Source organism: Ictalurus furcatus, chromosome 24 (genome assembly GCF_023375685.1).
Source record: "Ictalurus furcatus strain D&B chromosome 24, Billie_1.0, whole genome shotgun sequence".
Taxonomy (NCBI): Eukaryota; Metazoa; Chordata; class Actinopteri; order Siluriformes; family Ictaluridae; genus Ictalurus; species Ictalurus furcatus.
Window position 1 is genome coordinate 6,590,459 of NC_071278.1, and position 72,089 is coordinate 6,662,547.

At 41.8% G+C, this 72,089-nt stretch overlaps 2 protein-coding genes across 3 annotated transcripts; one reads left to right on the forward strand and one right to left on the reverse strand.

Moving 5' to 3' along the window:
- Nucleotides 1–43,015: 43,015 nt before the first annotated feature.
- On the reverse strand, nucleotides 43,016–52,944 carry snx10a (sorting nexin 10a). Of its 2 annotated transcripts, XM_053613408.1 has the most exons (7): nucleotides 52,417–52,944; nucleotides 50,848–50,893; nucleotides 48,872–48,958; nucleotides 47,872–47,972; nucleotides 45,129–45,227; nucleotides 43,664–43,864; nucleotides 43,016–43,452 (listed from the first exon to the last, which is right to left on the reverse strand). In XM_053613408.1, the coding sequence occupies exons 2-7, from the start codon at nucleotides 50,878–50,880 to the stop codon at nucleotides 43,287–43,289; spliced, it is 687 nt and encodes a 228-aa protein (XP_053469383.1). In that variant the 5' UTR covers nucleotides 50,881–50,893; nucleotides 52,417–52,944; the 3' UTR covers nucleotides 43,016–43,286. The 2 variants fall into 2 exon arrangements, with proteins under 2 accessions (XP_053469383.1, XP_053469382.1); XM_053613407.1 differs by lacking the exon at nucleotides 52,417–52,944 and having other exon boundaries at nucleotides 50,848–51,294.
- A 1,188-nt stretch (nucleotides 52,945–54,132) lies between these two features.
- LOC128600663 (zinc finger protein 239-like) lies at nucleotides 54,133–59,243 on the forward strand. The gene is made up of 4 exons (XM_053613307.1): nucleotides 54,133–54,253; nucleotides 56,824–56,905; nucleotides 57,028–57,090; nucleotides 58,497–59,243. The coding sequence occupies exon 4, from the start codon at nucleotides 58,497–58,499 to the stop codon at nucleotides 59,241–59,243; it is 747 nt and encodes a 248-aa protein (XP_053469282.1). The 5' UTR covers nucleotides 54,133–54,253; nucleotides 56,824–56,905; nucleotides 57,028–57,090.
- Nucleotides 59,244–72,089: the final 12,846 nt, after the last annotated feature.

A 72,089-nucleotide genomic window follows, 5' to 3' on the forward strand; every position in this document is an offset into this window, starting at 1 on the left:
AGACTTTTTGTTCTTAGCAAATTGTTCTTACAGTCCTAAGGCTATCCAAGGAAGAACATCCACAGCCATCTTTATGGTTTCTGTGTGGTACCATCCAAAATAATCTCATCATGTTCTTTAGGCTGTAAATGTGGGGTTATCCTCAGCAGCAGCTTGACCATTTTTTTTTAGGTCACTCATGCATTTATAAAAGTTTAAATCAATGACAATTCTTTCTTCATCTTTGAAAGGTCCTTGTTAGATTGTGTTATATATTTTATGTTACATTGTTTTTTTCTGCTGATATACATGGCCAATTTTGCCTGTCCCAGGATAAAATTGATCAGCTAAAGCTTGAACCTTTCTTTTCTCATATATTTTAAACCAAGGATAAAAAAATTGTGGGGTAAAAATAACATTAAAGATTTAAAATGTTCTCTAAAACTCTGTACAATTGATGTAACCTAACTTTTTTTGGTAAGTACATTTACACACGATTTGTGCAGGATCCTACCAGATGCTTTGTTGAGGTATACTGTTTTTTTCCCCCTATTTTATCCTTTAAAAGAGGCTGTGAAACATCTCTCAGATCTGGTGTGATGAATATGTGTGGATTGGGCTCACCTTCCTCAGGGTTGACCACCCCAGTGCAGTAGACCCTGAACTGCATGTGCTCTTCTGAAGTGAGCGCCAATCTCCAATAGCTGCATAAAAGCTGTATAACAGATCTCACCCGGTTCTGTCAGCTCCACTAGCTGCTGTCTGTTGCTGCTGCTGTCATCATCCATGAGAAGACTATAATACTTGTCAGTGCATGGGTGATCCTGCTCATCACATCTAGTTGAGCACTGTAGACCAGAGGTTTATGAAGAAGAGAGAATAGTGATGTACATCCCTCTCTCTGCACAATGTTAAAAACATTAAAAAGCCCTTGCCTAGTGTCCATTAAAAACAGTGATTTGTTTATTACCAGTGTACATTTTTGGGACGAGCCATTTTCATTTATTTAAAGGTCCTTTGATATTTTCGACTGTGCCATCCCAGTTCTTTTTCACATGATTACTGTCCCCCAGATACACGCTCAGATAATTAAAACCTCCAGTTTTCTATGTTAGATTGTCTGAAAGGCTTGTTTCCACACTTGTCCAGTCCCTGACTCAAATGGCTTCACTTTTTTCCAGTTGACTTTAGCAGATGATAAAATGTTAAAGTCATTTATAATATCAGTTAAAACATCAAAGTATCTCTGTCCATTCCCCATGACCACAATATCATCTGCATGTGTTGACACAGTAAAGGGTATTACCGTTTGGCATTGATAGACTAGTGATTTTACGTCTTAACTTGCAGCTTATATATATATATATATATATATATATATATATATATATATATATATATATATATATATATATATATGATTTAGTTTGTTACAATTTAACTAATGCTCTGTTTGTAATACAAAACTGTCCCTGTACCTGAACCTTTTTTCATGCATATGCGTGCACACACACACACACACCAGTGGACATTATAATTTGTTCAGCAGAGAGATTTTGGGAACACCCAAAGGGAGGATGTGTTTAATGACAGAGCTGTCATTACCAGACCTGTCACTGCTATACGCTGTCAGAATTTATCCCAGTACTGCACGTGACACGTCACCTGTGTATCCTGATGACGGTGACATGATCTTTAGTCCCCTTCAAATCTATAGACTGGCATTTTGGCCACTCAGGCGCTGGAGCCCTGTGTACATGCTAAATGCCTGGCCACCGATATCCTGACAGGAACTTAATGCATCCATGCCAATATTCTGACAGTACACAGTAAGTGTGCATCCAGTAGCCATTTATGCAGGGTATCATTAAAAAAGTAAACAAAAATATCGCTGTGCATTAATCTATTTTATGTACATTTAACAGGAAGACTGATGCCTACGACTAACAATAAATTAATAATGAATTAAATGATGACTGCAATTCTTTTCTACGTATTAGCTTTATCTTGGCTTTACCCTGCTCTGGTCTTATTTTTAAATGCATATAAATGTATAAATAATTATATGAACGGGACTAAAGGATTGGAAAGACTTGAATGAAGGACTTAAGCTAAACATGGAGATGGAGTTTATGTTTTTGTTTGATGTATGCATTACCTTTCATTGTCCTTACACTTTCTGTTTGTCTGTGCTTTGCTTCCCTTCCTCTATATGCAAGTCCACAGATAGCATGCGTATGTGTGTGTGTGTGTGTGTGTGTGTGTGTGTGTGTGCTCTTGCAGCTCCCTCTGGGACCATCTGTCCATCCCTCCATTGACACAGTAATGGGGCTGTGAGGTGATCTGGATGCATAGTGGTGTGCATGTTTGTGTGTCTGAGCCGTAGGTCAATAGAGCCCTCATCAGGAATTCTGCACTCAAGCTTTTACATAAACAACCGCTTAGTGGGATTAGTGGAATGCTAGCTTGTTAGCTAGGTGAAGCAAACTCCTATTTAATCCATGCCCAATCTCTCAAGGGGCTAAATAAGTAACCCTTATAATAGGGTGTGATACAATGAGTTATGCGTTATCACGTATGTTATCAGTGTTATCGCTGATTCTGATTGTTCTTGAACATTCTGGATTTAATCCAAAGCAGGAATTCGATTCCTTTTAGTTTCCTCCATAGCATACTAAATAATACTACAGTAGATGATTATGATGATGATTATTATATTATGATGGTATGATGATTATTATATTATCATTGCAACCTCGAACAGAAACCATACGCAATGCCTAGAACTTGCTTTATTTTCTGTCTGCTTATGCTTATACATCGTAAATTAGCTGAACAAAACACAAAAACAAATGAAGGCCTTTATTACATCTGCAATAACATCCATTTATATGGTACTTTTCCATAATCAGTTGTTTCCACCTTAGGCAAGGTGTTTGACACTTTGGCTGACAAATAATTACATAGTCTTGAAATGTGGAAGAACATTTACCTCTCTGCTTTGCAAACGAGGCGAATTTCTCATTTATATATAAATGTTTGTTTGCAAAACAGAGAGATAAATGTTATCTTCCAAATATATACCTTTCTTTTCCAGTATCTGCAAGTCAGAACCCATGTTCAAAGCAATATCACACAGTACAGGTCTAAACAAATAGATCCATCCATCCATCTTCTATACCACTTATCCTTTTCAGGGTCACAGGGAACCTGGAGCCTATCCCAGGGAGCATTGGGCGGGGTACACCCTGGACAGGGTGCCAATCCATCGCAGGGCACAATCACATACACATTCACATTCATACACTATGGACACTTTGGACATGCCAATCAGCCTACCATGCATGTCTCTGGACTGGGGCAGGAAACCGGAGTACCCGGAGGAACCCCCGCAGCACGGGGAGAACACACAGGGCCACGGTGAGAATCGAACCCCCGACCCTGGAGGTGTGAGGCGAACGTGCTAACCACTAAGCCACTAAGTTTTTCTCAAGCTCAGTCTTGATGACTAGTATAGTTGCAGCAAAGTCTTTTAAATTTTCTATCAGATAACCCTTGTGATACAGGCAGAACAACAGTTGTGACATAAAGACATTGATGCACTATAGAGTTTTTGGATCATTTAGCTACACTAAAAAAATATTCAGTGGTTCAATAAATATGACAAAATCCAATCTGTGATTTCATAAAAGCAAATTATTAGAACCTAAAGGTTCTGTACTAAATGACTTAATGTAAATATGTGGCTATGTGTGAGCAAATTGTATATTTTACTTACTTTACTTGATTGCTATTACTATTATTTTGCAAGTGTTCACAAAACTAGAAAAAAGTAATTTTTTTAACTTGAATGAATTGCATACTAAAGTGGGGGCTTGGTTTTTAAACTCGAACTTAAACTGATTTCATTTTGAGCATTATAGATGGACTGTTTTCACTATTTCTTGTTTTTTTTTTTTTGGTCAGTATTAAGGTCATATTATGAAATGTTTTGCAAGGTCAAGTGTTTCAGTAAAGATTTCTTGGTTCACCTTCTTTGTGTTTCTCAGTCAGGTGTATAGTGTACACGCACACGCGTACACACACACACACACACACACACACACACACACACACAAACAAACACACACACATACACACAACTTAGTTAAGTAGTAATTTTGGGTTCTGATAGGATTTAAGTGCATATACTCACTGCTGTGCTGCTTCTAGTTGGAACTATTAAAGGTTTAAATGATGTAGTAATGTTAATGTTTACATGAAGTGCATTTTTTTTATAATGCTCAGATTTTTTTAGTTCAACTCAACTGTTAGTATAATGTACTTTTAAAACAAGAAATCTGTTTTAATTTGAATTACTTTTTTTTTTTAGGAGACTAATCATTGGCGCTATGTAAACATTACTTAAAATCTGTTTAGATAAATTCACTAAGATTAATTGTACGGAAATTATTATGACACATTTCATATTTCAGAAGTAAATTTAACTCCTATATTTTTTCTATGTAGCATTAACTGGTTAGCATACACTGTAATGCTGACCACTGATGCTGCAGTGTGTTTGTTCTGTAAGGGTGAAAATTAGCAATACAGACTGAGCTCACTACCACAGGCTAATGATCGAACATCAGCTAGCTAGCTAAAATATACATTTTACTATAATGTATAATTATAGTACTATAATCTATAATATAATCTAGCATATAATATATTGTATATTGGTTTAATGGTTTACATCATAAAAACCTTTTTAATAGGGGTGTGTAAACTTTTCATATCCCCTTTGTGTATCTATCACTGAAAACGATTGGTTGTAAGGTTTGTATTTATCTAGTCAGTTTGGATCATAACAGCTTTTAATCAGTCATTTAACTAGTTAGTATCAGTAAACTGGGCTAGGCAATTTCTACTAGGCCTAGCTGGACTAACTGCACAGGCTATATAAGCTCTTGACTAAGGGCACTGTGAGTGCAAGGGGTCTTGCATCAATGTGTCATGTCACAGCAAACCAGTGACTACATTTCCCACCCTGCACAGCGGCCTACAAACATGGCCGCCATGGACTACACTTCCCACACATACATGTTCACCTTCTTCGGAATACTAATCACACACGCTCTGCTTTCCTGCTCCGCTGAGGACATCTCTCTGCTTTCCTGCTCCGCTGAGGACGTCGCTCTGCTTTCCTGCTCCCCTGAGGACACAGCTCTGACCTTCTCCTCCACTGAGGATGCCACTCCGTCCCTTAGTTCATATGAAGACATTTTGCCCAGAGGGCCAGGACCTCCAGGGGAGGGAGTGTATTTAGGCGCTTTGGGAGAAGTGCCCTTGGGGGGGGGGTTCTGTCATGTCACAGTGACTACATTTCCCACCCTGCACTGCAGCCTACAAACATGGCCGCCATGGACTACACTTCCCACACATATATGTTCACCTTCTTCAGAATACTAATCACATTCACCTGTTTCCAATCTTATACATACTCACACCACAGTATATAAGAGACTGCTCAAACACTATGACTTTGCGTAGTATTGAGTTTATCTCACTTACCAAGCGGTTGTCCTTTGTTCTAGTTTCGTTTCATGATCTCTGACCTCGTTTATAGTTTCTCAATTCTGATTATTGCCTCGCCCTATTTATGCCTGATTTGGATTTGTCTGCCTTTGTCTCCTTTAATAAAAGCTCTTAACTGCGATTGCTTCCGTATCCTACTCCCCTACGTCTCGCGACGTGACACAATGGATGAATTAAAAAGACTAAAAAAATTAATTTGAGAATTGGTTAGATTGCACAACAGTAAATCTTGCCTTAAATGATTTAATTAAAAAAAAAAACAAAAAAAACCTGCTTCTATATACTGCTTCTACTATTGTCTGGAATCCACACAAGTGCATCACAATTAAATTACTTGTGAATTTCGCAAATTCCTTTAGCTTCAAACTAACAAGAAATTGGTTGTAAAATGCCACTTTCGGGAAGAGTTTAAATGTCCTAATTATCTCCATATTTTTAGCATTACAAGAGAATCTGCACCAGGCTACAAATTTATACCGATTTTGTCATTTTCTCTGAAATGAGCTTTGCCCCAAAAAGGTCCCACCCACAGCACTAGGTTAACAGTTTTACCTTGTTAATAATGAAATTGCAAATGCAACCACAATTGTAAATACATTTTATTTTTGGCCAGGTTGTAGCGCGAGTGTGTATGTGTGTACTGCAGCCATCATATCACTCCAAGTACATATTGAGGTCAAGACCCACGCCAGACATTCAACACAGCTGTGGTATAACTGTACATTATCATGACATCTGCCACTTCCACCTCAGCTTGTGCAGACAATAGCCATTAAGGCACTGTGTGTCAAAAGTGGCTCAGTAGTGTCAGGTAGGCAAAAAACACTGAACAATATGTTGCACTGAACACAGAAACACCAGGATTTAAATATACAAACTAATCAAGGGGCAAAGTGGAAGTAGGTGAGCATAATCGGCAAACATGAGGGAGACAACGAATGACAGGACATGAGTGGAGACAACAGGTGGCACCCTGGAAGAGTGCACTGTAGTGCCTCTGTACACAGCGCTTGGTGCGAGGGGAAAATACACGACACCATTGGCTTCCTCTTTGGCCTCTGTCTGGAGCTGTGCTGGCTCGAGGCCTTGTTATTTGCAGTACGAGGCATCCCACAAGCCTACATGGGGTTTTCCTCATTTGAATTATTGTAGAAGCACAAGTCCCATGGCATCTTAGTGTCCCTCCTCCCAGTTTTCTCTAATGACCTCTAACAGTAAAGACAATTATTATGTTAATTATTATGTTAATCATTATGTTCTGGACCTCCAAAAGAGCTATACTCCACATCTTAGGTCACCTAATACATGAAAATTTGCATCAGGCCCAACAATGATTGGATGGGTGGAAGAACGGTATCTGGTCTTCCACTGGTGCCATGAGCAGGTGCATCCCCAAATTGAAAACTCAGCAGAGATTGCAGCCTATCCAAGACCCTAAAATTGCTAACATGCTAATACTAAAAATTTGAGGCTCCTGCAGCCTCATTCAAAAGAAAACCAGGATGGCAACAGCACACTTGACCATTCAAATAAATAATAAGTAAACCCATTTGACACGTACAGTATATAGTATTATAACGACTTTCAAGCAGTTGTGTTTTTTTCAAAGTGTCATTATCACTGTCCATGCTAATGCTAACTCTTATTAGCATGCTAATTCTAATTGAACTTTATGATCCAGGTTTGAGGGTGGAGCTTCCTGAGCATAGGTGGGGATGGGAGAAGGCTCAAGGAGAAAAAAAACAATAGTCTTGAACCCACCGACTTAACTGTTAGATACCTAATCTTGATTTATCTTGCATAATGCTCCTTTAAATCTTTGGGCAAACCTACAGTGTCCTCTGTAGCTACAACCAATCTGACTGTGCTTATAGTACTGATTGTCTTGGAATGTGTCTTGAAAACAGCTCAGTGTGGTGACCCTGCTGGAGTACCTGGCCCTGAAGCAGGTGATTTTGGAATGGGTCGGCCACAACCCTGAACATCACCGTTATCATTTCTGCTTGCTGACACTCTGTGAGTGTGGCCGTTCATTCACATTCTCCCAGCAGCTCTGGGATGCCCGCTGAATATAGCTGCTGGCAAAGGGGCATGACACCAATGAAGTAGTTGACCTTATGGTGCTGGAGCAGTTTGTCGCCAGACTACCGCAGAGGATGGCAGAGTGGGTCCAGTGCCACCGTCTGGTGTTGTTAGTTGAGGTGATCCAACTTGCAAAGGACCATGTGGCGGTGTATCTGGGGCAAGCAAGCTCTCCTCTCTCTGTCTGTCTCTCTCTCTCTCTGATTCTATATCTCATTCTTCCCCCATCCCAGCACCATGGAAACGGGGGCCAATTTCCCAGGAACCAGCAATCCTACCTCTCGCTCCTCTCCTTCTCCTTCACCTCCGAAGTCTCCCCTAACTCTCCCTCTCTCCACACAGTTGAGAATCTTTACATGTTACCTGCCAGTTTGACCTGCCTCCTCTCCATTCACAGCCAATGTTCAACCACGCCCCCACTGCCATATTGTAATTCAAGTAAATTCAACATTCTTAATACTATAATGCATAACGGTTTAGTGGGAATTTATGGTTCAGTTATTAGAATATGTGTCCCAAATTCTCAAACAAGCTACAAACCCAAATTACAAAATCTCTTTTGACAAGCTTTTGACAATAGGGGTCACAAGATCCTTACTCAGCATCTTGAACACAGTGAGCCTTAATGGGGTAGTACTCTGTTAACTTCTTTTTATTGGCTGTCGATTCCCCCAAGGATCAACACTAGTTTTTGTGCTCTTCTCATATGCTTCCATTGGGCAATATAATTTTCAAATAATCAAAACCAATAATAAATAATCCTCAACTCTCTCTCTCTCATATATATATAACACATTTTTGTACCTGAATTAAAGTAGAGCTTTTCTATATTTCTACTTGTATTAAATGTACAAAAATATGTGGAAATGTACTTTGGTATCAAAAGTACTATGAGTTGAGGAAAAGGAAGAAGTATGAAATGAGAAAGAGAGAAAATAAATGTAATAAATAAATTCTCTATCTCCTCCAATCAGTGTAAGTGTGTTGATGGAGGAATGAGGGAACGAGGGAAGTAAGATACATGGAGAGACAGATCACCTGTGTGTATTTGTGCATGCATCTATGTCTGTGTGTAGGTGTGTCATGGGGCCACTGATTCTGACATAGCTCATATATATCACAACCCCTGAGTGTGTGTGATTACAGAGGGAGGTTCTGGATGATTAATTGTTGGGCTTAGAGTCCTAAGTTGCATGCACGTATATCTGAAATCCATTTATATGCTCCCCTGAACAGATGCTCACACATACACAGACCAAAAATATACCGTATACATATACTGTATTCCCAGGAATATCTAAATATATAAATATGTAGAGAAGCTCATGATGCAAAAGGAATAAAAGGTTGCCCAGAAAGGGAGGGGTGAGGATACAATATTTGGACAGCATATGATAAGATTATAAACTGAGGAAAACACTACAGTTTATGCAGGTAATTGTCCACCGCCTGGAACTTTTTGCAGAGGAACTGAATATTGCACTGAATATTTTTCAGCAAGAACTGCAGGGCGTGGCCTAGATTATAGGTATTTTGTCATCTATTCCATTTTCAATTTGCAATTCAAATCAAAGGCATCGTCCTGCGCCAACTGATGTCTCAACTAATCAATCTATCAATCAAACCTCAGTCTACCACCTGAATAGGACATTGTCTTGGAAACAAGACGCAGGCATGATGGAACAAAGAATGTGGCAGAAGAAATACCCTTCCTCTAGACAATTATGAAATTATATATTTATTGTATTGTATTACATCTGTAAGCGGTGTGTGTGCTTTTCCTCCACAATCAAATGCTGTAGTAAAAGCCAGGGGCTCTGTTACTAATGAACATCAGAGCAATTAACAAACCTCTAAGCTGCAATGTGGCTGCTGTGTGAGCATATATGTGTGTTCTGTTGCCCTAATTAAACCCAGGGGCTTTTCTTAGTTGATTAGCTAACAGCCACCATTTCCAACTGAAAAAAATATCTTTGTGAAAACATTCATTCATCTTCCGTGACCATTCTCTAATGGTGAGGGTCACATGGATCCAGAGCCTATCACAAAAATACCATGTGCAAGGTGGGAATACACCCTGGATGCACACACTTAGTCATACACAACTACGTGCAATTTAACACAGCCAATCCACCTACCAGCATGTTTTTGTGAGGAAACCAGAGACCCTGGTGGAAACCTATATCTGAGCCCAGGTTCAAACATGGAGTTTAACATTCATCTTCAGCATTAATAGATGAATAAAAGTTTTTAAAAATAATAACATAATAATAAGAATAAAGTAAATAACACTTAATATTTGGTTGCATATCCCTTGATTGCGGCGCACGGTGGCTTAGTGGTTAGCACGTTTGCCTCACACTGCCAGGGTCGAGGGTTCAATTCCAGCAGCTCTGTGTGTGCAGAGTTTGCATGTTCTCCCCGTGCTGCGGGGGTTTCCTCCGGGTACTCCGGTTTCCTCCCCCAGTCCAAAGACATGCATGGTAGGCTGAATGGCATGTCCAAAGTGTCTGTAGTGTATGAATGGGTGTGTGATTGTGTGCCCTGCGATGGATTGGCACCCCCCCCCAACATCACAATGATAAAAAAAAAAAGGAGTGGCCAGAGTACTTAGAAAGATGTAATCCTAATGTGTAGAAGGATACTTTAAGACCTATATATTGTCACTGACTACAGGTTTTTGGAATGAATTGGAATGGTTTGTTTTATGTGCCAATTCACAGGGAAAAAAGATATTGCTGTGATGCTCAGAATTTATCATCATTTAATATACATTTACAGAAAATTAGAATTGAATTTTGCTATTTAGGGTGTTTTAACTGGCACATTTTCACTAATGCCAGTTGCAATCAATTCTAATCTAGGCATATAATGTTGTTGTTTTAGGGCAACCCTTGATATGGCACTCATGAATGAAAGCTGGATGTCACCATGTGTACTCTCAGAATACAAATACATGACCATGCCTTCTTTGAGGAATCAAAAACGTGTATGTCTCTGCACACCTATGGCTGTACCTATGGCTGTTCCATGCTTGCTGGCATGTAGAATCTGGGCAAGGTGATCCTGATATGGATCTTATTTTACCATTTGTTTGAGGCTTGGAGTAGATCATCAGATAACAGGGGGTTATCCCACTACCCTGTCTTTAAACCAATACTTTAGCTAGGGAAACGAATGGCAAGATGACCACAAGTGTGGCAAACACTGAAAAGAGTGGCCATCTATGGAATGGCACAGTACCATTCCAAGGTGAATATCTGAGCTTCTGTTCCGTCTTGGGCCAGCCACAATTCAACACTTTCTGACCTTGCCTCACTAGATAGATGTTAAACAATCCATTGGCAGATTTTAAATGCTAGCTGATGTCGCCATTTGACCAGGTTGATCAATGTACAGTTATCCACATTGAAGCACCTTTCAACTGAGAATCTAACATCCCCAACAGGTGCTGATGGCAACTGCATATTCATGTTCATCCCAGCTAGGGATTTATGTTTGGGCAAACATAAATCCAGGAGGCAGCAGCTCATTTAGTGAGAGGCTGTTATGCTGGAAAGAGCAAATACACACAATTGTGTGCTTACCATTGTGCTCAACCATGTAGTTATAAATGAACCATGATTCTCATCTTACATCAATGGCACTGGGAAGAAGTTGTACCACAGAGCATTAACCAACTTGTATTTAAACACACTCTGGGTCTCTAGCCAGTCCTTGCTATGTGGACCTTAGCCTCCTTTGTGGCATTTAGACTGGGCATATTCTTGCTTTGTAACAGTGGAATTACATTACAGCATTTGGCAGACACCCTTATCCAGTGTGACTTATGTCTATCTCATTTATACCACTGAGCAGTGTAGGGTTAAGGGCCTTGCTCAAGGGCCCAACAGTGAAAGCTTGGCAGTGTTAGGATTTGAACTCATGACCTTCCAATCAGTAATCCACTGTCTTTTTTTTTATCAAAGAATTTTTATCGGAAATTTGCATTTTACACATTATAACACCACACCCAACAACTCCAACAAAACAACCACAGCCAAAACCAAAAGAAAGGGAGAAACAAAAGACAATAACAAACAAACATTCAAAGAAAAACACACACACACACAAAAAAAAAGGTAAGATGATTAGTGTTTACCGTCTACTTTCCTCAATCTACCTCCAGGGTGCGTACATCATTGAAGTAGTAATAAATTGTTGCCATTTTCCCAAAAATGAGTCACTCTTGCCTCTGATGTTGTACTTGATTTTTTCAAGTTTTAAAAGAACATTAAGTGTTTAAGCCAGACTGATATAGAGGGGGGTTGTGGAGAGGTCCGAGACAACAATACTCAGCGCCGAGCAAGTAACAATGCAAAGGCCACAACACTAGCTTGTTTATGGTTCAGAGGCTGATGCTGAGATGAAACACCAAAGATGGCAATTAAACTACAGACATCCAATTTGATTTTAAGAACGTCGGACATAGTTTCAAAGAAAGAGTTCCAAAAGTTCTGCAGTTTTGGACAGAGTGCAAACATATGACAGGTTACAGGGCGAAAGTTTGCATTTTTCACACATATCAGGAACATTGGGATATATTTTAGACAATTTACTCCTAGAGAGGTGAGCTCTGTGGACCACTTTAAATTGTATGAAACTAAGTCTAGCACAGGACATGGTGGTACGTATATTATCTAACGCTCTGCCCCAGTAATCATCCTCAAGCTCCAGGCCCAATTCCTCTTCCCAAGCACTAATGGTTTTGATATTTTAAAAATCGTTCTGTGACCAGATCATTGCATATATCCGTGAGATAATGCCACCCTTATGAGGATTCAGCTTGAACACCTCTTCCCATGCAGACTTTGTAGGTAATGAGGGAAAACCAGCAAATATGGAGGAGACACAATGCCTAATTTGAAAGAAACGGAATAGGTGAGACGGAGGCAGACTGAATGACGAGGACAACTCAGAAAAGTTTGCAAACACATTATTAATGAAAAGATCCTCAAAGCATTTCAGACCCTTCTTTTCCCAAACAGAGAATGTGGAATCTATAAAGGAGGGGGGAAAGAGGTGGTTATTACAAATTGGTGCCATGGTTGAGGCCGAGATAGATTTAAAATGACAGTGAAACTGATAGAAAATTTTTAGAGAGGTATACACTATTGGATTATCCTTGTGTTGTGAAAGGGCTATAGGAAGGAAGGAGAACACCATAGCAGGGAGGGAGGTTGAAATACAAGACTTTGCTTCTAAGTGGCACCATGGAAGAGAGGGGGCCTGCACCCAGAGCACCAGTTTCTGGATATTAGCAGCCCAATAATAATACATGGAATTGGGCAAGTAGAGGCCAGCACTTAGTCGACTCTTTTGAAGTGAAAATTTGGAAACCCTGGGAGTGTTTCCTGCCCATATGAAAGATGAGATTAATTGGTCTATATTCTTGAAGAAAGATTTGGGTAAAAACAAAGGGATGGATTGAAAAAGGTAGAGGAATTTTGGAAGAATGTTCATTTTTACCGTGTTTATTGTCTTTATTGTGTTTAAGATGACCACTTCAGGGGAGTCGCTGTTTTGTTTTGAATACAAAATACTAAGTAGAGTACGAATATTAGAAAAGTAATGCCATCCTTTTATAAATCCGGTTTGCGCCTCTGAAATAATGCTAGGAAGAATCCCCTCTAAACGAGAGGCCAAAAGTTTGGCTAAAATCTTGACATCAACATTGAGGAGGCTAATAGATCTATACGAATTACATAATGTTGGGTCCTTCCCATCTTTGAGCAATAGAGTTATAGATGCTTGTCTCAATGTTTGTGACAACGTACCTAGTTCTAAGGATTCCTTGAATAAAGCCAGAAGTAATGGGGCCAATGCAACATGAAATTTCTAATTTTAATGATCTCATCTAAGTTGATGGGGCTGTCAAGTTCAGATGCCAATAAAGGGTCAACTCTGGGAAAATCAATATTTCTAAGAAAATTGTCCATGTTACCTGAATTGTCAGGAGCCCCAGCTGTGTGAGAAAGACTCTTCTCTGTTCTGGAGGTGGAATGAACTTCCCCTAGATGTCTGAACAGCTGAGTCACTGGTAGTCTTCAAATGATGACTACAGACCTACCTATTCATGAAGTACTTAAATTGGCAATTTTTTTTTTTTTAAATTTGTGTTGTCTGTGTGCTTTTCTTACTATATTACCTCCATAAGAGAGTTTTTATACTGTAGGTATTCTTAATCTGTGGCCTAGTGAACCAGTATCAGGATGTATTCATGCATAGAGACTTCAAAGCACTTCCATAAGTTGATTGGGATAAGGGCATCTACCATATGCCATAAACATAAATGCAAATAGTCTGGTCTTGATCGCTGCTGGTCCTCCTTGGGGTTCCAAACTGACAAGTTCCACAGGAATGATAAGTAATGCAAATATTTTCAAAAATCTTTTACATATCTAGGGTATCACTTTATGGAACAGCTACAAAGCCAGCCGTTCTTGATGCCATGTACACGTATTTCATGATGGTGCCTCTGAGGAAGGCTGCCTATGTTAGTATTTGCAACCCACATTGCTACTTTTGTGTACGCTGCCTTGTTTTTTATCCTATTTTTTTGCACTGTTCTTGAGCTAGCTCACGGACATATAACATATGACCAAGAAACTTTAATAAACATCTAAATAGACTTTACTTACCACTCTAATTTTATTTCCATCCTGACCCTGACTGGCCTCTGGAGATTACTCTGAGCCAGGTAAACAATGGACTTACTCTCCTGAAGCGGTGGCGATGAGGAAAAAGAGCGAGCATGAGAAACCGAGTATGAGCCAGGGCACATTCCACTCCAATGCCCAGCATACTATAAGCCAATGTCCAGTCCATTGACAACAAACTGGGTGACCTTAGAGCCTGAAAACAGTTCCAGCCAGACTTCAGGGACTGCAAAGCTCTTTGTCTCACCCAGACATGGCTCACTTCAACCATTCCAGATCATGCTGTACAGCTGCCTGGGTTTTCCCTTCACCACATGGACAGAATGGAAAACTTGGGAAAAATCCTGGGTGGTGGCATGTGTGTTATGATCAAAGACAAATGGTGCAGTGCAGCGAGACAATAATCCCATTGTCTCATGGAATTATGCACACAAGACCTGGAATTCCTCGCCGTCAAATGCCGTCCCTTTTATTTACCCTGGGAATTCACCTCCTCTCTCATCATGACCATTTATATTCCACCTCAGGCTCACACAGACGCTGCTTTATCAACACTACATAGGGACGTTGAACTGCTTCAAACATCGAACCCGGATGCAGCACTGGTGATTCTCGGTGACTTTAACAAAGCAAACTTGAAAAAAGGCATGCCAGATTTTTATCAGCACATAACCTTCATTACACAGGGAGAAAGGACACTGGATCACTGCTATATACAACACAGGGACTGCTATAATGCAATAAAAACACTGCCTTTTGCAAGTCAGACCACAACGCCATTTTACTATTCCCAAAATATAAACAAAAGCTGCAGAGGGAAGATCTGATGGCTCAGGAGGTGTGATGTTGGACTGACCAATCACAAGCCACGCTATAAGATGCCCTGGAGGACGCAGACTGGGAGATGTTCCGGCGCAGCTCTGATGACATCAGCAAGTTTACAGCAGCTGTACTTGGTTATTCAGAGATTCTGATAGGAGAGACTATTACCACACGCTCTGCACAGGTTTCTCCTAATCAGAACTCATGGCTAGATCGATCCGTGTGGAAAGCTTACAGGGCTGTTTACAACACAAGGCTGTAGACTAGTAACATGGATGAATACAAAGCAGCTTCCAATAAGAAGACACTGTCTTCCTGAGGAAGACAGTGAGAGAAGAAATAAGGAAATGCAGGGACAGGATTGAGACCCAGTTTTAACAGGCAGATTCCAGGTGTCTGAGGGAAAGCATTGGCGGCTCTGGCTCAGGTGGTAGAGCGGGTTGCCCACTAATCGTAGTACCACATACTGAAGTGTCCTTGGGCAAGACACTGAACCCCAAGTTGCTCCTGATGGCAAGTTAGCGCCTTGCGTGGAAGCTCTGCTACCACTGGTGAGTGTGTGTGAATGGGTGAATGAGTCACAATGTAAAGCGCTATATAAGTGCAGACCATTTACCAAAGCATGCAAACTGTTACAGGCTACAAACCCAACCCCCCACCATAAACAATGGAAGTGCCTCCCTAGCCAATGACGTGAACATCTTTTATTCATGGTTTGAGGCTACCAGCTCCAGCACAAACCAGGAAAACCATGAGTAGGAATGATTAGGTCTAGCTGGGGAGGAGGACGGACTGATCATTTTAGAACTGGAGTGAGGAAAGTGCTATACAGAGTTAACACCTGAAGAGCATTCAGCCCGGACAAGATCCCTGGACGTGTGCTAAAGGTCTGTGCTAAACAAATAGCACCAGTCTTCACCACTATTTTAACCTCTCCCTCAATCAACAGGTTGTTTCCTGAAGTCCTCCACCATTATTCCTGTCCCCAAAACCATCATCCTGCATCCCTGAATGACTACCGGCCAGTAGCACTCATTTCTATAGTGATAAAGTGCTTTGAAAAACTGGTCAGAACTCATGTCTGTTCCTCCCTCCCCAGCTGCCTTGACCCATTACAGTTTGCATACCGGTCCAACATGTCCACAGATGATGCCATCAACCACACTCTACACACTGCCCACTGCCACCTGGACCAGAGGAAAAGGAACTATGTGAGAATGTTGTTTGTGGATTACTCCTCTGCCATTAACACCATTGTCCCCTCACATCTTTGCAGAAAGCCCCAGAACCTAGGGCTGAACTCCTCTATATGCCACTGGATCCTAGACTTCCTAACTGGACACCCCCAGGTGGTCAGGATAGGAAATCACACCTCCTCCACGCTCACCCTCAGCACCGGAGCTCCTCAGGGCTGCATCGTCAACCCCCTGCTGTACTCCCTCTATACCAGTGACTGCACGGCCAAACACAGCTCCAACAAGCTGGTGGAGTTTGCCAATGACATAGTGGTGGTAGGCCTCATCACTAACAACAGTGGGAAAGCCTACCTAGAGGAAGTAGACATCCTCTCCACATGGTGCTGCAATAACAGTCTCTCCCTGAATGTCACCAAAACTAAGGAGATGATTATTGATTATGGGAGGACTACACCCAGCGGTGCAGGACCAAGGCCAGGAGAATTATCAATGACTTTCTCCACCCTGGACACAGACTCTTCGCAGTGCTCCCATCAGGAAAACGCTACCAGATCAACACAGAGAGACTCAGGCAATCCGGCTACTGAACACTTCAAAGTCTGCATATTTCTGCATATCTCACACACAACACACATACACAAAACAGTTTGCATTATAGAGAAGGAAAAATAAAAATTATTTTGCACATTTTATAAACTCTCTATATACTTTACAACTCTGTATATCTGCCCCCACACATCATAGTCTATTGTATTCCATTGTATCATATTTTATTGTATCATATTCCCTACAGTCATTATATTTATTTATATTCTACAGTCTATTATATTTTATTCTACAGTCTATAAAATTTTATTACATCTACTGTATTTTATTATTTTACTACATCCTATTATATCATGTGTGTATATTCTTAGTCATTGTTGGTCTGTTATTGCACTGTCAGACAAGTAACTAAGGAAAAACTTTTCACTACATTACATCACATATATGTAATAGGTATGGGACAAATGAAGAACCTTCAACCTATTTGCTTTCTTGCCCTTTTTCTTTGATTGCAGCTGAGGTTTTGTAGTTGGACTTTTCCAAAGCATTGTTTCCAATGTCCTTGCCACTATGCAAGATAATTAGACTATGTTCAGCATGGCAACCTTGGTGTACTGTGACCCTCATACTGCTGAAGCTATCTTCCTGATCTTGACGCCAGACCTCAAACTGGAGACAGTCTGATTAAGGTATTGGTGTTACCAGGTCTGTAGAAAATCTGTCATCTAAAGATTACTTTAGCCAGCTCCACTAGCTGTTTGCTGAGTAAACATGACACATGGGACCCACACTGGAGCTCTACTAACCTTTCTTGACCCAGAGTCTTCAGCATACCAACTTCAGACTTGTAGGGCAAACCTTTCAAAGGAGACAAAATGTCCTCAGCAAACATCTGGGATATTCATGGTAGCTGTTAATTTGCTCAGGGCTGGCTGACTGGGGTAGCTATATTTCTTACCCAAAGCCACTATTGGGAACCATCCACACAAGCTTGTTTATTATTATAAACTTAATGGCTTCTCTGCTCCACTAATTCATTCAATCTGCTGGCGGCATGATGGTGCTTCAAAAAAGCGTGCCCTGTATGGGAAAAGTGAGAAGGAAAAGTGTAGCTTTCCTCTGTTATGGATTGGATATAAAGGGCATGAGGTAAGTTACATGGGTATAAAGTACAATTGAAGATTAACTGAGGACCAACCTAAGAAATTAGACATGTATTACGATGGCTTTACAGAGTCCCTCATGCCAAAAGATAAAAAGATGCAAGAAAGTGGTGGGTCATTTGCACATTTCATGACAGAGCTTAAACTGTTCATTAAAGACTGTGATTATGCAAACTGTGATGAAATGATCCATTACTGCACTGAATTTGCCACATACTCACCAAACGTATGAGAAAAGTTGCTAAGCCATGGGCCAGAGCTAAAGCTAGAAAAGCAACTGACATAGCCCATTCCCATGATTAAACCCAAGTGTGGTTATAAATTATTATTATTTTCTTTAGACCTATGGATAAATACAGCCACGCAATGCATGCAGGACATTGCAACGTGCCAAAAGCAGTAACAGATAAAATTGCTGCCAGAGCAAAAAGGCAAGGTCAATGGATGTTCGCAAAGAAAGCATGCAGTGCGGGGGGGGATTACAGCAAGCAAAACAACTGCCCAGCAAAAAGCAGACTGTAAGTGTCACAAATTTAACCATTAGGTATACAAAACTAAGAGTCATGTCACAAAGCAAAGCAGAATACAGAGGAAAAATGCTGTTCAGGAAACTGATAGGGAAACCCCAGAGCTGTACATTAATATAGTCTTTACTGAACTCAAATATGATTACAGTGCTTATGTATGCATCCAACTGGGATCACAAAAACAACAGTTAATTTTCAAACTAGATGTCAGTGCCAAAACAAACATACAATCATGGGAAAAAGAAAGTACACCCTCCTTCAAGTCTATGTTTTTATTTATTATGACCTAAATAACAATTGTTCAATTCAATTCAATTCAATTTTATTTGTATAGCGCTTTTACAATAGACATTGTCTCAAAGCAGCTTTACAGAAATATCAACACGGTATACAGATATTAAAGGTGTGAATTTATCCCAACTGAGCAAGCCACTGAGTGGCGACGGTGGCAAGGAAAAACTCCCTAAGATGTTTTAAGAGGAAGAAACCTTAAGAGGAACCCGACTCAGAAGGGAACCCATCCTCATCTGGGTAACAACAGATAGTGTGAAAAAGTTCATTATGGATTTATATGAAGTCTGTATGGCCTTAGGAGCAGCCGTAATCCCAGCAGTCTGGAATTAGAGAAGATTTGAGCTCCATCCAGAGGCAGAAAGGATCTGGATCTCTAGTATCTCCATAAATTCGTGTGGGGCTCGGCGAAAGGAGAGAGGGAGAAAAAAAATTATTATGACTGCGAAGTAGTAGAACAGAATCTAGTCAGGGTAGGCTTGAGTAAACAAATACGTTTTAAGCCTAGACTTAAACACTGAGACTGTGTCTAAGTCCCGAACACTAATAGGAAGACTGTTCCATAACTGTGGGGCTCTATAAGCGAAGGCTCTTCCCCCTGCTGTAGCCTTCACTATTCGAGGTACCGTCAAATAGCCTGCATCTTTTGATCTAAGTAGGTGTGGCGGATCATATAAAACCAAAAGGTCGCTTAGATATTGTGGCGCGAGACCGTTTAGTGCTTTATAGGTTAATAATAGTATTTTATAGTTAATGCGAGATTTCACTGGGAGCCAATGCAGTACTGATAATATTGGTGTGATATGGTCGTATCTTCTAGTTCTAGTTAGGACTCTAGCAGCTGCATTCTGGACTAACTGGAGCTAATTTATATTCCTACTGGAACATCCAGACAGTAAGGCATTACAGTAATCTAATCTAGAGGTGACGAATGCATGAACTAGTATTTCCGCATCTTGTAGTGACAATATGTTTCTTATCTTAGAAATATTTCTGAGATGAAAGAAGGCTATCCCAGTAATATTATCTACATGAGCATCAAATGATAGACTGGAGTCAATAATCACTCCAAGGTCTTTTACTGCTGCACTGATGAAACAGAAAGACCATCCAGAGTAACCATGTGATCAGAAAGATTACTTCTAGCTACACGTGGGCCTAATAAAAGTATTTCTGTCTTATCAGAATTAAGTAAGTGGAAGTTAATAAGCATCCAACGTCTAATGTCCTTTACACAATCCTCAACTTTACTAAGCTTCTGTCTGTCCTCTGGCTTCGCTAAAACATACAACTGTGTATCATCAGCATAACAGTGGAAGCTAATTCTATGTTTACGAATAATTTGTCCTAGGGGTAGCATATATAAAGTAAAGAGCAGTGGGCCTAACTCCAAAAGTAACCTCAATACGCATGGAGAAATCACCATTTACATCTACGAACTGATAACGATCGGTCAGATAAGACCTGAGCCAAGAGAGGACTGTTCCCTTAATACCAACAACATTTTCTAATCTATCAAGGAGAATAGTGTGATCTATAGTATCAAAAGCTGCACTAAGGTCGAGTAACACAAGCAGCGAGACACAACCCTGATCGTAGGTCAGTAGAAGGTCATTTACTACTTTAACTAACGCTGTCTCTGTGCTATGATGAGGTCTAAATCCTGACTGATACATTTCATGAATGTTATTCCTATCTAAGTACGAGCATAACTGCTTTGCTACAACCTTTTCTAAAATCTTAGAGATGAAGGGGAGATTTGATATTGGTCTATAGCTGGACAATTGAGACGGGTCAAGATCAGGTTTTTTAATCAAGGGTTTAATAACTGCTAATTTAAGTTATTTAGGTACATAGCCAGTGCTTAGGGAAGAATTGATTATATTTAAAAGTGGTTCAATTACTCCTGGACAAATCTGTTTAAACAAACATGTAGGTACGGGATCTAGTATGCAAGTTGATGAATTGGCTGAAGAGATTAATGTAGCTAGTTCGGTCTCTCTAAGCGGAGCAAAACACTCTAAACATTGATCTGATATTGCTACATTGTCATGTAATGGGTTTGTTACAGTACTGTCCGGTTTTAATTTAATGGCCTGTATTTCACGTCTAATATTTTCAACCTTATCAATGAAAAATTTCATGAAATCTTCACTGCTATGTAATGATTAAGTGTTTCTCTCTGTAGTGGTTTTATTCCTAGTTAATTTTGCTACTGTGTTGAAAAGGAATCTAGAATTGTTTTTGTTATCTCCTGTTAAGGTGGAGAAATAGATTTTTCTAGCATCGCCAAGAGATTTCCTATATTTCAGTAGGCTCTCCTTCCATGCTGTTTGAAATATCACCATTTTGGTTTGACGCCATTTACGTTCTAATTGTCGAGATGTCTGTTTTAAGGTTTGCGTTTGATCGTTATACCAGGGTGCTAATTTTTTTTCTCTAATTATTTTCCTTTTGAGTGGAGCCACTCTATCTAGCGTGTAGTGGAGTGTTGACTCCAAGCTTTCAGTTGCCTGATCGAGTTCTATGGGATCTGACGGTGATCCAAATCTAATTGATGTTTCTTCGAGGTTATTTATGAAGCTCGGTGCAGTAGCTGATGTGTAGGTACGTTTTACGTGGTAGCGAGGCAAGGTGGAAATATTATGATCAATATGTATTATGAACGAGATAAGATAATGGTCTGAGACAACGTCAGACTGCAGAAAAATTATAATATTTTCTATACTTAGTCCGTATGTTAGTATGAGGTCAAGAGTGTGACCACCATTATGAGTAGGCCCGATTACGTTCTGATTAATCCCTACTGCATCTAAGATGGACACAGCCGCTAATCTTAGAGGGTCTTCCAGGTTATCAAAATGAATATTAAAGTCTCCGACAATTAATGCTTTATCTACAGACACAACCAGGTTTGAGACAAAGTCTGCAAATTCACTAAGAAATTCAGTACATGGCCCTGGGGGTCTGTAAATAATAATTAGAGGAATTGACTTATTTTTTGTGGCTACATAACTTATACTGGTATAAAGAATTTCAAAAGAATTAAATTTATGCTTAGGTTTTTGTGTGACGACTAGATTTTTACTATGGATGAGACCAACACCTCCTCCTCTACCAGTTGAACAAGGCTGATGTACATAACTGTATCCAGGAGGACTGGCTTCATTTAATGCTATGTACTCATTTGGTTTAATCCAAGTTTCTGTTAAACACATTAAATTACATTCCTGATCAGTAATGATGTCGTTAACAATAAGAGCCTTAGACGCAAGAGATCTAATGTTTAATAGTCCTAGCTTCAGATCAAAAGTGCTGGCTGTGCATTCGATATGATTTAATTTTATGTTAATTAGGTTACGAAGATAGACTTTCCGAGATTTTCTATATATTTGTATAGCTCGGGGAACAGACACAGTCTCTATAGTATGTATTACCGGTGCCGGATTTTTAATTGAACATTGATTATACTGAATGTTGTTATTATTGGAAGATGTACTTACAGTGGGCAGTCACTTGGAGTGTAGCCCCTTGGAGATGTTGTCAGACAGCAGTTCCGCTCCAAGGCTGCTGGGGTGCAGGCCATCAGGACGAAACAACCTAGGGCGCTCCCAGAACAGATTCCAGTTATTGACAAACACCAGATTCTGCTCATTACACCAAGAGACTAACCAATCATTTAATGCTAGAAGTCTACTGAACTTTTCTGCTCCACGTCTGTATGTGGGAAGAGGTCCAGAGACGATGATCTTCGCGGTGGGTGATCTGCCTCGTACCGTCTCGATCAGGCTGGAGAAGTCCCTCTTCAGAACCTCCGTCTGCCGCAGCCTGGTGTCGTTCGTCCCAGCGTGGAGCACAACCGCTCCAATGTGCTCGTCCTTCTTCAGGATCCCGGATACCTGCGCAGCGACATCAAGGACACAAGCACCAGAAAAACAGTGTGTGCGCACCTTACCTTTAGATGAGGCTACACGGACGTTCCGCACAATGGAGTCCCCGACGATCACAGCGTTGGGTCTGGTCTGACGGAGAGGGGCGAAGCGGTTCCTGGTTGGAATCTCGAACACCGGAGGTGTTCCGCCACTGGTTCACCCAAGGCCCGAGGTGTGTTGGCGCCGGCGTGACGGAGACCACGGCTGGGAAAGTCCTAGGTGCACGGTCCCTGCACAGAGAAACACACGGCGTAGAGGGGCTGGGAGTGGAAATACCCCGCTGTGTGCTTACCTTGGATATGTGGGCAGAGGCACAAGATGCTTCCAGCGCAGTTTGTCGCTCCAGCAGCTGGGCCTGCTTGTCGAGTAGGCCGTGGATCTGCTTCTCCACATCCTCCAGTTCCAGCCGCACCATGTGAAGCTCGAGCGAGTCCTCATCTGCACTCAAAACCGGAGAGACAGCAGACATATTTGTTTTTTAAACAGAACAGCGGTAAATGAGAAATGTGAAACATAAACATGGCTAGCGGTAGGTGATGCTAGCGGGCTACGGGCTACAAGCTAGTCGTGGATGTTTGTAAAAAACAGATCAAATTTAGTGACAGCGCAACGTTACGATTGTTTTATCTAAAGTAGTGTCAGTTATATTTGTATAACGTAAGGTAAATAATTTTAAAGTATAGAGATTAGAAGAAATTAATGTAATAGCGTTAGCTCGAAGGGCGCTGCTTCCTCAGTGACACTTCAGGTTGCCAGATTGTGTGGGCTTCACCAATTTATTTAACAAACAAATAACCTCAGGTGAAAACAACAACAACAACACAACAGATTTTAATATGTAATAATTCCCCCCCCCCCCCCCCAAAAAAAATAATAATTAAATCAACATTCAGAAACCAGGTTGGAAAAAATAAGTACAATCTTCCTACTTCCACAATCATTAAGAGAGTATTAGCAGCCATGTGTTAATAACGAAATGCACAATATTAGTTCATCATCAAGAAGTGTGACTACCTCTATAAGAGCAGAAATTTGGGCAGTTTGGTGTTCTGGAGCACTCAGCTGTGTGTCTACATCATGCCAAGGAGAAAGGACATCAGCCATGACCTTAGAGAAGCAATTGTTATATTTACATTTACATTTACATTTATTCACTTAGCAGACACTTTTATCCAAAGCAACTTACAAATGAGAAATTGTTGCTGCTCATTGATCTGGGAATGGTTATTAGGACATCTGTAAACAATTTGAAATTCATCGTTCTACAGTAAGAATGGTTGTTTACAAATGGAGAGCCTTCAAAATAGTTTCAAATCTTCCCAGGAGTGAGCCAAAATTTCTCCAAAATGATGTGAGAGACTGATAAACTCCTACAGAAGATGTTGACTTATTATTTACTAATGGTATTGTTGCTAAAGGTGTTTCTATATGTTGCTGAATTATAGTACTTCATAGTATTTTATACTTTATAGTAGTATAGTATAGTGTACTTATTTTTTCCAATCTGGTTTATTAATGTTGGTTTACGTTTTTGAAAAAAATTACATGATAAAATCTATTTATAGAACTTGGAGAGGACCATACAATTGTTACTGGCACTGATAAATAAAACCTTAGAATAGAAAACTTATTTGTCAACGAGTTCAGTACACTTGTGGCCAGCACTCCACTTAGCACTCAGACATGGTGGGTATCCATTAAAAGTAAAAGCCTAACTCAACTTAAAATGCAGACACAAAGGCAAGTCGGGCACATACAGTATGTATACATTCTATGTTGTGGACTGTAGTGTACCACCTGCTCTAGGCTACAGAGCATGTTAGGACTGTGTCTTAATTGGGAGAACAGCAAGCCAAGACAATCAATCAACAATGAATGAATATATGTATTTCAGGACATAGTCCAGTTCCCAGGAGAGTGCACTTTCAGAGTGGACCCTGATGTTGCAACAGTTCTATGCCCACCACCCAGAATACAATTTGCCCTAAGAAACCACCTAAAGAAAGAATTGGGTAGCATGACAAAAACAGGCATCATCTGTAGTCACTGAGCCCATCCAATGAGTCTATGCCCTGGTAGTGTGTAAGAAACCTAAAACACACAAGCTGAGAATGTGTCTCAATCCAAGTGCTCTTGACAAAGCAATATAAAGGCCACTTTACCCTTTCTGCACAATGGTTGATGTAACATCCCAAATGGCTCTGGGTCTGGCTGTTAAGGTAAATGAGGTGTCATCACAACCTTCACAAAAAATTTTCATATATCACTTCCTCAGGCTCCCATTTGGCATTGTCCCAACCCAAGATGGGTTCAAAAGGAGAATAGGTAAGACGTACAAAGATCTCCAGGAAGTAGGAGCAATTGTGGAACATTGTGTTCAGCAAAACTAAGCTGGAGCATGATCAGGGCCATGCTCATTCAGACCAGAGACCTAATAAATCCAGAATCAGTGTGTATGAAGTCTGCTACATTGAGCATAATTCGATAATGAAATTAATTGCCAAATATTTCAATGATCGATATTTATTAATATTGTTGATAAGTTGTTAAAGCCCTACATATGAGTTTTCCAAAAGGCATGTTGGAGCAAATATGTGGAAAGGTTCACTGGCCTGATGAGAAAATTTCACTTTTGGCATTGTTATAAAATGCTAAGATTGATGGAAACCCAACACCCTTCTCATCACCCTGAGAACACCATTCACACCGTAAACCGTACTGGTGGGAGCATCATCTTGTAGGGCCTGCTAATAAGCAGGCACTGGGAAACTGGCCAGGGTTGAGATCCACTTGGATGAAGCCAAATACAAAGCAATCCTAGTTAAAGACTTGAGACTAAGGTGGAGTGTTTCAAAACCAAGATCCTGAATGAGTTCCACTCCCGTCAAAGCCCAGACTTCAATCTGATTGAGCATCTGTGGTAAAACTTTATAACTGCTATTGACCAATAGTTTATAGTTGGTTTTGAACAATTTTGTCAGTAAGACTGGGCAAAAATGTCCAGATGTGCAAAGCTGAGAGAGACATATTCCAGAAGACTTGCAACTCCAGAAGAACTGCATCCAAAAGTCATTCTAATACATATTGAAAGGGGGGAAAGGCGGGTCATGTGAATATGTATACAACTAAAAATGTTTTTGTGTTACAGCAAAAAAAAAATTGGTGAATATTTCCTACATTTATAGTTGTCGCGACGGACCGGCAGCACAAGAGACAAAGATCGCTCCTCCCGCAACTGGTGGTGCTGAAGAGACAGCTCCGCTTCAGCATCACCAATGTTTTGGACAGCTGCTGAGCAACACGACAACTAAGCCTTTCTCCTCACACCCCCATGTCAACACACACGCACACACGCGCACCCACACCCTCTCACGAACTATTCTTCAATAACTATTCTTATTTTTGAATAAAGAATTCTCCACGAGTGACACCAAAACAGCCTCCTGTGTGTCTGTGCTTCAGCCCCCTGCTGGCTAGATTCCCTACACAGGTGGAGAATGTGGGCATGAGCACAGACCTGCCCCTATAAAAATAAAAAATAAAAAGGAAGAGAGAGAAAAGAAAATGAAGGCCATGCTACAGCAACTACTGGAGGCCAGCCTCCAGCAACAGACAATAATGCAGCAGCTCGCCCAGAGCCTACAGATCACAACCCGGGAGCTGCTGGCCCTGAAAGCAATGACCCCTGTGGCCGCCCCTCCTCGTCCAGATCCCAGCCGAGAAGCCCGGGGCCTTCGTCCACACTTGACACCGGAGAATGACATTGAGGCCTACCTGGAAGCCTTCAAATGGGTCGCCCACTAAGAGGGCTGGGGTACCGAAGAGTGGCCTTGCATCCTCGGTCCAATGTTCTCCGGAGAGGCATGCACAGCTTATTATGCCCTCGCTCTGGAGGATGCAGGGGAATACGGAGCCGCAAAGAGAGAGATCCTGGTGTGGTGTGGGCGGAACCCCGCCCCCCACAGGCGGCGGAGATCCATGGCGGAGTTCCACCGGTGGAGCTACAGGCTACAGGCTACAGCCAAGCCACGGGGACAGATGGACACCCTCCTGCGCCTCACTAAGTGGTGGCTCCAGCCAGACCTGTACACCGCCACCGAGGTTGTAGAGAGGGTGGCCATGGACCGGTTCCTGAGGACTCTGCCACCCACAGAACATCAGGCCATGGGAATGCAAGGCCCCGGGACACCCAGAGAACTACTGACTGCCCTGGAATGCACCCTGACCACCCTGATGCTCAGCGAGGATGGACAGCACCACCAAAGCCCCCCGGACTACGGTACACCCGGGGACGAGCCCAGGCCGACAGAGCCGGACCAGTGAATGCCAAAGAAGTCCCAGAAAACTTGGCCGGCCGGGTGTATCCTCTCCACGCTGGACCCGCTGCAACCACCCCAGCGAGTGAAGGAAGCACGAGTGCGGCAGGCCTACATGGCCCGAGGCGAGGAGGACGCCGGGACAGCAGGTAAGCCGCACACACACGTTAACCCGATCTCATCTGTGTTCCAACAGGTGAACTGGCAGTGGAATTTCGGGCAGGAACAGAAGGAAGATAACCGTCTGAAACATGGCTTGGCCCAGGTGTGGCAGATAGAAGGGGTCGACCAGAGCCTGAACCAGAGGCTCTCCTCCTCCTACTTACTTGTCGGGGTGGTCTCCTATGTCAATGGGCCAGCCGCCGAGGGGAAATCGTGGACCTCCTTGTAGTCCCCAAGACCAAGACGCAGACGCTGATGCACCTGGCCCACACACACCCGCTCAGAGGCCACTTGGGGGCACGAAACACCCTAGAAAAGCTAAAAGACTGCTTTGTCTGGCCAGGGATGTATGCAGAGGTCCAGGGCTCCCAGTGCCAGCGCACTGTGCCATGGAGGCCCCCGCCAGCTCCCCTTATCCCTCTGCCCATCATAGGCATTCTCTTCGAGAGGGTCGGCATGTACCTTGTGGGGCCACTCCCCAAATCCGCCCGGCGCCACGAGTACATACTCGTCATCCTGGATTACACCAGGGATACCCCGAGGCCACCTCCCGTAACATTGCGAAAGAACTGATGCTCCTGTTCAGCCGCGTGGGGATACCGAAGGACATCTTGACCGACCAAGGTACACCTTTCGTCTCCAAACTAATGTCTGATCTATGTCGGCTGTTGCAGGTTAAGCACCTAAAGGCGTCCGTCTACCATCCCCGGACCGACGGGCTCATCGAGAGGTTCAACCAGACCTCTAAGCAGATGCTACGGCGGGTGGTAAACGAAGAAGGGAGAAATCGGGACCTCCTCCTACCCTACGTCCTCTTCGCCGTCAGGGAGTGCCCCCAAGCCTCCACAGGCTTCACCCCCTTTGAACTCCTCTTCGGACGGCAACCCCGAGGGCTGCTGGATGTGGCCCGGGAAGCCTGGGAGGAACAGCCCTCCCTGTTTCGCTCGGTTGTCGAGTAGGTGCAGGAGATGCAGGGGAGGATTGACCGAGTGGCCCCGATTGTCCAGGAGCATATGAGAGTTGCCCAGGAGGAGCAGAAACGAGTGTACGACTGCCTGGCACAACCCCGGGAGTTCAAACCTGGCGATCAGGTGCTCCTACTGGTGCCAAACAGCTCCTGCAAGTTCCTAGCCTGGTGGCAAGGGCCATACACAGTCTTCAAACAGAAGGGGGCCGTAAACTATTGCCTGCAACAGCCCGGTAAACGAGCAGAGACACAAACATATCACATAAACCTGCTAAAGAAGTGGGTAGAGCCAGCGCCAGTAGTGTCTGCGTTCGCGGCATGGGACACAGGTCATGATGAGGGTACCTTGGTCCAGCTGGGTGAAGACCTCACTCCCAGGCAAAGACAGGAGCTATCAAAGTTGGTGGGTCAATTCATGGATGTGTTCTCTACCTCCCCAGGGATGACACAGCTGGTCCACCATGAGATCAAGACCCAGCCGGGAGTGGTGGTGTGACAGCAGCCCTATCATGTGCCGGAGGGCCGCCGCCAGGCTATCGAGGAGGAGGACGGCCGAATGCTACGGGACAACATCATTGAGGAATCCAACAGCCCCTGGCCCAGCACCATCATAGTCGTGCCGAAACCCGATGGAAGTATGCGCCTATGCAATGACTTCCGGAAGCTGAACCAGGTCTCAGAATTCGACAGCTATCCCCTCCCCCAAGTGGACGACCTAGTGGAGCAATTGAGGAGGGCCCGGTTCATATCCACCCTGGACCTCACCAAAGGATACTGGCAAGTGGCCCTGGCCCCAGAGGCAAGACCGAAGGTGGCCTTCAGTACAGCGAACGGCCACTGGCAATACCGGGTTCTCCCCTTCGGGCTCCACAGGGCAGCCGCAACGTTCCAGCGACTGATGGACATTGCCCTGCATCCCCATTGTCCCTTTGCAGCTGCCTAACTGCACGATGTGGTCATCCACTCCGCCACTTGGTCGGACCACCTGTTCCACCTGGGGGAGGTCCTGAAAGAGCTATGGAAGGCCGGGCTGACAGCCAACCCCAAAAAGTGCCACTTGGGGATGACTGAGGCATAGTACCTCAGGTATCGTATCAGCCAGGGCCTACTAAAGCCCCAGATGAAGAAAATTGAGGCAGCAAGAGACTCTCCCCGGCCTGCATCAAAAAAACAGGTACGTGCCTTCTTGGGGTTGGCGGGGTACTACCCCCGATTTGTGCCTAACTTCTCCTTTGTAGCCTCCCCCCTCTCAGATCTCACGAAAAAGGGCCAGCCGGACCGGGTGAAGGGGTCGGCAGAAGCGGAACGGGCCTTCCAAGCACTGAAAGAAGCTACGCAACCCAGACTTCGCCCTTCCATATACCGTGCACACAGATGCATCCGAAACCGGGCTGGGCGCAGTTCTCTCACAGACCTTCGGCGGATAGGAACACCCGGTCCTCTACATCAGTCGGAATTGTCCCCAGCTGAAAGGAAGCATGCAGCCGTGGAAAGAGAGGCCCTGGCAATAAAGTGGGCCATCGAAGAGCTACGATACTACCTGGCCAGTCGGCACTTCATCCTGGTGACAGACCACACTGCACTACAGTGGATGGCCAAGGCCAAGGACACTAACACCAGGGTAACCCAATGGTTCCTCTCATTACAGGACTTCTCTTTCCAGGTCCAGCACCGGGCGGGGACCCACCATGGGAATGCAGATGGCCTCTCGTGATGGGATTCACTGTGGGCCCGACACTCGGCAGCAGTAGGCTAGGAGCTGAGGGGGGGTACTGTCGCGACGGACCGTCAGCTGGTGCACAAGAGACAAAGATCGCTCCTCCCGCAACTGCCACGGTGGTGCTGAAGAGACAGCTCCGCTTCAGCACCACCAATGTTTTAGACAGCCGGAGAGCACATGGTGGCGGGGTGGGGCCGCCGACACACACAAGGCCGGTGAATGGCGCACGGCACGTGAGAATTCCACCATCCAGCATTCGAGGTGAGAGTATAAAAGGGCGCTATTCCGCTCGCAAAAGGGGAGAAGACTCTCGGGTGTATGCGCTAATCTATGCTGTGTGTTTTCCAGGTGTCACGAGTTCCCTTTTAAGCAGCGCGCTGTGGAGCATGTGAACGCGCGTGCACGAGCAGGTGCGCGAGCACCTGCTTTTCCCTTGTGGACAATTGTGACATTTCGACACGTGCATTTGTTTATGTTTCTGTCATGTCTCCTCCCCGTTCTGTCATTGGTTGTAGTTTCACGTGTGTCTGAATTGCCCTCAGCCGTCAGCCATTACAACGCTGATTATCTCGGCATATATACGGCGCGCCTCCCAGCACACAACGCGGAATATTGAATGAGTTGTAGTAGATTAGTTTAGATTCCTTACGATAGAGAACCACAGTCAGTCCATAGTTTCATGTTTCATGTTTAGAGTCAGAGTCATAGTCATAGTTCATGTCATGTTTCATGTTTAGGTTCGTTTGTTAAGTTCACGCTGGTTTCTCCGCTACCAGTCCCTCGCTGTTGTTTATGTTTCATGTTTGGTATATCGACCCTGTATCCCGTGACCACGACTTTGATTCCTGCCTTGCTCGTTTATGCCTTTTTACCGATCGTCTGAACTTTGCATGTTACTGGATTACGTTTTTGGATCACGTTCTGGATTTACCTGCCTGTGTGTCTCTCAATAAAACTGTTCACACTGCGCTTGCATCCTACCTTATCTCTGTTACGTCACGATGCGTGACACCAGGCAATCCAGAAAAACATAGTTCATAAACAAACTCTATTAGGACATTTAGCAAAAATGCATTTTTACTAAATTTAAAAATGCAAAAATGAGATTTTATCGGAGCAGTATCTATAAAATGTTTATAACAGTATGGCAATTTTTTTTTAAAGGCTCCAAGTTAACACTATAATTTCAGATCTGTTATATTCCAAAGCTAAATATATCAAGACTTACAGTTTTCAAATCTGATCTGAATAAATGACTATTTTATGTGAATTACCCAGGTGCAGCGTGCGTTAAATCTTCAATCAGCTGAAACATTTGCACCATGGCTTATGGCTGTCCACAGACTAGCATGTTATATGGTGGATTTTCTATTGTTTTAATTGAATGCCCTTATTTGTTACGGGTTTATGTTGGCTTGCATTCTTTATTTTTTCATATTTCATACTTTTTTAAAAAAAGTATGTTATTAATATGAAACAACCGAGTTTTACATTAGTTATTGTTCTTATGCATACATTTATACACACACAGGAGCTCTTATAGGATACAAATATTTTTCTGAAATTATGGGGTTTTCTTGAATACCAGATTTCATGTAACTGCGCCTACTAACAATTTACAGATATATCCAGTTTGTTAAATGAGACCCATTGTTTTATTTGCCAAGTCATAGCATGAATATAAATAAGCAAAAAAACAACAACATACAATCTAGGGAACATACAAAAATTCATGAGATCAAGTTCATTTTGCATGTTTACAGCTGCAAAGTTTAGCAGCTTAAAGGGGAGTGAAGAGTGTGAATATGGCATTACAAAGCAGGCCTAAGCCAATAGATATAAACTAACATGGCCTGAATTAGTGGGTAATGACTCAATTAACTTTTGTTTTTGCACAGAGGAGATTTGGCCGCATAAATTAGCAGCTACTCATTGGCAAAGTGTCATGGCCTAAGGACAGCTTACAAATACTGTGTCCAGTCTCTGTCAGTAGGCGACAGTGCAATATAGACGTCCAGCCAGACTTTGTGTTTGTGTAGAACAGACCGGTGTCGCTCACGCAGTGACAGTGGAGAGGCTGTGAGCCCAGGGGACAGCAGGCTGACGATGCTCTGAAAAGGTCAACTTGACATGGGCAAGCATCCCATCGACCTAGCCTCCGTCGGGCCATCGAAAAATCAGATAAAACTTAAGGCCACTCATCGATCCTCAGACATGCTCAAATCAGGAGTGAGAGAGAGAGAGAGAGAGAGAGAGAGAGAAAGAAAGAGACAGAAAGAGGTAAGATGAAGAGGAACTTTGTAAAATAGCTTAACATAATACTTTGAAAAATTAAGCTATGAGAAAATTGCTCCAGAGGAAACAATGATACGAGACAACAATAGCGGCAGAAATAAGTTTTTCCTTAAGAGAAAAAAGGATATGATATGAGGTGTGTGTGAGAGAGAGCGAGAGAGACTTTTGACTTTTAAGATGCCTTTAATTCATCAGTTTATACTATGTAAATATTTACATATTTAAAAGCAAAAACCCCTCAGACCCCCCACTCACAAACCCCACACCCCTTCAATCTTAAACCGAAACAGTTGTGTGAATAGTCTATTAGAAAGTCTGTATGAAAGACTGTATGAATGTCTATAACTGTTTATGAGTAACATTTTTTCATGCAGCTGCTGTCCATCTTCTCCTTGGTGAGAGAACTTCCAGGTTTTCATTCTTTGTAGCTTTTGCCATTGTCCAGGAAGAAACTAGGCAATTAAACATTCCTTTTTCCTTTAGTTAAATCTCAAAATGGGTTGGTTTGTACTACGGTGTACAGATCCTCAGGCTGTTGGTGTGGTGCTGCAGAGAAGTTAAAAATCTCTCGCTCCTCCATGGGTGTGAGCTGTTCTTCAACTGTACCACCTGTACTGCAGTCTAGGCCTTCAGTCTCCCGCATTATAACGTTTTTTGTTATTTTGACAATTTTACCTTTGTTCCGTTAAAAAGCACATGGATGACAGTAACATTGCACCAACAAGCTTTATAGTTTGCCTGTTCAGTCTCGTAAGTTCTGAGCTGTTGTTACCATGTTGAATTTCTGTGTATGACCATGACCTTGATTCTTTTTGATGAATTGTTCTTTTGGATTTGCCCTTGTCTTAATTGATCTGGATTTAATGTGTGCCTAATCTTGCCTGTGCCATGACTAAACCTTGGACCTGATTATTGTGTATGACCTGGACTGGCCTTTTGGATAAGGAATTTTTGGATTTTGCACTATTATGTTAAGACTTCTTGCATATGAATCTTAAATTCCCTGGTGCTGCATTACAGAAGGCTTCCTGTTACCCATGGATCCAGCAGGGGTTTGGAATTAACGCTCTGCCATTGCCTCACAAAGGCAACTATTGGGTACAGCAACCAGAATCAACAGCTTCAAAGAAGTCTGTATGAGGATTCTCCCAAGCCCCATCACAAACACTTCTGGGTTCAACAGTGAGTAGCCTAATTCCTTCCACTAACATGGAGGCTAGAACCTTCTGTACAAACACTGAACTGCCATATAAATATGATAGAGATCCTGAAAGACCTCCTCAGAAGAAGTTGAGCAGGCGTGAGGAACAAGAGAAATGTGAATTGGACCAAACGTCTGTGTCAAAATGGATCAAACAAAGGGGCAAATTTGAAGAACCCTGACCTATCATGTTGGTACAGGTGTATGCATGAATAAATTTTAGCCAAATATGGAATTACAGTGTTCAGTTGGATGCTGTCATAAACAGAGGTATGGTTGTATCTCCTGTGATAAAAGCAGTAAGTGACTACATTTAAGAAGACATCATTGTCAAACATAAGCTATTGTAGGTGAACCATGAACGTAATTACTGTAAAATACTGTTAATTTCTCAAAATGCATGAAATTCCCCAGATTTCCACAAGCCCTAGCTCTGTAACCAGTGGACTCTTTTACAACAAAATGCTACTATAGATTTCCTATCTGGTCCCCCAACATAGATATTGAAATGGTTCTTTCTTGCCCCATAAAAAAGAGAAGTCTCAAACCTGAAATGCTCTGCTTGAGCAGTATACTTGCCTAGGTATCCCCTAAAAAAATTAAACTGAGACTCGACCCTTACCATTATATATACATAGTTTATATATTATATATATAGTTTATATACATGCATGAACCTTGTAATGCGCACTAGAGACCAGTTTTTATTCCAAGGAACTAGGACCATCCTGAGCCAAGATATTGAGGATTCTGCAAACAGCTGTATAACCGAAATTTGTTGTGTGTCATGATGCAAAGCTTGTTGTCAGTTTAAACGCAAGTAAAAAAAAAAAATTGGTGGTTCTGAAATGGCAATACATAGAGGTAAACACTCAACAACAACAACAACAACAACAACAAAAAACGGTCAAGCAACCAACTTTACAATCATTGGACCACTGGAGATGGACTAACCCTAATACCATGATCCTTACTGTAATTGACAGATTTTCTAAGGCTCGAAAACTCTCAACAGCCATGGAAACTGCTCAAATAACTTTTAAGGAGGTATTCATGTTTTATGGTTTACCGGCAGATATTGTGTCTGATCAAAGGGTTCAAGTCATGTAAAGAGTATGTCATGCCTTCTGCAAATCTTTTAATATCAGTGTTAGTCTGTCCTCAGGATACCACCCACAAACCAATGGCCAAGCGGAAAGACTAGACAGGAAATCAGTAGGTTCCTGAAAACTTACTGCTTTCACAACCAACATGAGTGAAGCTGCTATCTGCCATGGGCCAAATATGCACAGAACTCTCTCATGCACTTGTTGGCAGGTCTCAAATCATTCCAGTGTGTCCTAGGCTACTAATCTCCAACCACCTCTATCCCCCTGGTCAGGGGAACCATTCAATGTTCCTGCCATAGAAAAATGGATCAAGACAAGTGAAGAAACATGAGAAGCAGCCCATGCCACGCTACAGTGGGTCATTCATTGACTCAAGTAGAAATGTCAAGTAGACAGACATCAATGTCCCCATCCTCAACTGAGACCAGGCAAAGCATCTAGTTGTGTAGCAAGGACCTTTAACTTAAGCTTCCATCCTGCAAGATTGGCCCATTTAGAATAATCAAACAAGGGCTTGGGACCACCAAGCCATCAGAGGGTTTTGAAGTTTTGAATGCTTCCTCAGATTACCATTTCCTGTTTGTTCCTCATACATGAACTCACACTAACATTTCGAAACCTTACAGTTTACCTTTTCATTCTCCTAAGTTCTGTGTTATTGTTACCCTGTTGGATTTCTGTGTATGATCTGGAACTTGGTTCTCTGTATAGTTCTTTTGGAATTTGCCCTTGTCTTGATTAATCTGGATTCACGATCCTGTTTGCCCTCTGATTATTGTGCATGATCTGGACTGGCCTTTTGTTGATGGCTTTTGGATTTTTGGATTCTGTTAATAAACAAATTGCTTATAGATCTTAATGTCCCTGGTGTGTCTCCTGTTACAGAAGTTTCCAATTTCGACAGAATCTTTTCTTCATTAGATATTTGCTGATAAAATTCAAAGTTTTCTCATATGAAAATATGACAGCTTCATGTTGAATGATTGAACTATTAAGATTTCAGTATGAATTGTTTTTTTTTGTGCAGGTTAACCAAAGGTAATACGGAAATGCTGATCTAGAAAATTGTGAATGTATGATATTTGTTGAAATATTTTGCAAGTCTCTAGAGTTAAGCCAAAGCTAAGAAATAGTGCGATCTCTCTGTACAGTATCAGTGTTTCAGCAACAGGGGTTTATCATTTACCATTGAAACACTGGTCATTACTGAACAGGAAAGTATGATTTTATAATTATATATATATATATATATATATATATATATATATATATATATATATATATATATATTACATTGCAGAAATGCTAAAATGCTGAGTTGCAAAAACAAGTACATGGGTCAATCCTGGTATTTGGTACCTTTTGTGCCACCAATATAAATCATGATCTTACTGCCTTAAAATGATGAACAATGTCAATTTTAAATAAAATTCAAAATCTGTCATAAATAACATAACTTGAACTTTAAGTATATTGAAGTTAATTTAAAAAAATGATTCAAAACATTCACCATTTTTCCTCATGTAATCCATTTTCATGATGAATACAAGACTTACTAGGAGTGATTTTTCTCCAAATTTTTCACATTGTTGGGTATATATGTAACACTTCGCTCTAATGTATAGATTTTTTTTCCAATCGTTAAATTTATTTGAACAATTATAATAAAGGTTTTTAGTGTGTCCCTCAAATTATTTTCCACTCTGTTATATTAGACTATACTGTCTCTTTAAATGAAAGCTGGCAAAAGGATATGACATCATATCATAAAGCTGACATCACTTCCTTGGAGGGAAAACATCCTATCTAGCAACTCAATTTTTTTTAAATTAGCATTAAAAAACCCGCATTCATTTATTTATTTGATAAACCTTCTATGTCAGAAGACCTAACAGAGTGGACAGTTCGAGTGTACATAGCGATAGTGAAAGACATTTATGTTTAGACTGAAGTAGATGTGTATTTAAACTACATTAGTAAGTTTTACATTGTGTATGTTTTACATATTGTAAAAGAAAAAAAAAACAAGTTCAAACTAAATGAATATTATAATTGGTGGTATCTCTCTCAAAGAATGGCTCTTAGTTCTGCTGAGACTAAGAGGTGCGACAGAGAAGGTCGGGATTCTGATCCTGACAGGAGGAGACGTCTAGTGATGAGAGAAACGAAGCTTTTAGAAACTCTGAATCAATTGAACCAGTTCGAAAAAAAAAATGATTCACTGTTTCAAAGCACTCGAAACACCACACCCTGGCGCCACCTGCTGGTGAAAATGTTGTAAAAGCAACGAGAACTCAGTCTAAACATAATAACACCTTCTTACAAAACAATTGCAAATGTTTTCATATAAATGTGATATCTTAAACATAATTTACAAATAAATAAATACTATTAAAAAAATTTTAGTGCTTGTATTGTGTTCTTTTAGTTACAGGCTTGGCTAATCAAGTCATTTAGGCACAATTCACACTCCGTTTATAATTTTACACACATAGATTTGTCATTAAAGCTGTCTATCAAAACTAGCAGTCAAAGTGAAAGTGTCATCAGTCAGGAGAAGGATGATGTTGGAATAGTGGTTTAATCTTTTCATTGAGTTTTATTTTTTGTCCAGATATCATTTGTGTCTCGGTATGACACATTTTGTTTTCAACCATATAGGTCTGTGTGTGTGAAAGGGAAATGGTGTGACTGTGAAAAGAATAAAAGACAGAAATTCATGTCATTGGGAATTTTTATTTAAGAAAAGAAGTTGTTCCAGCGTTTTAGCATTTTAAACAATTTCTCTTTTTGCACAGAACGTCTGCTTTGGAAAATGATTTCACATGGCACAGACAGCAATGGTATTGAAAGATGCTTTTTTGGCAAGGTGGAACAGATGATATTGTTTGTCTTTTCCCCAAAACTCCAGTGGATCGCTTGTTATGATGAGGTAAGGTGTGTTTAGGTACCATTGTACTTCAACAGTTGCGACAGCAGTGACATTGTGGACTCTGTTTCTCACTTATCTTATGGTCCAGGAGCTCCCATACAGTTTCCTCTCCATCTCCCTGTCCTCCTGCTGACGTGGCTTTGTTAACATAACGTATGTTAATTCTGTTTGCAACTGGCTACTTCTGCTTTTCCAACTCATGTTAAAATACATGCCTTATATTTTGACATTTCAGTATATTTCTGCTTTTTTTCATGCAATGTTGTATATTCCATAACTCCCCAGCTGGATGTAATACAGCAGCCAAGACTGGATAAAGACACAGAGACACAAATAAGTCATCTGCCACCACTGCTATCTACGTCCATGGCACACAGAGCCTAATACCAATTTGTCTCCATGATGGATGTCTTGTTTTTACCATCAGCAGTTGTGAATAATAGATGTGATGGAGCTGTAAATAAAGTAATTTCACTCAAAATTTGCAGATAGAAGGAACGAGACAGAAAGAGAAGAAGACTTTTACTAATTGTGAAAAGTAGGAACGTTAGGTCATAGTCCCCTTGAGAAGGGCATTTGTCAACAGGGTCACAGGGTTGATGTATAGCCGTGCTGGTGGGAAAAAGAAAGGTGAAATAATTATGTTATTCAAAAAGAGGCTGGCCACAAAGCAGGAGGAACTGCTGCCTAGTGGACTCTAGTCTCTTAAATACCATGCTGAGACTGGAAGCAGTTATTTATTTATTTGAGTTAATATGAGGATTTGAAAGATAAGGTTTCTAAAGATGCTAATTTCAATTTCAGCTCTTCAGTACTAGATTCCATGTCTCTGACATTTGTGTTTATTTCCTTTTCCTTCCCTCATTTTCCATCTTCTTTCTTTGGCTAAGTTGTTCTTTTCTCTTGGCTCTGGGTTACTTATCCGGTCTGGGTTTCAAACCCCAGTACCACCAAACTGCAAGGCCCTTAACCCTACCTGCTCCAGGGGCATCATGATCCAGCTATCATGGCTGACCCTGCACTTTTACCACAGCTTCCTAACAAACTGGGATATGCGGAAAGAAAAGAAAAAAGAATTTCACTGTGGTGTAATGTATATGTGACAAATAAAGGCTTCTTCTTCTTCTTCTATATATGACTTTAGTTTGTACAGTTAGAAAACAGTGCATGCTATGGATCATAGCAGAATGCTTACTCAGCAGTTTACAATAGCCATTTGTTTTGTGCTTATTGTTATTTTTTTAATGATCCATTGTAAATAGCTGATGTGTGATGTCTACTAAATCCTAATGGATCCATACATTGATAAGTGAGTTGCATTGGTGGAACCAGCAAGAGGTGTTGTTTGAGTAGCAGTATATTGAGAACAACCGCATGAGGAATGATTAGTTGTTATTATTGGGCACAAAGAAGTCAGGCTCATTCTGCTGCTTAATCCATCAGAGAGAGCTGGGTTCTGATCAAAGTATTGATTGACTACAACAGACTGATAGGTGATGATTGTTTTCATGTTACAGCCATGTTGTTATATCTGCTACTTCAAATTTCAGAGTTTATCAAAATAATAATAATAATAATAATAATAATAATAATAATAATAAATCACTAGTATTTTTATGTATCTATAAAAAGGTGCAGTGAAATCATCACAATCAAGAGATTCATCTATGGATAAATACATCAATTCTTAGTCTAATACTTCAATAGACAATTCAGTTTCAGCAGTTTGGGGAATAAAATCTGCCATAATAAATAAATAATTAAAAAACGCTGTGTCTAGCTCTGAAAAGAAGAATAGCTTTTTAGGAATACATTTCTTTAGGAATTAATCTCAGATCTGAACTTTCTATGTCACAGATAAGGAAAGTTTTCACAGTATTTTTCTCTTGATGTCTCTTTCCAAGCATACAGAAATAGGCTAAATTTCTTTCTCCTTCTTCCACTTGCTTGCTAAGCATTCTTAGCCCTACTGGTGTAAATCTGGTTCAATTCTGATTGAAGGTTTACGTGCTCTTGATTGTTTACATCCTCAAAATAAAACTGTATTTATTACGTAGTTCAATTACTTTCAGACGGTGATAACTGGACATAGTCTTTTTGTAGTGCCTTGAAAATGTATTTATCAACAGCTGCGATAGAATTAAACTGACAATAACCAGATTAGGGTGATGGTCATTAGATTTACTAAGGTAGAGTAAAATCATCCATAAGCATATTATTCAATTAAATTTTATTTGTATAACGCTTTTTACAATGCTGGTTGTCTCAAAGCAGCTTTACAGAAATATATAAATACGGGATACAGATTTTAAGTGTGTGGATTCATCCCAATTGAGCCGGTGGTGACGGTGGTGAGGAAAAACTCCCTAAGATGTTATGAGGAAGAAACCTTGAAAGGAACCAGACTCAGAAGGGAACCCGTCCTCATCTGGGTAACAACGGATAGTGTGAAAGTAAAAGAAACTTCATTATGGTTTTTATATGAAGTCTGTTTTGTTGAACTAGTCCACTGTTCACTAAAGGAGACCTGAGTGCAAAACTGCATGTGGTAATTGCAGTCCCGGGGCCTTATTAAAATCACTGCCTAATGCAATTTTGTTGGTTAAAAATGAATCTTTCAAGTCTGTAAGCACATCTATTACAAGGACTCTGTTTAAACTTGTCTTATAATGAAATTATAGGAACAGCAAGGCCATTTCATAGCAGACCACCCAATTTTTAGATGAGCAAAAGTACAGATAGTCAAAGGCAGCAGTCATTCGAAAAGAGTTGCATGATGACCTGAAAGCAGCAGGAACAACAATTACACAGAGAACAATAAGCAATGAACTGCACCACAATCGTCTCCATTCCTACACTTCAAGTCCTCTGTTAACAAAGAAGCACAGAGATACAGTGCATCCGGAAAGTATTTACAGCGTTTCACTTTTTCCACATTTTGTTATGTTACAGCCTTATTACAAAATGGATTAAATTCATTATTTTCCTCAAAATTCTACAAACAATGCCCCATAATGACAACATGAAAGAAGTTTGCTTGAAATCTTTGCAAATTTATTAAAAATAAAAAACAAAAAAAGCACATGTATATAAGTATTCACAGCCTTTGCTCAATACTTTGTTGAAGCACCTTTGGCACCGATTACAGCCTCAAGTCTTTTTGAGTATGATGCTAGAAGCTTGACACACCTATTTTTGGGCAGTTTCTCCCATTCTTCTTTGCAGGACCTCTCAAGCTCCATCAGGTTGGATGGGGAGCGTCGGTGCACAGCCATTTTCAGATCTCTGCAGAGATGTTCAATCGGGTTCAAGTCTGGGCTCTGGCTGGGCCACTCAAGGACATTCACAGAGTTGTCCTGTAGCCACTCCTTTGTTATCTTGGCTGTGTGCTTAGGGTCGTTGTCCTGTTGGAAGATGAACCCCAGACTGAGGTCCAGAGTGCTCTGGAGCAGGTTTTCATCAAGTATGTCTATGTACATTGCTGCATTCATCTTTCCCTCAATCCTGACGAGTCTCCCAGTTCCTGCTGCTGAAAAACATCCCCACAGCATGATGCTGCCACCACCATGCTTCACTATGGGGACGGTATTGGCCAGGTGATGAGTGCTGCCTGGTTTCCTCCAGACATGACGCTTGCCATTCAGGCCAAACAGTTCAATCTTTGTCTTGGTCTTGGTCTGAGAGTCCTTCACGTGCCTTTTGACAAACTCCAGGTGGGCTGTCATGTGCCTTTTACTGAGGAGTGGCTTCCGTCTGGCCACTCTACCATACAGGCCTGATTGGTGGAGTGCTGCAGAGATGGTTGTTCTTCTGGAAGGTTCTCCTCTCTCCACAGAGACATGCTGGAGCTCTGTCAGAGTGACCATCAGGTTTTTGGTCACCTCCCTGACTAAGGCCCTTTACCCCCGGTCGCTCAGTTTGGCCGGGCAGCCAGCTCTAGGAAGAGTCCTGCTGGTTCCAAACTTCTTCCATTTACAGATGATGGAGGCCACTGTGCTCATTGGGACCTTCGATGCTGCAGAAATGTTTCTGTACCCTTCCCCAGATCTGTGCCTCAATACAATCCTGTCTCGGACGTCTACAGACAATTCCTTGGACTTCATGGTTTGGTTTGTGCTCTGACATGCATTGTTAACTGTGGGACCTTATATAGACAGGTGTGTGCCTTTCCAAATCATGTCCAATCAACTGAATTTACCACAGGTGGACTCCAATCAAATTGTAGAAACATCTCAAGGATGATCAGTGGAAACAGGATACACCTGAGCTCAATTTTGAGTGTCATGGCAAAGGCTGTGAATACTTATGTACATGTGCTTTTTTGTTTTTTATTTTTAATAAATTTGCAAAGATTTCAAACAAACTTCTTTCACGTTGTCATTATGGGGTATTGTTTGTAGAATTTTGACGAAAATAATGAATTTAATCCATTTTGGAATAAAGCTGTAACATAACAAAATGTGGAAAAAGTGAAGCTCTGTGAATACTTTCCGGATGCACTGTACATGTCTAAAAAGCATTTAGACAAAACAGAATTCTTTTATAACAATATACTCTGGTCAGAAACTGTCTGGAGAAGGAAGGGTTGTGCGTACGATCCCAAGAACACCATACTCACAGTGAAGTACAGAGGTGGAGGCATCACATTGTGGGAATGCTTCTCTGCAAATGGTACTGTGGCATTGTATACCTTTTTCCTCACTGACACTAACAGAATATCCCTGGAGATCAGCAGTTTCTGAAATGTTCAAACCAGCCATCTGGCACAAACAACCATGCCTGTCATGATTTCCCCTTGAAGCAGCGTGCTCTAAGCGCGAATGCGCGAGCACCTGCTTTTCCATTGTTGACAGTTGTGACATCTGGACACGTGTGTTTTGTTTATGTTTCTGTCATGTCTCCTCCCTGTTCTGTCATTGGCTGGGATTTCACGTGTGTCTGTATTGCCCTCAGCTGCTAGCAGTTTAGACGCTGATCATGTCCACATGTATACCGCGCGCCTCCCAGCACACAACGTGGAAGATTATCATAGAGTTAGATTAGTTCGTATAGTAGTCATAGTCACTGTCCGTGTTTCGAGTTAGTTCACGCTGGATTATCCGCTCCCAGTTCCTCGTCATAGTTCATGTTTCTCGTTTTGTTTATCGACCCTGTTTTCCGTGACCAAGACCTTGATTCATGTTTAACCCTGTGTATGCCTGTTTGCCGATCGCTTGACCTTCGCCTGTTTTGGATTACGTTTTTGGATCACGTTTTGGATTTGTCTGCCTGTCTCTCTTTTAAAATAAACACTGTTTATACTGCACTTGCATCCGTCCTATCTCCGCTCCGTCACGATACGTGACAATGCCATGGTTAAAGTCACTGAGATCACATTTTCCCCATTCTGATGTTTGATGTTTAAAGTGGTACTAAGTCACATTCCTAGATTTAGGGCATTCCTGCTTATTGACAGACTACTACTATTATTATTATCATTATTATTATTATTATTATTTAATAATAACAATCTTACCAAAGCAATAATTACAGATTCAGATACTTAAGCTTAAGTGGTTCATATTGCACTCTTCGCTATAATAAAGCATAAAACTTCAAGAAGTAGACACTTTCAGCAGAAAAAAAATCTCTCAAAGGCAAATCGACAGACCCATAAACAATGGAACCTTTTCTACTTAATCCACCCAAAGCTCATCCTGGGTGATGTGAGCAACAAGCAGGCATTTGTTTGCATGGATATGAAAGAAAACAGGTACATAACCCTGTGCATATTATGTATGTGTGTCTTGCTGACTCTCAGGAGATGAAGATAAACTTCTGAAGGTCTCAGGGTCTAGTTTCATGGCCAGGAATTGGTGTCCAGGACTCCCATTTTGGGAGGACATTGCAAAGGGAATAGCAGTGCCAACACACATATCCAGACCTGAACAGGAGGTGCTGTTGAGACACAAATATGCATAGAGGTACACAGTCAAATAAATAAACTAAGGCAAGAATGTAAATCAACATCTTTTAACAGGCATCCAGTCCTAATGAGACTGAACAATATACTCTGGGGTTATTTATTTAACAAAATTACAAGAGTATTTAGTCCATTTTGAATTTACTATGACTTGTTAAATCAAACACAGAAAACACACATGCACACCTTTCACAGTCAGAGTCACAGAGGCTTTTGCTCTCATCCTCCAGAGGGAAGTGTGTCTCATATACATAGCATTGGATAGCCTCAGCCACAGTATAACTAGTCTGGCCCTGCACACATGCCTCCATTTTGGCAACACTCAGTTGGGTCTGCAGGAACAGGTGCAAATGACTGTCTGACAACAGAAGGGGCATCTTCAGCACTCTACAAAAAGCAATTACAAAATGGAGAGAAATATTATTGATGGCAAACCTCAATTATCTTCACTAGGGCTGTATAAGATAGAATAACATAAATAGAATATTTTAATTATTCTGCTACACATTGCAATTGTGATGCAATGCTTTGCAACAAAAAAATCACATTAATTTTTTGCATTCATTTCCTGCATTAATTATTGCAAAGACCATTACTGTAATAAAAATCAGCAGCCTTCATGAGTGGACAACTCCCTGAAATCAAACCTTCTAATGAACCACCTACTATCTAGTAGTAAGTAACTAAGAAATGATTACTTAATTGTAAAAAAAATATATATATAAGAATAAATTCTGGAAATAAAATTCGATCATCATCAGAATAAAAGATCAAAGTGTTTCCCTACAGATGACCAAAAACACTACATTTTTCATGGCTATATTATAATGTGACCAAGCCTCTGATATGGAGAAGATATTCTGAGCCAGATTGAAAAGCAAGCACTAAGGTGAAAAATGTGGACAACATGCCACTTTACATGGGATTGCTTTTTAGGACTTATACCCTAAATGTGTGTCAGAAGTGATATTCCATCGGTGTATGGCACATAAACATGGGTTGAGCAAGAGATGGGTTCCGACACAGTGGTGCGTGATGTATCTAAAATTCAAAGAGGTGGAGGAAAATTCATATTGACTTCTGACAAAACTTCAATGTTTAATTATTAAATAGCAAACCCCTGCTGCTTGTTTTCCACTGAAGAGATGAAATTAAGGATTTGCATGTCAGTGCGTAAGATTTTTATTTTATATTTTTTTCACTATTTTCACTAATGATTTTTTTTTCCATTGGTGTCATTAATGTCATCGCACAGTGAAATGCAATGCTGTGGCTTTGATTTTATTCACTTTTCATATGAATTCAATGTTTTATTTTTATTTTTTTAATTGCAATACAATGATGATATGGTAGCTTTTCACTGAAAAGCTTAAGCAAGAGAAATGCAGTGAAAATGTTTATTTTCAGTGTGGCAGGTTGTCCACAGGTCACTAATGAAATGTCTTTCACAATTTTTCACCATTGTGATTTACTTTTCGATCTGCCACAGAATCTTCACTCTGTGGAGACAAAGTTGAAGGAACCTGAGTGGAGGGAGAAAACAAGCTTCTTTAGAGAGACGGACATTTCACTGGAATGTAGATTAATTAAATGGGGTGCATATCACAAGGTACATGAGAAATAAGAGATTAATAGTTGTTGGCACACATACGCTTCCAGAAACTTCTGCAGTCCCTCCATACGCTGGGTCACCTGCAATGAGTTGTTGAGGCTGAAGAAAGGGTTAGCAGGAGGAAGTTTTGGCAACTGGCTGAGGACACAAAGAAACAGCATAAATGAGTGGAAGGGATCAGCACAAATTTCAGCATTTTTGTTGCATCCTTTTGTGAAACAAAAGGGAGCTGAAATCCTCACTGGTATTGTATCATGATGTTAACAAAAATAAGGAAATTCAGGTCAGCCATTTGATATATATATATATATATATGAAAAAGAAAGCTGCCCTTATAAAAAGTACAGGTGACATGTTTTAGGGATGCAGACAGTGAAAGAATGCAGAAGTAGAATGAATTATAAATCATCCATTTGGCCTCTAGAAAATAGCTCTAACTGCTTGCTAACATCTAATAAAATCTTTCCATTTAGACAACAGGCAGTTATTCACAGTTCACTTAGTTGTTCATATTTGTATGATGAAAAATAGAAACCGGCTGATCAGTAATGTTGGAAGATGAATATGAGACTGTAGAACCCCAGTATGCGAGGGTGTGGAGGAAGACTCGGAAGGCAGGCAGAATTTTTTCAGTGCTCCAAGCTCATGTTTATTTAGGCCATGCTTTTCAGCACACTTTCAAAAAATCAACAATAAAGGACAAATCAACAGAAAAGGGTTTATATATACAGTGGGGTAAATAGGTACTGAACGCGTCAACATTGTTTTCAGTAAATATATTTCCAATGAGGTTATTCACATGAAATTTTTTACCAGACATCAGAATTAACTCAAGAAATCTGGAAATATAAAGAATTCACAACATTAAAGTCCATAAATAAAGTTATGTGTAATAAAGTGGAATGACATGGGAAAAAAGTATTTAACACCCTAAGAAAAAGCAGTTCTCCAAGGCAAGTTAAATCAAGGAACCAGCTGAAATCCATAAGTAATTAGACCCCCTACCTGTGCAAATTAATATCAGCTGGGTTAGTAAACTGATGGTCTATAAAAAGGCTTTTCATTACCAAGGAGTCACACAAGAAACATCTCATGATGGGTAAAAGCAAAGAGCTCTCTCAAGACCTTCACAACCTTATTGTTGCGAAACATATTGATGGAATCGGTTTCAGATGTATTTCAAAACTTCTGAATCCTCCAGTAAGCACCATTGGGGCCATTATCCGCAAGTGGAAGCAACATCACTCCGTCATCAACTGGACACGCACAGGAGCTCCTCGCAAGATTTCTGACCTGGGAGTCAGAAGAATAGTCAGAAGTGTAGCCCAAGAGCCAAGGTCCACTCAGAAAGAGCTCCAGAAACACTTGGAGGTGTCACCAACCTTGAGACGGTACGGAAGCAGGAGCGGGAGGCGGGTGAACAGAGTAGGATCGGGAAGTTCCGGAAGCGTAGTCGTAGAGTCAGCAAGGGTCAAGCGATCAGGCGAACAATACAAATGGGGATATCCAGAAAGCGTAGCAGAGACAAGAAGCGAGGGTCGAGGATTATAAGAAACAATGAACTAGATAAGCTTGGTAACGCAGCAAACTAAGCTACTGAGCGTATACTTCGCGCCGCTTCTCGGTGGCTGTCTTCTCTAAGTACTAGTTTGTGATTGGTGCCAGGTGTGTCTGATCAGAACTCCGGGGATGGGGAGCGCATGCCTGCCTGGGAAGTGAGTATTGCATCCTGGGAATTGGAGTTATGATCAGACCGAGCTGTGACAGGAGGCAGCAGGTGCCATCATCACAGAGAAAACAATAGGCAATGCACTCCACTGCTCAAGCTCACCTCACAAGACTCCATTACTAAATAAAAGGCATGTCGAAGCTCATTTAAAGTTTGCTACAACTCATTTGGACAAGCCTATGAAATACTGGGAGAGTGTAGTCTGGTCAGACGAGAGCAAAATTGAACTTTTTGGCTGTCCTGCTAAACGCCATGTTTGGAGAAGAAATGGTATAGCACATCACCCTAAAAACACTACACCAACAGTGAAGTTTGGAGGTGGAAGCATCATGGTGTGGGGCTGTTTTTCTTCACATGGTACTGGCAGACTTCATATAAATGAAGGAACGATGAATGGAGCCCTTTACTGGGAGATTCTTGAGAAGAATCTGCTGCCATCCACCAGGGTGATGAAGATGAGACGTGGAAGGACCTTCCAGCAGGACAACGATCCAAAGCATATAGCAAAGGAAACTCTCAGTTGGTTTCAGAGAAAAAAAATCAAGGTGTTAGAATGGCCCAGTCATTCACCTGACTCGAATCCAATTGAAGAAGATTTAAAGACAATGTGTTTAGAAGAATGGAACAAAATCACACCTGAATAATGCGGCCCATTAATTTCTTCATACAGGAAGCATCTTGAGCTGTCATTACAAACAAAGTCTTCTCCACTAAGTATTAAATAAATTTCAGTTAGTGTGTTCAATACTTTTTCCCCCATGTCATTCCTCTTTATTTAACATAACTTCATTTATGGACTTTAATGTTTGGATTTCTTTATATGTGCGGATTTCTTGAGGTAATACCAAAGTATTTCCCCCACTGTTCCAAAATGCATATTTATACAATTCTTCACAAAGGTAAAAGTGTAGTCATTTTTCTGTCCTTTTTTTCAGTCTAATGACATTTTTTGAGAAACTGTCAATCAAAGAATGTATAATAATTCATGTAGAAAAAAAGACATTGTCTTTTAAAGTTTTAAAGCAAAGAGATGGTACCCTGGAGTTAACTTACACAAGAAGAGCACTGTCCTGCAATCTTTGACGTAGCCACACAAACTCACTGTATCGCCTTCTCACACAAGAGGTCTTTTTCTGGAAACACATGCTATTCGTCTGCAGACAAGAAACAGAACATAAAAACAGACTGGTTAGACAGATAACTGTAAAAGATTCATTAAATATCTGTAGTTTTCAGACATTAGATAAATCTGATGGCTGTGACTAGTAAGGCAATACAAGGACTATTCAAGATTGCATCCCAAAACATACTACACACCAAACAGTATGTCGTAATAGTAATGACGTGATGTATGGTGTACTGAAATACTATTTTGTACAGAAGTACCAATTTGCTACCATTAGTATTTTTTTGTGTTAGTGTTATGAGAAATATTTTTTTATTGTGCACGTCATGTTACTGTGACAGTGGAAAGAGGTGAAAAAACAAACAAGTAGTGCAACAGAAAAGGTTTCAGACTATCGTTGAGAGATCAGGAGTTTGAATCCCAGTGATGCGACAACTATCTGTGGCTGTCAAGAGAGCAAAACTGGCCATGAAAGGATGACATTACTCTTTCTCTGCTGTCAATCTGAATAACACTAGCTAAGCATGGCATTAGCTAGTTAGTGGAAATTGGCCAAACCAAATTGGGGAGAAGATGGGAGAATTTTTCATCCATCCATCCATCTTCTACCACTTACTCCTTTTCAGGGTCACGGGGAACCTGGAGCCTATCCCAGGCTCCGTTAAAAGATTCATTCAAATTAATATAAATTAGTATTACATATTCAGAGGTACTTTAAACTTAAGGATGCCTTAGAGGAAGCACATGGAGGGGAAAAATATTTAATTAAATGTTAGGCACAAATGATAACTGTTTTCAAATATCTAGACAAGGATAGTCTGCATTCTCGCAGTGAGTGTGGCTGCTTATTTGAATGGATTGAATTTTGGATTGAATCACAAGAAATATGGGACAGATTTAATGGAGGTGGATGGTGTTTGGCCTTACATGAAGACAGATCTCATAGTCGATGTGTGCATGCCAGAAATCCTCTTTGTGAAGCTGGGGATCCCGGACCCATACACTTACAAATTCCTGTAACACATTTACAAGAGATACTTAAGCATGAGTCATAGAAGTTAGGTGCTATGGATGAGTCCCTATTTTCAAATATCCAAACATTTCATAAGGTCATAGAGTAAATTACACATTTTGAGTATTATTTAGCAGAAATCAAATTCTCCAAAAAAATTGTTTAAGAAGCTATAATCCACCAGAAAGTGTAGTTGTTTACAGAATTTGCCAGTAGAGTGGAACTTATTTTAACAGCAAAGGGGTAATAAATCTGGAATGAGATGCTCAACAAGCATATATGAGTATGATGTTCAGGTGTACATAATCTCTTCAAATCCCCTCGTCCACTCGCATGGACTCTTGTCTCCAGCATGCTCCACAGAGTTCAGAGCAGGGCCCAACCATGACCCAGTCACCTAAATTCTAAATGACTCTAAATTCTCTTGCTCAATCATCTACATGAGAAGATCTGAGAATACACACATTAAATGAGACAAAAGTGTGTTGACCTTCATAAATCAGGCATTGGCAATATGAAATAGCTACATGCCTGAAAATACCCATTTCCACTGTTAGGCCATTAATTAAGAAGCTTGAAACAACCGGAGGTACACTGAATCTGCCTGGAAATGGACTCAAGTATACTAGATGGCCAAAACTATGTGGACCCCTGACCATCACACCCATATGTAGTTCTTCCCCAAAAGTTGGAAGCACACAATTGTATAAAATGTCTTATTATGCCTGTATCTTTAAGCTTTCCCTTCACTGGATATAAAGGGCCCAAGCCTGTTTCATTATGAGAATACCCCTGTGCACAAAGCAAAGGTCCATAAAAACATGGTTTGCCAAGGTTGATGTGAGGGAACTCAAATTGCCCAGGCTGTTTAAAATCTTAAAATCATAGTTCCTAGTGTGGGGACCAAGTTTGTGTTAATGTCTGTGGTTTTGGAATAGACACCTACTGTATGAGTGTGATTGTCATGTGTCCACATAGTTGTGGTCATATACAATAGGGTATATTTTCCCCACAATGAGGAGAGGCAAGCATTTCTCAAAGGTTCACAGTTGGAAATGTGCAAAAGACGACAGAACTTTGGGGTCACCAAGAACAATCAGATGTCACGTCCTTCAACAAAATATTAGAAGGATGTGCCATAAAAAAGACTTTTCTGTCATCTAACCATAAATGTAAGTGCCAAAGTGCCTAGATGCTACTAGATGTTTGACTAGAACCAGGTCCTATGGTCAGATCAGACAATAATAGATTAAAGGTGGATTTGGCATGAAAACAAAGATGGCTATACAAATTAAAATCTAGTCACCAGTGTTGTGTGGTGGAGGTGGATCTGTGATGTGTTTTTTTTTCCTGCAAAAGCCTACTTTTCATTGGGAATCTCAGATGATTGACCTCTGACCTAATTTCCATAAAATCTGCCTTGTTGAAATTTGAATTTTTGTAATTTTATTCTGATTTTTTTTTTAATCTAAATTCTCAGAACCTAGGACCCTGGAGGATCTGGAGAGATAGAAGTGCTCCCAGACTCCTTCCTTATTACTCTCCAGTCTCATCAAGAATTTACAGGATTATGCTAATTAACAAAACATTAAAACAACAACAACAAAAAAAACAACACCACATTTTTACATAACTTTTTTTAAAAACATATCTTTAACAAAGTGTGGATTGGCAGATAATGTAAAGCAGAAGTACAGCAAACCGATATGGTACATATCTTAATGCACACTTTGTTGCCATATGTTTTTAGGCATTAGATATATTGTATGATTACAGGTATTGTTTTTTTTTAGGTTTTGATAACAAAAACAATGGGTTGGAGTTTAAAAAGGAAAACTTCACTCCCATTAAATGAAAAATTAAAAGTGTGCTTATAAGAAATCAAAAGTACCTTCTTCATAAGACTGCCCATCATGTCCTCCATTTCAGAGACGTCACTGGAAAAGACAGAGAAATGATACTTAACAGCAGCAAAATTGAATCGAGCTGAATGATTCAGCACTAAGCACTCAACACTAAGTTTACAACAAGCACAACATTTTTAATGGGAATTGGGAACATATTAAGGAGGATTAGAAATTAAGCTCTTAATACATCAGCGTAGACAGAAAAGCTGCATGGTGATGCAATAGCAGGTTAGAGAAGGACTCTGGACCCATGCTTGGGACACAAATTGGAACAATGTGTTGATCAGTTCTCAGCTTTAGTAAAATGTGGCTATTTAAAATGTACTGTAAATTTCTGCCTGTTATCAGTCAGGCACCAGACTGACAGTTTCAGTTCGCTGTCTTCATAAGTATTATGAGTACTCTGGATACTGCTAAGACAAATAAAATTAGTTCTGGTGATGTACACTTAAAATAGCAAATCACCCAAGTTAAATCCATCCCTTTTCTAAAAGAATATGCATCAAGCATACTGCATTTGATGTACAAAGAAGTGTCAATGACAACATGTGCATTCTGGCATTGCTGGGTGAGAATATTAACTGGTAATGAGAAAATTAAAGAATATTCCCAGTGAATAAATAACTACAAGCAAACTGTCCTACAGTTATTCCTGAACTCAAATCCACAGTCAACACTTGCACAGCAGGTTTCTTTGAAATGTGAGAGCTTGGACTCTGGCTTCACAAGGCTGAGCTTGTTCATTAGATTTTGCTCCCACATTTTACTGCTGAATTCCACATGCCCTATGAATGCTACTTTGGCATCCCCTCCACATCATATGACTAATAGGCTAACTCCCATCTACAGCCAATTAAGTCTGTATTATTTAAAATGCTGAGTCATATAGGGGTACTATTTGCATGACAAACAACCTGTCAATACGACATATTCATTTTGAAGGTTAAGTTACTTAAACAACCATTAGGATGCAAAGAACATGGCCTGACTCTTCTATAGCCAAATAAATTCAGTAACACTAATATGTTGTTAATCTTTTAGTAATAGTAAGCACTGGTCCTCATTTTAGTGATTTACTTCTTTCAAATGACCCATTTAAAGGAATCAGCCTGTGTGAGCTTTGATTAGTTTTAGATTCCATTAAAAAAAACGGTGCCAATTGCAATTTCAACCACTTGGTGAATCTTTTCTGCAGCGTATGGAAGTAAACCTCAACTGCTTGGAATTGCAGAACATAAGCAATGCTACCACAGAATTAGGTGGTTGCTATGGAATTCCAGTTCATTGCTAAGGTGTCGCGAGCTGGTTGCAATGTTATACCACGTGATTGCTAGGGTGTTGCATAGTCATTGTTATGTCAGTCCATGTGGTTGGAATGCATGTGCTATGTAGGTGCTAAGCATTCTCCTATGGATACTATGCCGTAGCCAGCTGGTTGTTATAGAATTTCAGATGGTTGATGGTCAATTCATGTGGACACCAGCCGCAAAAACAGAACTCTCAACAAGGGCTCTCTTTTTTTATCCGCCTTAAGAGGTCGGTATTTTGTTTACCTTTAAATATGGTGCGAAAATCGAATCATTATATATTCTTTTCGCGGTTGGTGTCCCCATGAGTTGACGTCATTCACCACCGTCGCTTTTTCAATGACGTACGACTCGCATTGACAGGGGAATATCCGATTTGTCCGTTCACATGGCAGACGCAAATACATGTATCCGATTCATATCAGATTTATTTCCACATATGAATGAGGCCTGAAGCGGATCTGAGAACCGTATTCCTTGTCCCCCCCCCCCGCTTACTAGCGATGGAAGAAACGAATATTTTCAAAGCTTCGAATCAACTGAACCAATTGCTTTGCAAAATGATACTCCGTTTCGAAGCGTTCGAAACACCACACGCTGGCGACACCTGCTGGTCAAAACAGTGTAAAAGCAACGAGATCTAGGCCCAAACAAAATGACACCTTTTACAAAACAATTGCAAATATCTTCACAACAATGTAATGTTTTCAATATAATTTACAAATCATCAAATACCATTAAATATTAGTGCTTGTATTCTGTGTCTTAGTTAGGGTCTTTGCTAATCAGACCATTTACATGCAATTACTGTCACTACCTTTTTAATTATACACACCTGTGTTTGTCATTAAAGCTGCCTACTAAAGATTAGCATTGGGTCATACGAACCATGTAGCCTAGTGTAAATGCGGCAGGAGTTAGTCAATTATATTGACAGAGCCAATGATTTTGAATAGCAATTGCTTTAAAATTCTACAATAAAATTAATTCATATTTACTCTGAGCATACAGTAGGTCCATATGAAGTAGTCTGAGTTGGTTTGATTGTCTACCTATTTGAAATGTTAATTTTATAATGGATTTAAATCCCTCCTGGCACAATTAAATTGACAGGTTGTATGTCTTTTGAAGATGAATTACTTTAAAATTAATTGATCTTTATTGTGAGCATAGAGTAGGTCCCTGTGAACTGATCTGACTTGGTTTGATTGTCTACCTATTTGAAATGTCCATGTTGTAGAGGATTAAAAAGTGCCTCCTGGCTTAAACATATTGACAGATCCGATGACTTTGAGGAGCAATTACTTCAAAATTCCACAATAAAATTAATTGATCTTTATTGTGGCCATAGAGTAGGTCCATATGAACTGATGTGAGTTGGTTTGATTGTCTAACTCATATTTGAAATGTCCCTGTTACTTCAGCCTTAAACTGAAGTAATATATTAATATTTTCGTGTTTCTATTTTTAAATAATTATTTTTTAAAAAACACACTTTTGCCTGTAAACTCAGAAATGCTGCCATTTTTTTGTTTTGTTACTTATTTATTTAAAATGATCATTTATTTAAAATGATTTGCTTTTGTTGTGTAGGAGCTCTCGGACGCTCGTTTTCCGCTTTCGGTGCTGTTACCGCTAAGTGTGTAAAAGCCGCGTCCCAACATGCGGCTAGATTAACCGTGCTTTCAGAAAGAACGGCTGATCCTGGGAATGCCCGAGCAAAAAAAAAAAAAAAGTATTCTGCGCATGTTCGGTGACCTGTAGTTTTGTTTTGGTTTTTTTGTTATTTTGTAAAGGGGCTTCTTTGCCACACCTCCAGAAACGCCCATTTTACTTGGCGGTACTGAAACCCCTGGAATTTAGTTAATACCGAACTGAAGGTAGCGGCATTGGTTTAAAGCGCACTGCGCATGCGCCTCCTTCCTACACTGTGTGTGAATGGGTCTTGGTGGCAGATAAAGAACCAAAACACACACTCTGACTCTTTAAATCCGGTTCCGTTAAAACCGAGATCACTTCACGAACCCTTTAAACATCCTGAAATCACCAGACCGGAAGTGAGGGACTCTGTGGAAACCGGTAGGTAAGTAAATACAATAATAACAATAATAATCCAAATCAACTCACTTGTTCTGGTTTATTTAGCTCATAGCCCTTAGTGATAATAAACCGTGGTTTATAAATCTATATAAATGATGTATCATGTTCTAACCTCTAGTTTGAGTTAGTGGAGAATAATAAAAGTGTGTTGATGGAATTGAATATCCACCACGAGACAGGAACACAATTACACCGCAAGACACAACAACCAGAATAAAATAAAAATGGAACAAGAAACAAAAACCAAGTCCACAAGGAGGAAGAAGAAAGACGAAAAACATGTTTACATACAGGGATGAAAGAATTATTTATTTATTTAAAATGATCATTATGTAGAAAGTTAAATTGCTTTGGTTGTGGAGGAGCTCGTGGACGGTACCTGCGGTTAATAACCGTGTTTTCAGTAAGAGCAACGGGTTTAACCGCAGTTAAAGTTTCTGCAGTCCTCTCTGAGGGGTACACGTCTGACTCCCTTAAATAGCACAAAACCCTCCATGCTCTTAAGTAAAAAAGCAAAAAAACAAACACACAACCCACCTTTATCCAGCACAACACATGAAGAAACGTACCATTTCCGGGTCACAGCCAACCAAATAATAAATAAATGAAACTGTTCAAATGAAACTGTTCAAAAGAAACCTTAGATTAAACCCACTTTCTAATTTTAGACTTTTCACTTGAGCATGAGATTGAAAGTACAGAAAACGACTTATTCGTTTTGGATTTGTAAATGAATAATGAAATTACAAGCCTTTTTTTTTTCATTTTCTGACATTTGTTTCTTGATTATGAAAACAGTGAATCATATACGGATTATACAGAGATCAAATAAACATATTTTACAGTAGCAGATATTTTAAGATATATTTTTTTCCCGCCTTTTCTACTTGGTTTTCTGAGACATTTAAAATTCTGAAACAGTTACACCACCTCACAGAGAAAAATATTAAATGACGATAAAAGTATTAAAGTATGAATATATTTACCCAAAAATAAAACAAAGTTCACAACATCAGGAAAAAAAGGGTAATTAAGTCACCTTTAAAGGAAAGAATATCTTGTAAAACAATAAGGGGAGTTGACTCAATTTTAATAGACAACCAGCTATGTAAATCAAACCAGAATTTAGAAGTAACCTCACGGTAGAAGAATAGGTGATCAAGTGTTTCAGGAAAACAAGAACAAAAACTACAAGGATTGAAATGAAATCTGTTTTGTATAAATTCACTAACAGGGTAAATCCTAAACATGTATTTGTAATGGGTCTCCTTAACCTTTGGAGCAACTGGGTAATTAAAATAAAAGGTAAATCCTTTATCCCTTACTGGAGTTTCAACATCTCCCAGAAAATAACATTGGTAATCACCAGTGATAATACGCTTAAATTCTTTGTAGATAAGTTTATTATTACACTTACTGTCAAAAAGATCAAAATTACATATTTTTAAAGAAGGAAGAGAAACTACAGGTCTAGATAAAGGATCAGGAAAAACTGCTTTGTATTATTCTTAACAGTCCAGTGGGCACAGCATTACATATCTTATCATAGCCTTTTGTTGTATTTTTAACTCCGTATTTATTAGCGAAATCCTTATGAGATAAGAAATACCCATTAGTTTCTAACAAATCATGAATAAAAATAATACCTTTGTTATACCAGTCGCTTTTAAACAGAGACTTTCTTTTAATCACTACTCACCCTATTGTTCCAAAGAGTGGAGTTATAAGGGAAAAATTACGGGTAAATACAATTTTAAAAAAAAAACATTACTTGTTCTATGAAAATTTGATACCTTCAGAGGAATTTGAAAAATATCCAATTACATCTTAACATAAATCAAGACAAAATATTTGAAAATATGATTGGGAATATGGTACCATATTGCATTTGTCTTTTTATTAAACATTCTTTAAGCGATTTTATTCTAAATGCACCAAGAAGAGGTTAAAAATCAATGGCTTTCAAGCCTCCACGTTCTTGCTCTTTAACCATATGGAATTTACGCAAATAGGTTTTTTTTGTTTGGTTGGTTTTTTTCCATATAAATTCAAATAAAATTGAATTCACAGATTTAACTACCTTTGGGGCCATATACACGGCAGGAGATAAATATATAAGTTTGTATATTCCCTCAGTTTTAGTCAAGAGGATTCTAGCCAAAATAGATATGTCTCTAGATAACCAATGATTTAAGGATTAAAAACAAAAAAAACTCCTTCAATTTTAGAATTGAAGTTTGAGTGTTCTTTATTAGCACAGTTCTTGGTAATCATAGCCCCTAGGTACTTAACCTCCTGTTTTACTGGAATACCCTATATTTCTTTTAAAGTACAATTATGAATAGCCATTAGTTCACACTTCTTTTTTTTTATTTTATTATTTTTTTTTTTAAGTTTACGGTCAGACCTAAAGCCTTTGAAAAAATGGCAGTTCTATCAATAACTAATTTGCTATATAGGGAATTTTGAACGAGTTAGCGATTTTGTACTCCTCTTAAGAGTGAAGAGGCTGAAGTTGAAAGTTTCATGTAATCATCGATGTTGTCATTACAGGAAACCAACACACACTTGGTTGTTGAGTTTCGTTCTCCACACAGGCTTTAAAGCTCTGATACTCTGCATAACATCACTAAAGGTGAGTTCACTTGAAACATCCCACCTGAGCTGCTCAGTTAACAAGTTAGTGGAGATTCTGGAGTCATGAATCTCTGTATTTTTCTTCCACTGTCCTGATTCTTTACACCTCTTATAATGAAGTCGGAGTCCAGACGGCGCTCTTTAGGAAAATCTCCACAGACTCCTGCTGTGACTGGCTCAAAGGTAAAGTTTAGTCATGTGTCTGGTTTCTCTTTTCATTTCTAAACTCTGAGAACTTCTTTATAATTAAATAATTATTACAATACTATATACAACAAGCAGAAAACTTCCCAGCAAACACAGTACGTTCTGATGATGTCGCCAGTTTCTTCAGCAGAAAGCACTCTAAGAGTCTCGGGGTCTTGGTGCCAAAAGATAGACTTTATTATTCAAACAACAAAGCCGAGCTGGTCTGCAGATCAACTCCCTTCCTCAATACATGCTTTTATACAATTTTAAAACACTGATTTTAAAAAAGATTACATACTTTCCTAGCACGAGCAGGTATCAGTATACTGATTAAAATTTGGTTATATTCTTTATAAGTTATTATAACTTGTTGATACTCTTTCACACCTTATACTTTGGTTATACATGAGTGAATTACACTTTGATTATTTTATTTATTCATTTTATTTGTTTATTCTATAATAGATGTGGGTGAAAATGGGGTCTTCTTAGGGTTTTATTCAAAGACTTGGTTTGTTTGGGTGGAACAGAAGATTTATCACATGTTCAAAACTGATGTTTATAATTTCTTAGCTATTCACAAATATACATTATCGTTCAAAAGTTTGGCATCAGTGTTGTTTCAGATAAATCTATAAAACAAGTGTAATACGATTCTTGTGCTACAGACTTGGGTTTCTGAATAATAATCCACGTCAGCGTGGGGTGACATTCTTACTGTGTTGAGCAGAAGTTTGTCGTTTGTTTTCTGTGAGCTCCAGAGCCAGAGTGCTGTAAACTTTCTGCCACTTTTGGATAAATATCCATATTTTCAGGTCTTTTCTCTTCATAAAGATGAGCTGGAAAAGAGTGCTGCTTAATGGGTGCCATTTATTCCAGTCCATTTTACTTCCACAAACAAAAACAGAAGAATAATGTGTGAGCCAGCTGATTTAAAAAAAAAAGAGCCAATTCTCTTGCTGTAATCACCTAATGTTCCATGTAGATTTTCCAGAGTCTAAACACCTTCAGTGCTTCAGCTTGAAAAAATATTGACGCCCAGAGCAAGGTCGTCTTTGTATGGCTAGTATCTGAATTTCTAAACATATAAAGTTCTATATGAACTATTTCTGTGAGATTAGTGATGAGAAATCATGTGCAAATTAGGTCAACTTGTTCATCTTGACTCTTAAGAATGATCAGTCACAGTGGTTTTGGTATTAGTAAAATTGGGCTGCAATCAATAGAATTACATTACAAATTTAAAATTACAAAGCTTTTACAGCTATTAAAGGCGGGTGATTGGGTGGTCGAGTCGTATTAGTGTATTGTAGGAGATGGTTCCAAAAACAATTCCATAAATGCTTGGGGACAATCTAAAATACTTTAATCATCTTGAATAATTTTGTTGTGTTTTTCAGATGTACCACTGCTCAGACTGTGGAGAGAGCTTTACTAAAAGTCATCATCTCAAAGATCACGAGCAGATCCACACAGGAGAGAAGCCGTGTTACTGTGGACAGTGTGGGAAGAGTTTTACTCGTGAGAGTAATCTCCAAATACATGAGCGCATTCACACAGGAGAGAAGCTGTACTACTGTGGACAGTGTGGGAAGAGTTTTACCCAACTATGTACTCTCCAACAGCACGAGCGCATTCACACAGGAGAGAAGCCGTATCATTGTGGACAGTGTGGGAAGAGTTTTACAAATCAGAGTACTCTCCAAATACACGAGCGGATCCATACAGGTGATAAGCCGTATCACTGTGGACAGTGTGGGAAGAGTTTTACTTGTCAGAGTGCTCTCCAACGACATAAGCACATTCACACAGGTGAGAAGCCGTATCATTGTGGACAGTGTGGGAAGAGTTTTACTTGTCAGACTAATCTCCAACGACACCAGCGCATTCACACAGGAGAGAAGCCGTATCATTGTGGACAGTGTGGGAAGAGTTTTACTTATCAGAGTACTCTCCAAATACACGAGCGGATCCATACAGGTGATAAGCCGTATCACTGTGGACAGTGTGGGAAGAGTTTTACTTGTCAGACTAATCTCCAACGACACGAGCATCCTCTGCTCCGGTGCGGACGCATTGGTTCAAGTGATACCAATGATCTCTCCCCACAACTTTCACAGCCGTGGCTGTTGCAGCGACCACAGTGAAGGGTCCTTCCCGACGTGCCCCGAGGGGGCTCTTCCTCTTGAACGTACGAATGTGTACTTTATCCCCGGGCGCTACTTGACGTACATCCTCCCGTACCTCGTCCCCACCGTGGATTGCCTTTCTAACCTGTGAATGTAACTGTCTGTGGATTTGATCGAGGATTTGCATATACTCCTGCATTTCGCCCTCCAATTGGGCCACAGATGGCCCTGTGTATGGACCTTCGGTGTACGCCATAGGCATTGGGCGCCCAGTGAGCATTTCATGAGGAGTCAAGTGCGTCATACGATTGGTCTGTGATCGTATCTTCATCAACGCCAGTGGTAAGGCTTGGACCCAGTTTAGGTGAGAGTCATCGCATATTTTTGCCAGTTTATTAGTTAGGGTACTGTACCCTGGATCCACCATACCCTGGGACTCAGGATGATATACACACCCTAGCTTATGATCCATCCTCAAGGCAGATGCAACATTCTTGAGGACGTTATTTACGAAATGGATGCCATTGTCCGAACTCAAAAAATCAGGGATACCGAATCGAGGTATGACCTCGCAACATAAAAATTTAGCTGCGGACCCCGCGTCCTCCTCAGAAGTAGCAGTCGCCTCCACCCACCTGCTGAAGCGGTCCACTATCACCAGAAGGTAGCGTTTCCCTTCTACCTGGTGGTCCGCTCCCATGTCTACATGATTCATCATTATATGCCGAAACGGTCCTGTCGGCGGGGGAATATGTCCTAAGGGGGTGGTAAGGTTCTTCCGCACGTTGTGGTTGATGCACACATCACATGCGTTCAACACTTGGTCCACCTTAGAGGCCAGCTGAGGGGACCACCATTCCTGACGGTTTTTCCGGATAATTTCGGCCTTATTGGCGTGATCCACGCCATGGGCTTCTTTGATTAAGCGTGGGAGGAGGCAGTCTCCGAAGGGAGGGGATCATGCTCTGCTTCAGTATGTCACAGTACATGTTGGCATTCATGGTTCCTTCAGTGAACTGTAGTTCCCCAGTGCCAGCAGCACTCATGCAGCCCCAGACATTGACACTCCCACCACCATGCTTGACTGTAGGCAAGACACACTTGTCTTTGTACTCCTCACCTGGTTGCCGCCACACACTCTTGACACCATCTGAACCAAATAAGTTTATCTTGTTCTCATCAGACCACAGGACTTGGTTCCAGTAATCCATGTCCTTAGTCTGCTTGTCTTCAGCAAACTGTTTGTGGGCTTTCTTGTGCATCATCTTTAGAAGAGGCTTCCTTCTGGGACGACAGCCATGCAGACCAATTTGATGCAGTGTGCAGCCTATGGTCTGAGCACTCAAACGTCTATTTCCCAAAGACAACCTCTGGATATGACGCTGAGCACGTGCACTCAACTTCTTTGGTCGACCATGGCGAGGCCTGTTCTGAGTGGAACCTGTCCTGTTAAACCGCTGTATGGTCTTGGTCAATGTGCTGCAGCTCAGTGTCAGGGTCTTGGCAAGCTTCTTATAGCCTAGGCCATCTTTATGTAGAGCAACAATTCTTTTTTTCAGATCCTCAGAGAGTTCTTTGCCATGAGGTGCCATGTTGAACTTCCAGTGACCAGTACGAGGGAGTGTGATAGAGATGACAACAAATTTAACACAGCTGCTCCCCATTCACTCCTGAGACCTTGTAACACTAACAAGTCACATGACACCGGGAAGGGAAAATGGCTAATTGGGCCCAATTTGGACATTTTCCCTTAGGGGTGTACTCACTTTTGTTGCCAGCGGTTTAGACATTAATGGCTGTGTGTTGAGTTATTTTGAGGGGACAGCAAATTTACACTGTTACACAAGCTGTACACTCACTACTTTACATTATAGCAAAGTGTCATTTCTTCAGTGTTGTCACATGAAAAGATATCAAATATTTACAAAAATGTGAGGGGTGTACTCACTTTTGTGAGATACTGTGTGTATGTATGTGTGTGTGTGTGTATGTATGTGTGTGTGTGTATATATATATATATATATATATATATATATATATATATATATATATATATATATATATATATATATATATATATATATATATATATATATTAGATAGATAGATATAAGGGCAGCATGCTCCACTCCCATTAATAAGGATGTACTGGCTCCCCTCGTAAGATAAAGGAGTAACAATTCCTGAACTCTTTCTGACTCATACTTTTCTTTTTTTTAAAAGGGACAGAAAAGTTTAGATTTTTTTTTTGTTGAAAAAATAGGGAGGAAGTGAAGAGTTTTTAGGAGCGCTCACATGAACAGTATGACATGCGGTCTTTCACTGAAGATACCAAGGCTGATAGCATGATTCACAGGTGCCGTCTTTATGGTCACAGGACGCACATAATTGCCACATCACTTGACCACAGCAGGTCTATAAATAGGCATGATTTAGCACAGACTTCAGATACCGGTCACGTGAAGTGCTTACCTGGTCATGACTGGGTAAGGGAACATAAGTTCTGGGTAAGTGCCTCCCTTTGACTTTTGTATGAATTTTGAACTGAACTTAACTGATTTTTTTGGAAGGGCTGGGGGGATTTGTGGAACAATTCCTTGTCCACTATACAGTACAGGTATAACACGAGTTAGGAATTTTCAGCAAAAATATACTCACGCTAGTTCAGCCGAGTCTTCATTCAGGTTCAAAATATCACACAGAATCAGTGAGTGAGGAAAAGCAAAGGTCCAATTTTATTCAGCCCAATACATGAGATCCAAACCGTTTGAGATATCCCAAAGAGTGATCTGACTAGCCTGGAGCGGGGCTCCCCTTTTATACAATTTTCTATGAGCCTCCGCCCCCTTGTTTCTATTTCCCAATACCAATATGTCTGGCTATTTTTACCTCCCGTTCCCCTTATGTCTGTATTTGTACAGGTTCTAACGACCCTTATGTTTCATCAGTGCCCCATCTCAGCAACCCTTATAACCGTATTTTATCTATTTCCCTATCCCCTTAGGTTCCTGTTTTAGCCTTTTCTCAATCCCCTTAAGTTCGACCCAGCCCGGTTTGGGTTTTTTAAAACGTACTTCCTGTTTTGTTCATCACTTGGCTTCTGGTCATAGGACAAAGAGGGTCTCTGTTAAGCTTTATCTTTGGATATTTTTCCCACAAAGTTGAACATGGGTGAGTGTTTTAGATTATTTACTTTTGTCTATGACTGTTCATGTTTTACTGCTCTTTTCTACGTCTTTTTCCTCCTCCTTCTGTGTGTGTGTGTGTGTCTATAGCTCTATATATAGTTCCCTGCTTTGGCCTTACTCCCTTCCTCTTTTGGTGGCCCATTTGCTACTTAGTGCTGCATATTATTTTGGCTACTAGTGACCAGGTGCACATGGTGAATGCCCCCCTTTTTCATGCCTCTCTTATGTCTGTTGGTATGCAGCTCACAACGCGGGACTTGGTTTCCTATTCGCTGCCCTGGAGGGCTTTGATCTCAACACTAGATACCAGCTGTCTCACCTATTTGCAGACCTTGCTCTTTTGGTTGACGTCCTACGCGCTCCGTCTACAACATCTACTTTTCCTCCCTCTTTGCGATATCGGCTTAGCCCAGCTGCTACCCTTGTTGATGCCTCCACTCAGACGGGTCCTGTTGCCAACACACCTTCTTTGTACTCTGCTGATGATTACGAGGCAATGGATTCTCCCAGTACGGACTATTCGGTTGACCCGTTGAGCCCAATTCCCTCACCAGGGCATACCCCTTACCATCAGTCTTTTTCTCCCTCCTATTCTCCTGCCAGTCCCTCTTACTCGCCTACTAGCCCTCCTTATTCCCAATAAATGCGGCAATATACTATTACCCTCCGTGTCCTGTGGTTATTTTCTTACGTTCCTTATTCAGTATACCAAATTATTTACAACATTCCCTCCTCTGAGGCTTTTGGGGAAGCCTCACCTCCTAGTTCAAAGGGTATCTATGTATGAATTGGTTCTGGCGCACCTTTCGCCCATCTTGGGTTAGTTGCTGAAGGGTCAGTCTTACAAAGCCGTACTGCCTCTGTCCATACGCCTCCTCTTCTCCTGAATCACTATCCTCACTATCAGAGTCTCTTGCATTTATAACTTCCACACTACACTTATCGGGATAGGTTTTTAAAAGGTCTTGATGTGCCTGAGGGAGACTTTCTAGAGTGATGTGGTGTGGGGCTTCATAGTAAATAGGCAACTGGAGAATCGGCGATAATACGCCCCTTTTCCGTTGCCCTGTCATCAGGTATACGTAGCTCGTCATGCTTTTCCTCGTTTTAGTATGCTCTGTAATCACTACTAAATACTGATTATTCTACTACACTTGCCAAAATGCTTACTGATTATATAAGGTTGCTGAGAACTACCACTACCGTTATAAGGGTTATATTCATATACAATGTGAGAAACGTATTTCCCTAGTTTTCTCGGCCAGGTTCTTGTGACCTACAGCCTTGTATCGTTCGGGTCTCGTTTTAGTGTCTCGTGCAATATTCTTCTTGTGCTGCGTGCATTCAGGGGTGGGTGAAAAAACCTTACACAAGGAAAAATTCCCACCCTGCCAGCCTTTGTTAGTGCTCGACAGCGTTTATGACCAAACAAGTGCCTGAATACACTGGTTACTGTCCTTTACTGTCCTCAGGGTCTATTGTTTAGCACTTCTTCTATACTGATGGTCTGATGGTCTTCAACCCAGGTGCTTCACGCACCGTCGAGGGCCGCCCTTAGGGAGAGGTTAGGCTAGCATTTTCACCTAGGGCATGGCTCGTCTCATCTTCTTCTAATTCTTTCTGTAGTGCTTGATACTTTATGGAAGGGTCCGACGGACTTACCAGCGGTCCTTTTCTCAATCAGGTTTCTTACAGTTGATCAATTCTTTGGATATTTATGTACAAACACAGCCTTTCATACTTTTTGGTTTCGCACGGACCATTGTCGTACTGTCACTGTTATGTATCCCCACAGGTGTTGGTCCTCCTCGTCCACGCCCAATCCCTCCTCTGTGGGTTCGATTTGTACGATAGCTTGTTCCGGGGTAGCTTTCAATAAATCCAGGATGGTTTTGTGTTTGCGCACAGTATTGCCAGAGCTATGCAAGTAAAACGTGCAGGGTAACCGTAGAATTGAATGTAGTGCGCTGGAGTCCGGTTGTTCTGGGCTGGTATACCAAAATACAGTCATGCTATGAAATACCCACTTTTTCTCGGATAGGTCTCTTCCGACCTCTACCTTGTATTAGCAGGAACTGTATGCGATCACTGTCTCCTTATTCGTAATGTGCTTGCAATTATAATGTGCTTGTAATTGTCCGACTGTATCACTTGTATTTGTCCTACACAACGTCTTCCGCCTCCCGTGTCTCGCTGTTGTTTTCAGTGGTGGATTCTGCTACATCTGCATTTGAAGTCACATCAGGAGACGTATCAGTCACAGTCGGATCAGTCACGATGCACGCAGCTGCGTGTACGTATGGGCGCATATCGACGTACACAGCCTCTGTTTCATTGCCCTGGCTCTGTCGTCTGCACACAACCACCCCCCGTTGAGGCAGAAACGCCTCACCTAAAACGACGTATTGGCCAGAAATGTTATTCGTGGTGACAGCCGACACGGCCAATCTGCGAGTGCAAGGTATAATGCAACAGGTGATGAAGGCGAGCAGCAGAAACAGTGCCAGCACTGCAGTGCCAAGACGAGCAATCATTGCCATCCAGCTGCCCGACATCATCCAGGAGAGCCAAGATGGCAGGTGTAGCGCGTCACCATGACCCGAGTTGGCCACATGCTCCCTTTGTAAGGCCTGAAGGCGGGCGAGTACCTTGGACAGGGCACCCCGTTCACCCGTATGAAGAGGAATAGCCGCACAGCATTCAGGGCCAATCATCGTACAGACCCCCTCCTCTGGGGCTCTCATCTGGTCAAGGGAGAAGCGATTCTGGGCTGCCATCAGAGATGTAGCATGAAGTTGGTCCTGGATAAGGCCCAAGGTGCCCAGAGTGTAGTTAATGAATCTCTGCTGATTGTACCACAGATAGTTGATCCAGGCAGTATTGCGAACAACCTGCACTCCAGGGAGCAGGGTGGCGGCGAACCCGCTCCCAACCGACCCCATGGCCTGGTACTTCTCCGGGACATTTACTGGAGCACCTGCCCAGTTCAGGGTGACCACCGTGTCAGCTGCCCAGTCCATGTAATTCAGGTGTCTGCATCCTTAAGGTATTGGCTCCAAAGCACAGTATCACGGCGTGTGCGAGAACGCGGAGGAGGAGGTCCTGGGGGGTCAGGTAGTACAATAACACGTGTTTTACCATCAAGTCGGACAGGGGCGCAACATCCTTGCCGTTCAGTCGGTAATGTTTGGTGGACCTGGTGTCCCCCGCAGTACCAGAACACATCCGCCACTGCCCGGGTGCCGAACACCAGGTCCGGTATAGGGATAGCAACGTATGCTGGCAGCGAACTAGAATTGTCTGTCGTGGAGTTATATGACGGAAGCATGGGGATACGCAAATCCTCTGAGGGGAGGGTGAGGTTACAGCGAGCTGATAGGTTACCAACGTCATAGGTGCCGAACGGGGAGCACAAGCACAGGGGAAAGATTGGGGGTAATTCCGGGTGGACAGACACAAAAGCAGCGTCATGTGTTTGCACCGGCTGAAACATACACGAGGAACTGGCATTTCGCAACCAGTCAGGGCCATAGTCCATAGATAGGGATCCCAGTAAACAGACCGTGGGACACAGGAACTGCTCTGTATATGGGATGGAGAGGCATTCGGCGATATCGCCTAGGGGAAACATTAAATGTGGCACAGATCCCCGGTCATGACAGACCAGGCAGGAACGATCCGTGACAGCACGGGCAGTATGGAACATCCAGGTAAGATACAGGTTAGTCTGATCCTCAGTCAAGGGTGTGTCAGCCATAGACATGGAGTAACATTGCAATTTCATGAAGGCGTCAGCATGGATGAGTTGCAAAGCTATTGGGTCAGAAGCGTGGCAGGAGAACAAGGAAGTCTCAGCTCCGCGGGTAACACAAGCACCAGCTGTACAGCGAAAGGAGAGTCGGGGCAAGGCACCAAAGCTGTTTGAGGGGATGGGGTTTGACTGGTTGAAGCGGCACCACATACTCGTCGGGATCCCTGTAATTTTGAGGTGGCCTGTGGTGAGGTTCAGGGAGTTGTGGCCAGCCCCATAGAAGGCCACATGTGGGCTACTTCGAAGCAAGGATTCCCGATAAGCAAGACTAATCAAGGTCAGAGCACAAAATATTTCATGGGAAGGAACAGCCGACAAGGTGGCCATGTACAGGAGTGAGACTTCTACTAAGGGTCGAGGGGAACCTACTGGCCGAAGGGCGCTGTCAGGTCGGCCTCGACGACGTGACGCAATACGGCGTGCCTCAAGGCACTCTATGACCTGGTTTTTGAGATTTTGGCTAAACACGGACAAGGAAAAAAGGTCCGCCTTTTGTCGCTCTGTTGGATTTTCGTCGAGGTCATCTGGTGAGATACGACCTACTCGTGTGTTTCTCTTGCGTCTTCGGGGTGATCTCGGTGTGGTTGTGTTAGGATCAGAAAACCAATGGTGAGGGGTTAAAGTAGCAACAGGTGCCTCGGCTCTGGGTGACGTGGTACTTGCCAGGGTGTAGCTACATCCAGGGGTAGAATCATGGGTATCCTCATGCTTGCGAAAAGGTGCATAAACGAGTAACAGAGCCATGGTTAGTCTGGCCACCAGGACCACAGCCCACACTGTAATAATTGCCTTGTCGCTGCTCATGAGTCTATATGGAGGGGCCGCTATCCGGGAGCCCGGCATGGTCACATACAGGGGAAGGACCTGCCGCGTTTTCCGAGAGTAGGGTCGGGGGACTCAATCCGCCCAAATCCGTAAAGTCTATAGTCTCGTATGGAACAGACGACTGGACAGCCGGGTCGGCTAGACTTTGCACTATAGAGGCCAAATCAGCTGAGATAGAGCTCAAGTCTTCAACCTCTGTGGGGGGAATCGGCAGCGCTTCCTGGCTTACTGGTGCTTCCTCTATCCTTGATGGGCCAGCTGCCTCTCCAACAGTGGAATGCTCGTCACTGGACCAACCCTCGCCGGGACTGGTGATGGGGCTAGGGGTCTGCCGGTGTGCCTGTCTTTTGGTCTGCGCCCTTGTACCTTGCGCCAGACTACGGTCTTCTTCAGCACCACTATCACTGTCAGTGCTGGAGTCGGTAGCCGAGTATTCAGGAAGCTGGGCCGGGTGAGTCTTTCCTGATGTCGAGGGTTGCTCGCCAGGGGGCAACGGTTGTTCGTCAGTCGACTCACGAAGTAGCGGTCCTTTGCCAAATCCTCCTCAGCTACAGTGGTTCAGGTGATACCAGTGGGGTCGTCCCGCTACTTTTACCGCCGTCGGTGTAGCAGCCACCACTTCAAATGGCCCTTCCCGCTGTGGCTCCAGAGAGTTCTTTCTCTTGAAGACTCGGATCCAGATGTGGTCTCCCGGATCGATTTGCCTCACCTGGGGCACTTCCTCGCCGTGGACTGCCTCCTGGACCTGCGAATACAAGTGTCTGTGGATTTGTGTGAGGGTGCATATATAGTCCTTCATTTCACCCTCCAACTGCTCTAACGAGGGGCCCGTATACGGGGCGCATGTAAATGCCATGGGCATCGGGCGCCCTGTCAACATTTCGTGGGGCGTAAGGTATGTCACTCGGCTAGTTTGGGAGCGCATTTTAAGCAGGGCTAGGGGTAAGGCCTGTACCCAGGTTAGTCGTGAGCTATCACATATTTTTGCCAATTTACTCTTCAATATGCCGTTAGCCCGTTCTACCATACCTTGGGACTGGGGGTGATACACACAGCCCAACTTGTGCTCAATCCCCAGTGCCTTGGTAATCAATTCAATGGTCTGATTGACGAAGTGAGCTCCATTGTCAGAGCTCAGATAGTCTGGAATACCAAAACGTGGAATGACTTCACGACAGAGGAACTTGGCTGCAGATTTAGCATCTTCTCTAGAAGTGGCCGTAGCCTCTACCCATCTACTAAACCGATCCTCTACTACGAATATGTAGTGTTTTGATTTCTTCCTGTTTTCAGCCCCCATATCCACATAGTCCATCATCAAATGTCTGAACGGACCCATTGGCGGAGGAATGTGCCCTAGAGGTGTGGTGAAGTTCTTCCGCACATTATTTCTTATGCACGTTTTGCAGTTATTGAGTGCTTGGTCCACAGCACTGGCCAGATATGGTGACCACCATTCCTGTCTTATCTTTCGGATCGTTTCTGCTCTGTTGGTATGATCAAGACCGTGGGCTTCTTTTATCAGCAATGGTAGGAGACTGGCAGGGGCCACACACATGCCATCGATGCTACGCCAAAGGCCAGTTCCCTTATCCTTTTTCGCCCCCCGTTTTATCCATGTGGAGAGTTCTGCTTCTCCGGCTGTATTTTGCACTTCCACTATTTGTGCTACATTGTCCTCCATCGGGTGACGGACTGAGATCTCTTCTGGTTGCGTGAGCGCCAGCATCTGGGCCGGTTCTACTGCAGCTTTCTTGGCGGCTTCGTCTGCCAACGCGTTTCTTTTAGTAATGAAAGAGCCATCTGTTTTGTGTGCTTTACATTTGATAATAGCTACCGCTGATGGTAAGTTCATGGCATACAACAAGTCCGAGATCGCCTCTCCATGAGTCACAGTAGACCCGTCGGCACGCTGGAATCCCCTCTGTGCCCATATAGGACCAAAAACATGGCATACCCCATGTGCATAGGCAGAGTCTGTGTACACATTGCATCGTTGTCCACTGCCCAGTTTACAAGCAGCTGCCAGAGCTTTTATCTCCGCCAGCTGGGCCGAGCATGGTTGCGGAAGGGGAACACTCAAAACTACCCTAAACGCCGGGGGAGTTTTGTCTGCTTCTATCACGGCATACCCTGCCCGATTCCCTTCGTTGGTACGTAAACAGGATCCATCTACAAAAAATATGCGCTGCGCATCGTTTAAAGCATCGGTTTCTAAATCAGGTCACGCCTTTAAGAATTTTTAAGACTCACTGACACATTCATGTGGTTCTCCGTCTAGGGGCGTCATCATCTTTTCTGCTGGATTAACCATAGTGCGTCTTTCTATAGTTAATTCAGGGGCTGAATGTATGGAGTCATACCCTGTACGTCGCAAATTGGTTATTACAAAATTCTGACTGGTCAGGAGTGCATGAAGAGCATGAGTTGTATACAGGGGGACCGGATGCCCCATCGTAATTGAGGATGCTTTTTGGTATGCGAACGCCGCTGCCGCCAAAGAACGATAGCATGGTGGCATGCCTTTCTCTACGTTGTCAAGGGCTGTGCTGTAGTAGGCTATAGCTTGTCTTCCTTTGCCTTGCTGTTGCTGGGTTAGTACGGCAGTCGCATATCCCTTCCTTTCCGAAACGTACAAATGAAATGGTTTTCTATAATCTGGATTATCGAGGGCTGGTGCCGTGGCCAGCGCTGAATTTATATCTATAAAGGCTGCGTCTCCTTCAGGTGTTCACTCTAGTTTAGCATTCGGTTGCGTATGGTCTGCTGCTTTAATCATGTCTCGCAAGGGTTGGACTCTCAGAGCAAATTCACATACCCACGGACGACTAAATCCTGCCATACCCAAAAAGGCCATCATCTGTCGTACTGTCTGTGGCCTAGGGGCCTTACTAATGGTCTCCACATGTCTGGGAGTTATTGTGCGGCTTTCTCCCTCTAATACTCGACCTAGGTATTCAACTTTGGTCTTGTAAAACTGTAGCTTTTCCTGGCTGACTTTGTGGCCGTTTTCTGCTAGTAGCCTCAATATTTTTAGTGAATCTCATTGACATTCTTCCTTCGAGGAGCTGCATATCAAGAGGTCGTCGACATATTGCAGGAACGTGCTCTGGCAGTCCAGAGTGGCCAAATCTTGGGCCAATGCTTGGTTGAATATTGATGGACTTTCACAATACCCTTGCGGTAGCCGCGTATAGGTGTACTGTTTCCCCTCATACGTGAAGGCGAACAGATGCCGTGATTCTGGATGTAAAGGCATGCTGAAAAAGGCTGAGCAAAAGTCAATGACTGTATACCACCTTGTTCCCTCTGGGATGTTCGTCAGCAATGTGTGGGGATCCGGTACTATGGGTGTTTCTGGCACCACTATCTGATTGATGGCCCGCAGATCGTGGACCAATCTCCATTTGTCTGTACCTGGCTTTTTTACTGGAAAGATGGGTGTGTTGCAGGGACTGCTGGTGGGAATGAGGACCCCTGCTTCCAGCAGTCCCTGTATGGTTGGCTTTATACCTTCCCTGGCTTGCACCGAGAGCGGGTATTGTCATTGATAGGGCAGCCTTGCATTCTTCTTGACCTTTATCTTTGCTAGTCCTGCTGACTTCACCAATCCTACGTCCATTACGTGCTTGGTCCATAGTTGCTCGGGTATATCGTGCAGCAGATCCTGTGTAGCGTCACTTCCAGGCTCCATTATAGCCATTTGTTTACTCTGTTCGTCCATCCTCCGGTGTACCTCCATACTTCCTGCAACCGTCATGTCGATGGCTGCTATCGAGATGCGGGTGTATTTTCTATCTGGTGACGTATGTAGGTATTGATTTTGAGTGGGTTTCCATTCCCTCACCTCCTTCGCTTGCTTCACCATGGGTCCCAAGTCTTTTGGCTCAAAACCGTGTGCTACCATGAGGGTGACATGGGGAGCGGCTTCTTCTTCTTGGTACCAATTCATTATTCTGTCTGGGAGTTTAATTATTGCCGCCACTCCTTGAGGTCCACAGATCACATCCAGCGTCTTGATGTCCATTCTCTGTCCTTGTTCCATTTCCTCCCATAATTGTGCATAATCCTGGTCCTGCCCGCCTCTATCATATTTGATGGTACAGTGCAGCGGAACGCTCACTTCCCTGCACTCTGGTCGCATGTATTGGACCCACGGTTGCCATTCTTTTTCCATAGGTCCGACTGACGTAGGTCTGGTATTTCCAGCCAGTACACCTTGTCCACTACCCGTAGTTCTGTTCTTTCTTCGTGTATGATTAGGCACTGCATGGCCCTAGCCTTTGGGAACGTGACCCATATGCCAGTTGCTTCGCACCGTATTTGTGCCCCTAGTTTACACAAAGTGTCTCTTCCTAGTAAGTTGACGGGCGCATCTGGGGCATACAGGAGCGGGGCCTGGATTGTTACCCCATCCAGTGTTAATTCCCGAGGCTCAGTAAATCGTAAGGTTTGTGTTTTCCCTGAGAAGCCCATTGTTTGTATTGCCTTACGTGAAAGGGGGAGCTGGGAACTTTCTTTCCCGATGCTTGTATAGGTGGCCCCTGTATCGATCATGAAAGGTGTGCTAAACATGTCTCCTATTTTCACTGTTATTGTGGGTTCTTGTTCGGGGTGCAGTGTGGTGGCATACTGCATCAGCTCCCCCTCTGGCTTCTCTGGGCATCTTCAACTTTGGTTCGGTCCCTGTCCTCCACTGGGGCCATACATGTGGCCTCCCGGAGGTACCGGGGCCTGGGGCTGCCAGGGCAGTTGTGTTCTGCTGTCTTCTGGCATTAGTTGGGGAACTCCAGGCCCCAACACCTGCCCTCGCCTTTCAGCCCTGTCCACCTTTTCACCCCATGTCGGTCGGGAGAGGTGCGGGCAGTTCCTTCTCAAATGGCTAGGGTCCCCACACTCCCAACATCCCTCAATCTGGTTACTTCCTCGGGGCATAAACCTATTCCTGCCATATCCTCTTCCTCTATTCCAATATGGCTGTCCGGAGTACATGGGGGGACCCATTGGATACGTCTGATCATAAGGGGTGGGGTGCATCAT

Bases quoted from the DNA above. Each gene is read 5' to 3' on its own strand.
- snx10a (XM_053613408.1), bottom strand. From the start codon at position 50,880: ATGGAGGACATGATGGGCAGTCTTATGAAGAAG. The intron at 47,973-48,871 runs GTAAGGCCAAAC...TCTTGTCTGCAG, and splicing joins ACTATGAGATCTGTCTTCAT to ACGAATAGCATGTGTTTCCA. The intron at 43,453-43,663 runs GTGTGCATGTGT...GTGTCTCAACAG, and splicing joins TGTGACTCTGACTGTGAAAG to CACCTCCTGTTCAGGTCTGG.
- LOC128600663 (XM_053613307.1), top strand. From the start codon at position 58,497: ATGTACCACTGCTCAGACTGTGGAGAGAGCTTTACTAAAAGTCATCAT.